This window comes from Nicotiana tabacum, chromosome 24 (assembly GCF_000715075.1).
Source record: "Nicotiana tabacum cultivar K326 chromosome 24, ASM71507v2, whole genome shotgun sequence".
Lineage (NCBI taxonomy): Eukaryota > Viridiplantae > Streptophyta > Magnoliopsida > Solanales > Solanaceae > Nicotiana > Nicotiana tabacum.
In genome coordinates this window covers 103410721-103482809 of record NC_134103.1, presented here as the reverse complement: position 1 = coordinate 103482809, position 72089 = coordinate 103410721, and the positions used below count along the sequence as shown (strand labels likewise).

General features: G+C 34.4%; 3 protein-coding genes and 1 pseudogene across 8 annotated transcripts; 3 read left to right on the top strand and 1 right to left on the bottom strand.

The window, feature by feature from the left end:
- Positions 1–20705: 20705 nt before the first annotated feature.
- Positions 20706–24337, bottom strand: LOC107802579 (tubulin beta-1 chain). Of its 2 annotated transcripts, XM_016626109.2 has the most exons (4): positions 24187–24337; positions 22978–23376; positions 22613–22882; positions 20706–21622 (listed from the first exon to the last, which is right to left on the bottom strand). In XM_016626109.2, the coding sequence occupies exons 2-4, from the start codon at positions 23369–23371 to the stop codon at positions 20943–20945; spliced, it is 1344 nt and encodes a 447-aa protein (XP_016481595.1). In that variant the 5' UTR covers positions 23372–23376; positions 24187–24337; the 3' UTR covers positions 20706–20942.
- Positions 24338–33046: 8709 nt separating this feature from the next.
- Positions 33047–35997, top strand: LOC107802578 (G2/mitotic-specific cyclin S13-7-like). Its single transcript, XM_016626108.2, has 8 exons — positions 33047–33204; positions 33918–34120; positions 34232–34468; positions 34556–34681; positions 34784–35032; positions 35122–35280; positions 35377–35555; positions 35643–35997. Exons 1-8 carry the CDS (start codon positions 33168–33170, stop codon positions 35791–35793), a joined length of 1341 nt encoding a protein of 446 aa, XP_016481594.1. The 5' UTR covers positions 33047–33167; the 3' UTR covers positions 35794–35997.
- Positions 35998–40114: 4117 nt separating this feature from the next.
- On the top strand, positions 40115–42479 carry LOC107802580 (transcription factor MYBC1-like; annotated as a pseudogene).
- A 2774-nt stretch (positions 42480–45253) lies between these two features.
- On the top strand, positions 45254–54011 carry LOC107764705 (bifunctional protein FolD 2-like). 5 transcript variants are annotated; one of them, XM_075247872.1, is made up of 7 exons: positions 45254–45392; positions 48259–48292; positions 51469–51623; positions 51860–52043; positions 52831–52988; positions 53141–53353; positions 53566–54011. In XM_075247872.1, the coding sequence occupies exons 3-7, from the start codon at positions 51510–51512 to the stop codon at positions 53794–53796; spliced, it is 900 nt and encodes a 299-aa protein (XP_075103973.1). In that variant the 5' UTR covers positions 45254–45392; positions 48259–48292; positions 51469–51509; the 3' UTR covers positions 53797–54011. The 5 variants fall into 5 exon arrangements, with proteins under 5 accessions (XP_075103973.1, XP_075103975.1, XP_075103974.1 ...); XM_075247874.1 differs by having other exon boundaries at positions 51466–51623; XM_075247873.1 differs by having other exon boundaries at positions 45359–45499.
- The last annotated feature ends 18078 nt before the right edge of the window (positions 54012–72089 follow it).

Below are 72089 nucleotides of genomic sequence, written 5' to 3'. Positions count from 1 at the left end.
AATTTGAGGTCAATCGGACTTGATTCGATAGGTTTCGGCATCGAATGTACAAGTTGGAAATTTCATAATAGACTAAAGTTTCAAGTGAGTTCGCATAAGATCTAACTTCAAATGAGCATAACTCTCATGATACGAAGTGTTATATGGTGTATTACCTATCAAATGAAAGATCTTTAAGTCTTGTTTCTAACTATTTAAACCGTTTGTCATTTGGATATTCCTACAAGATGTTATGACCAAATTACCAAAGGCTGGAAAAATACGATTCTGCAACCAATTCTGCGATCGCAGAATAGTTATGCGATCGCAAAACTGCTTCTGCGACCGCAAACTGGTCACAGAATGGACCAGAACAGCCCAGTTCTGGGCACCGATTTTTGCAACCATTTTGCGGCCTGCATACCCATTCTGCGGTCCATTATGCGACCGCAGACCTGCTTTCGGAGGGTTAATTTTTCTATTTTCATAACCCGATCCCATTTTAATAAATAGCCTTTGGGGCTTATTTTGGGGTATTTTTCTGGGGATTTTAGAGAGAAGTAAGAGAATTTTAGATAGAGAAGGAGGGAACCTAACATTCTAATCATCCAATCTTCAAGAATCAAGGAAGCTAATCACAAGATCTTTATCTAAGAGGTAAGATTCAATCCCTAGTCTTCAAATTTCGAGTTTGGGGTAAAAGATTGGTGATTAGGAGTATGATTCTTGGGTATAAGAGTATTATGTATATATACTTGTACCAATAAGATTTTTGGGAAGATTGTTGAGAACAAATAAGTAAAGATTGGGTTGTGGAATGAAGGAAATCTTGTAGAAGAACCTTGTAACTAAATCTGCACACCTAGTGTTTGATAAAATGCTCAAATGAGCTGAAACCATGAAAATCTTCCTAATTATGGTTCACTTTTGTTATGTTTCTAAATGAATTGATATTTCTAGGATTTTCGGAACCTCGTAGTAATGTAAGGAAGGCTCAAGAAAGATTGGGGCCGTCCGGAGGTCAATTCACGTGAGAAAGCTATTTTGGAATATCGGCCTAAGTTCAAAAAGGTAAGTATCTTGCCTAACCTTGAGTGGGGGAATTACCCCTTAGGCATCGAGTCTTATGTACCATTTGTGAAATGTGTAAAGCTGTGTACACGAGGTGACGAGTACGTACTCGGGCTTATATGTGCAAAATTTATTGAGTTAAAGTCTTGGGCATATTGTATAGTGAATTGAATAATTGTTGGCATTTATTTAATCATCTATTTGCCATGCCTCAAATCACATTTATTGAATTTGTTTTTATATGACAATTTGATATAATTATTACTTGTATATTTATGTGAATTCTGTGAGTTTGATGGTTTGATATTTCTTGGAATTTAATTTCATTATGGATTTTCCCTATGCAAATAATTAATTAAGCAAGCTTAAGAAGAAGTGTTAATATAATTATCAAAATTTGGATTAATGAAGGTGTTGCCCTATGCTGATTATTTTCTATCTCTGTTGATTGTTTTGAGGTTTCATATACATTGTGTGGAGCCTTGGGCTATTTGTTGTGAAATTAATTGATTTTGTTATATCCTTGGAATTGGTTGTGGCCATTGGACAAATTGTGATATGAATTAATTTTGTTACGTTATCGTAATAATATTCCGTATAAATTATTGTGTTAATTGAGTTATTATTTTAAGGATATAAGGGTGGCATTTCACTGTTGATATTATGTGGGCATAAGGGAAGCGTTTCACTGTTATTATGTGTGTTGGAATATTGTCTGGGCGGAGCGATAAGGGTGGTTATATGAGAGATAAGGGTGGTTATATGAGCGATAAGGGTGGCTATTGATATTATCAGGGCGGAGGGATAAGGGAGGCTATTATAGGAGTGATAAAGGTGGCTATTGTCAGGGATGATATATGATGATGTGGAGTTATTGTGTTGGTAATTTTCATGTGATGTTGGGGTATTCCTTGTGTTTATTTTTATACCTTGTGCAATTTGTCTTGTTGTTGATAAATTGATAACAATCTGATTTATGTTGAAATTGGGAGCCTGTGGCTATCCGCCTGAAATGAAATGTGGGTACGAGGTGCCCGGAATAAAATAAAATGATGATATTGGCACGTGAATTGTCCGTACAGTTGTGATATAAAATGTAGGCACGAGGTGCTGATCACGCCCAACTATGCCTTATAAAAAGGACTAAGTGGTCGTTGCAAATATATTCCGCCTAATAAGTCCGGAGTCGAATCCCACAAGGAATTAACCTATCAAATACAGCTACTAGACTCGCACAAATTCACACAATCAATCTTCAGAAAGATTTAAGTAACATATTGGTTTTTACTAACTAAATATTACATAATTAAAATGTAATAATTAACAAGTAACTACGAACGGGTTGTCAACAAGAATTGGAATGATCTAAGGTTATGATTTCCCCTATTGTCGGAATCTTTTCCGCTAAGTTTTCTACAAATTTGCCTAAGTCTTCTCTACTGATCATGAGCACTCTAACTGTCGTAACTCTCTCCTGAGTAATTACCACAATTACTAGACATATTCTCCCGAATTACGCTAGCTAGCATTAAGCACAGCTCACTCAGATCGCACCAAGGTTTCGTTATCCCTAAACCCACCTTTAAACCTCCGTATTGATCCCTCATATACGTTTAGGAGTGATGTTTTTCAACAACTACCTAAATATTCACTCTCTCCCAAGTAATACATACTAAATAGGCATAGCTAATTGAAGGCCCTTCAATCAACCACAAGAATAATATAGTTGAACAAATAGAGAAAATACTACGGCAAATCTATATTAACATAACAAGAAAATCATCCTTCAATAGGTTCCATCAAAACCCTAGATTAGGAATTTAGCTACTCATACTCATAATAACAATATCCCAAATATTTTGCATAATTAAAATAGAGAGTAAAGATGAAAAGATGTAAAAATGATGATTCTAACTCCAAGGAGTGATTCCACAAGCTCTTCTTGCCTCTAGCTGCCAAAAAACGTCCTTCCAAGTGGTGTTTTAGGTCTATTTATATGTGTAGAAGAAATCCTAAACGTGTGGGCCGAGTCCTAGTCAAACCCGAAATGAATTAAGTCTTCAAAACTTGGATTGGACCTGGCCTCAGGCCTGGCATCGCCAGCCTAACGCCTGGAATTTGGCTGGCCTCGCCAGGCTAAAGCCTGGTTCAGCCTGGCCTTAGGCTGGCCTCACCAGGCTAAAGCCTGGTCCAGCCTGGCCTTTGGCTGGCCTCGCCAGGTCTCTCCTTTTCACTGTTTTCGAGCACACCTTCGATGTTTAAGTATCCGTTTTGCTCTACTTTTATCTCCAATTCACCTACACATAAAATAGACTCCATTATGCGCAAATAAAGTGTAATTAATTATTAAAGCATGTAAAATGCAAGGCACATAATGTACGAAACTATGGAATTATAGCCACACATCAATACCCCACACTTAAACATTGCTCGTCCTCGAGCAATCAAACTACACTTATAGATACGACCTTTTAAAGCAATTCTCCTAACTCATTATACCAAGAATTTTTAAAACAGTTTAATCACACAAGTGTGACATCTTCGCCTCAAATACCATGCCTTATTCACAAATACCATGCCTTATTCACAATTCACTTACTTACTCTGACATGGATATCGACAACCTTACCTTTCCTTTATGAGTCATGTGCCCTCACCCAATCAAAGAGCTTAGTTCCACACACAATGAAATTTTAAGAACATAGGAACTTAAGATAGACAAAATTCACTCGCTCTCAGAAATAACATTCATATGCTACAAATGATGCACCATAGGCTTCCCCGTAGTGTAATACTCTACGAATCGAGTTCATTCAGTCTAAGATCAAGTAGGACTTTCATTGGTTGTAATGTAGGCTGTGGGTCGGGTGTGATACATTTGGATATGAGTGACTACACCTCCCTTAGCACTTTAATACATATACTTTAACACACATCCCATACTTGTGCCAAACCAAACATTCCACCTTCACTTCAATTTATATTATCCCATATTTCTTTAAGCATAATTACATTAAGAGTCGCCACTTTTCAACGAATATTCTCTTCTTTTTCTTCTTCTTTTTTTCTCTTTTTCGATTCAAGCAGCTCTTACTTTTTCAAAACAGTTCACCCTTCTCCTTATTTCATTGGTTCCACTCAAAAACCAAACCAATCACCCCACACTTTAACTTTTACAAAGTTCATAACAATTCAAGTGCTCATTCGAGCTGAAAAGGTTCAAATAGACGGTTAATTCAAACAATTGGGTAAGGCTTGTAATGTAGTGGTTGCCAAAGAAACAGGATAAAAGGATCAAAGGGGTTAACTATGTTACATAACTTTTAGGTGGGTAAACTATATATATCTGTCTTAACAAAGAAATGCCTATATCACTTCTCAGACTGAACAAGACTACTATTTCGCTTTGCACACACACAGGGTAAGTTCTAGACATCAAATGCAATGCACAGAATACAAACAAAACTCACACATGCATGGCACATAACTAACTCAGGATTGGTTTCATCGCGACACTCCAGTCAAAGCAGCTAAGCAAAATTAGGAATCTACGATTTAAGGTACTTATGCGAGAGTCAAAAACCGAGCCTAAGCGTCACAACCTTAGTACTAACTATTCTCAAGGCATAACAAAGCTAAGAGATATTTCTACAATTAAACGCATAGCTTCGTGGTTCCTACTCCTAAAAATTAAAACTAACTACGCCTGGTTCAACTAAAAGCCCCTGGAAAAGAACCGCGGCCCAAAGAAAAACCAAGGGGGAATTACTACACTACCTGCACACAACAAAAAAAATCTTTTTGGTATTTTCTTTTGACTTACTTCCCTCAAGAAAACCGTTTGGGAGATCCATCGTCGGGATGAGTCCAACTCAATTTAAAGATTTTTTTTTTAAAACAATTACTAAACTACTAAAAACACATACTAACACAATTAACATTAAATAACTAAATAACTAAAATTAACCATGTACAAGTCCCCACCCCATATTTAGATCATGCAATGTCCTCAGTGCATGCACAAAATGAAAAACACGAAAAATGAGTAGGGTGTGAAGAAACTCCCTGATCAAGCAACCTCTTCATCCTCTGAAGCTCTCCACTCCTCATCATGTTTGTCCTCCGCATCATCATCATCTCCCTCACCATCTGACTGCTCTGGCTCAGCTTCAGACTGCTCCAGTGTGTTGATATCCTCATCATTGGGTAGTTTGTATCCATCTCCTAACCCAACCGGCTTCTAGGCATGAGCATTGAGCGGGTACCGGTGCTCCAATTCAGTCCTCTCCTCAGATGTGGCCTGTCGACCTCCTATCCTTAGCTACAAATCCATCATCCCATAGAGATGGGCCATAAAACTATCATCTCGAGTGTTGTGCTCGGTACTTGTCATCGATGTCATGGCAGTCTCTTCTTTCAGTCAGAGGCTAGTGATGTCCGTTTGTCGTAGGTCTAATCAATGGTGTGGTCAAACTCTGGCTCCTCCTCAACCTCCTCGTGTCTTAAGTACTGAGTTAGAAAATTAGCAAATGGCATTCGATCGATCTTTTTACTCGTTCTGACTACAGATATCTAGTAGGGGAAAAGATGACCCACATTTACCCTTTGACCCGTCATGAGGAAGTAGAGTACACAGGTCCTCTCACGGCTAATGAGTGTGTCATTATTGCACGGTAGGAGTCGTGCATTTATCAGTTTAAGCCACACTTGAGCCTCTGCCCTCATCTTCTTTTTGGGAAACCTCTTGTGCCGATTAGTTATCTTATCCCGGACCCGTGCTGCCGTAGAATCGGCACCACAAAGCATGTGTCTCAACTCTCTGTATGTAGGACGGCGAATGAAGTGGTCTAATGGCTCCACAGGAACATCCGGAGCACCTAAAAAGTTACATATGTCCGTGGGTGAGAAATCTATCAATCGTCCACGAATCGGCACCAGCTGTTCAGTACTCTGCGGATCAAACCCTGCATAAAATTCTCGGACTAAGTTGAGATTAATGTTCCCTGTGTTCTTGAATACATAGCTCAACCCCATATCCTGAATGCCCCTCCAAATTGCCTGATACTTTGCTTTCAAGCTGTGTTCATTGATAGCTGCTTCCGGGTGTACATGTTTAGGCCTACAACGCATGTACCAATCCTTAGTGTGTGGTGGTATGTTGTTGATGCCAAACTCTCTTTGGCCTTGTGGTTGTTGATGCATAGCTGCCACAGCTTGTACTCCACTTAGATTGGAGGTAGCTCCCCCCTCCCCCCTTTTATCTTCTTTGGGGGAGGTGTTGAGGTCACTTTTACTTTAACCGGCGCAGTGGAAGTAGCCTTGGCTTTTCCGGTGTCTTTTCTGGGAGGCATCGTTATTCCTACACAAATAAGCAGTAGTCAGATAAAACTGCATTATACATTACACACATAATTTTTTCCGACTTCCCGAGGTTACTCAGACTCCACCTCGTCTTTCCTTGATATTAGAATCAAAGAACAATACATGGGCTACCCGCGAGCCACCCCACTTAAGATTTTAGCGTGGTGTATGACTTCATAACACTAGTCTATTAATCCCGGAGACTCGGGCTCCAATGGGGATAGGGAATGCCATTGAGGAATTATATCAAACACTTAACGTGCATTAGTGCCATGGTATTTCTTATGGACATGAGGGATTGCCTCATCCTCCCAAATCAGCTTGGGGGTTCTGTACTACCACACATTTTCATAATCCCAGTACTATTCCTATGGGGTTTCATGGGGTTGGGCCACACAAATTCAATACCACAATGAAGAACAACCACCAATTTTTGTGTGTAATATTATACATGTACCTCTGTCGAAATTGCAAAGGGAAGAAGTGAAATCATACCTTTGAAGCTTTTGAGTGGAAGAAGCTGCCTGAGAATTTCTGATTAGTGTGAAAGAATAGCAATACTAAACTTGACTTCAATGGGGATGGGGGATACTACTATGGCAATGTGTTGTTGAGTGTTTGTGGGTGAGGGCAATTCATACAGTGTATTTGGTTGAGAGAAACATTGATGAGAAGATGTGTGTGTTTGTGAATTTCTTTTCTAAAGCTTGATATGTTTTTGGTTTAAGTGAGGTTAGGGTTGTGTGTATTGTGTTCAGTGTTTAAGGGGTGTAAGGATAGGAGGTTCGACTAAAATAACGTGAGCTGGGCCGAAATAACTTACCTGGCGTTGCCTGGCCCAGTACCTGGCATTAGCCAGGCGTCGCCAGCCTAAAGCCAAGCAGACCCTAGCGTCGCTAGCCTAAGGCCAGGTAGACCCTGGCGTTAGCCAGGCATCGCCAGCCCCAGCGCCTGTTGTCCGTCAGGTGATGCTGAAACCCTGTTCGACTTGCCCAACTCTCCTGCAAACTTGTTAGTACCTAAAAACAAAACCAAAACAAGGAAAAATTCTAACTACACTAAAAATCAACTACGAATTGGGTTGCCTCCCAACGAGCGCCTGATTTAACGTCGTGGCATGACGCAGATAATTGCACTTAAGGCTCGCTTAACCTTGGTGGCTCGAGCAAATGAGTCACCAACACCACCTTAACATCTTCCATGCCCAAATAATGTTTTAACCTGTGCCCATTGACTCTAAACGTGCGAGAGTCATTTGATGCATCAATCTCTATGGCTCTGGTGGGGTGAATCTCCACCACACTAAATGGTCCCGACCATCGTGACTTTAACTTACCCGGGAATAACCTCAACCTCGAGTTGTATAGCAATACCTTATCTCCGGGTTTAAAACTCCGCTCAAGAATATTTTTATCATGCATTATTTTCATTCTCTCCTTGTATAATCTTGTGCTCTCAAAAGCGTGGTAACGAAATTCATCAAGCTCGTGCAGCTCTATGACTCTGCTTGTGCCCGCAGCTTCTATATCAAGATTCAATTGTCGCAGTGCCCATAAAGCTCTATGCTCCAACTCCACTGGTAGGTGACATGCCTTCCCAAATACCAATTTATATGGCGTCATACAAATCGGAGTTTTGAAAGCTGTACGATAGGCCCAGAGTGCATCATCTAACTTTCTTGCCCAATCCGTTCTTGAAGCATTCACAGTCTTTGTCAAAATACTCTTTATCTCTCTGTTCGACACTTCTACTTGCCCACTCATTTGAGGATGATATGGGGTGGCAACTTTGTGACGTACACCATACTTTTCTAACAGCTTTGCGAAGGCTCGATTACAGAAGTGAGTGCCTCCGTTATTGATTATCGCCCTTGGAGTGCCAAATCGGGTGAATATATTTTTTCTCAAAAAGCCAATTATTCCCTTAGCATCATTTTTCGGAAGCACTGCAGCCTCTACCCATTTCGACATGTAGTCCACTGCTACGAGTATGTATTTGTTGCTATATGAGCTGACGAAAGGCCCCATGAAATCGATTTCCCACACGTCAAACACTTCTACCTTTTGAATTAGGTTCATAGGCATCTTATGTAGACGGGAAATATTCCCAGTTCGTTGGCATTCATCACAACCTTTCACCCGTAAGTGTGCATCCTTGAACATTATCGGCCAGTAGAAGCTTGATTCCAGCACTTTCGCGGCGGTCCTTACTTCTCCGAAGTGGCCACCATATGGTGATGCATGACAAGCCTACAAAACAGAAGATTGATCTATCTCGGGGATGCATCTCCGGATCATGTTATCAACACAAATTCTGAACATGTAAGGCTCATCCCAATAATACATGTGACAGTCACGAAAGAACTTTTTCTTTTGAACAGAGGAAAGATCATAGGGGATAATACCGCTTGCCAGGTAGTTTGCAATGTCTGCATACCATGGCGCTTCCTCCAATATCACTGCTAGCAATTGTTCATCTGGGAATATCTCAGTTATATCTTCTACCTCGACTTTCTTTTCAGCTCCCTCCAACCTTGAAAGGTGGTCTGCCACTTGGTTCTCTGCCCATTTTCTATCGCGGATCTCCAAATCAAATTCTTGTAGCAAAAGAACCCAACGGATCAAGCGTGGCTTTGACTCCTTCTTTGCTATCAGGTACCTAAGTGCTGCATGGTCAGTATAAACAATCACTTTTGAACCAATCAAATAAGACCTGAATTTGTCGAATGCAAACACCACAGCCAACATCTCTTTCTCAGTCACGGTATAATTGAGTTATGCACCGCTCAACGTTCTGCTTGCATAGTAAATTAGGTGCACCAGTTTGTCCTTTCGCTGCCCCATGACTGCTCCTATAGCATAGTCACTTGCATCACACATGAGCTCAAATGGTTGCTCCCAGTTGGGTGCAACAATGATTGGTGCAGTCACCAGTCTCCTTTTCAGCTCCTCAAAGGCTAACCTTCAGTCATCAGAAAACACAAAAGAATGATCCTTTTCAAGGAGTTTACATAAGGGTTAGCAATTTTTGAGAAATCCTTTATAAATCGCCTGTAAAACCCGGCGTGCCAAACGAAACTTCTTACTGCCTTAACTGAAGTGGGCGGTGTCAACTTCTCAATCACCTCAACCTTAGCATGGTCAACTTCAATACCCTTACTGGACACTCAATGCCCCAACACTATACCTTCTTGTACCATAAAATGGCATTTCTCCCAGTTCAACACTAAATTTGTCTCCATACACCTTTTTAACACTCTTCTTAAATTGTGCAGACAGTCTTCAAATGAATCCCCTACCACAGAGAAATCATCCATAAATACTTCCATAATATCTTCAACCATGTCGGTAAAAATGGCTAACATACACCTCTGAAAGGTGGCTGGTGCATTGCATAGGCCAAACGGCATTCTCCGAAAGGCAAAGATGCCATACAGGCAAGTGAATGATGTCTTATCTCTATCCTCAGGGGCTATGGAAATCTGATTGTACCCCGAATACCCATCCAAAAAATAGAAGTGAGACTTCCATGCCAGTCTATCCAACATTTGGTCAATGAATAGTAAAGGAAAATGGTCTTTCCAGGTGGCTGTGTTCAGTTTTCTATAATCAATACAAATTCGCCAACCCGTAACTGTACGAGTTGAGATCAACTCATTATTCTTATTGGGCACTACAGTCATTCCACCATTCTTTGGCACACACTGAACTGGGCTAACCCAATTACTGTCAGAGATTGGGAAGATGATTCTTGCATCTAACCACTTGATCACTTCTTTCTTCACCACTTCTTTCATGTTGGGGTTCAGCCTTCTTTGATGTTCTCTGGAATGTTTGTGCCCATCTTCCAATAGAATCTTATGCATACAAAATGTCGGGCTGATCCCCTTAATATCTGCAATGGTCTAGCTAATTGCAGTCTTGCATTCCATTAACACCTGCAAAAGTTGTTCTTCTTGCACATCTAACAAATTGGATGAGATAATAACAGGTAAAGTGGATTTAGGTCCCAAGAAAGCGTACCTGAGGTGAAAAGGTAACGGTTTTAGTTCCAACTATGGTGGCTCTTCAATTGACGGCTTAGCTGGAGGTATTTTTCTTTCTTTCAAGTGTAAGGGCTCGAATTCGAACTCTCTTTTCCAGTACCCTCGCCCTTCAAGGGCCAAAACCCACTTTGTCAAGTTTTCACCATTCATTTCTTCTAAGTTCATAAGACATGTTGCTAGAGGACTTTTGCATTCAGAGTCTTATCTTCCTCCTCCAAGATCACATCCACAGCTTCTATCAGAGAGCAGTTAGCAAACTCACTAGGTCGCCGCATAGATTTTTGCACATTAAACTTTATCTCTTCATCATTCAATCTCATCTTTAGCTCTCCAGTTTCACAATCAATTAGGGCTCTCCCAGTGGAAAAGAATGGCCTTCCCAAAATTATGGGAATCTCCTCGTCAACCCGGCAGTCTAAAATGACAAAATCTGCTGGGAAAACAAACCTCCCCACCTGTACTAATACATATCATCAATGATACCAGAGGGCCTCTTCACTATTCGATCGGCCAGCTGTAACAACATCGACGTGGGTCTAGCTCTTCCAATGCCTAACCTTTTGTAGATAGTCAAGGGCATCAAGTTTATGCTTGCCCCCAAATCACAAAGTGCCTTAGCAAATGCATAGTTGCCTATTGTGCATGGGATTGTGAAACTCCCTGGATCAGATAACTTCTCAGCTATGGGTCTTGCCACAACAGCACTACATTTCTGAGTCAGTGTAACCGAGGCCAAGTCTTGAAAGTCAAACTTACGATACATCAAGTCTTCATCATTTTTGCATAACCAGGCATTTCCTTTAAGGCATCAATCAATGGAATGTTTACCTGAATTTGCTTCAACATCTCCAAGAATTTCTTATATTGCTCATCCTTTTGATATTTGGCCAATCTTTGGGGGAAGGGTGTTGGAGGCCGCTTCTTTAATGTGCTTTGATTTTGAAGCTCCTCTGGCACTGTTTCTACTGCTTTCTCTTGCTCTGACTCAGTTTTCTTCGCGACTTCTATTTCCTTACTTGTTTCGGCTGGCGCATGTTGTACCATCACCTCTGTTAACCCTGTTGAGTCATCTATCTCGATGGGTACAGGCACAAGTGTTTCAGTAGGCCGGCTTTCGCCAGCCATCTCTTGCTCCAGATCTAGGTCTCTACCATTTCGTAGACTCACTGCCATAAGCTGTTTTGGGCCCTATTCTTTTGGATTGACTTGTGTGTCAGCAGGTAACGCCCCTTGGGGACGATTGTTTAGGGCCACAGAAATCTGTCCTAATTGAATCTCAATACCCTTTATTGCTGATTCATGCGAGTCTACCCTCTGTTGCATTTTTCCCGTTGACCCAATCAATTGTTGCAGCATTCCCTCAAGTTTAGTAAACCCATCCTCTAGTCTCATAATCTGTTGTTGTTGAGGTTGTTGATAAGTCAGCTGCTGATTTTGCTGGATGTAGCCTTGTTGCCTTTGGTAAGGCGCAACTTGACCCATTGGTCGCATAGCTCCAGCATTGTTATTGTTATTGTACTGTTGTTGAGCTGGTCTATATTGTTGATTATGTTGACCCCAATTCAAACCACCTTGCCTCTGTCCCCCATAGTTGGCTACATAATTTATATCTTCATGATATTGCTGGTTGTCACCTTCCGCACTCCACGAGCAAACATATGGTTGGTTAATGCATGGTGTACATAAGCCCCCATTAGTTGTGTCAACTATGTGAACCTGCTGCTTCTGGCTTGATTCATCAATCTTTTTGGTGAGGATACTCATTTGTGTCATTAGGGTGGCCACATTCTCAGCTATGGAGTTGTTTGGATCCAACGCCACTGAGTGAACTGCCGGAGTGATCGTGGAAGCTCTAGTCATCCATCCTAAGTTTTGTGCCATCTTATCAAGTAGGATCTTGCATTCTGGGAATGTTTTACTCAGAAATTCTCCACCCGCTGAAGCATCAACATTGGCCTTTAAGCTGTCAGCCAATCCCATGTAGAATCTCTGCCCCAACATCTGATCTGGGATACCATGATGTGGATGCTTAACCAATATGCCATTGAATCTCTCCCATGTTTCTTGTAGTGATTCTGTTTGTCTCTGCCTGTAGCTCAATATATCATCAATCTGTTGGGCAGTTTTATTTGGTGGGTAGAATTTGTTCAAAAATTGTTTGACTAATTCCTCCCAAGTAGTGATGGAATTTATGGGGAGCGAATTAAGCCAAGTCTGAGCTTCTCCTGTCAGCGAGAATGGGAACAACAAAAGCTTTATTGCGTCCGGTGTTACGTTGTGTTGCCTTTGCGTTAAACATATTGACATGAAATTCTTCAGGTGCTGCTGAGGATCTTCAATATGTGACCCAGAGAACAGTCCCTTGTTCTGCAACAAATGTAGCATGTTATTTGTGATTTGGAATGATTCTGCTTGTATCTGAGGGACTGCAATTGCGGTTGCCAGATTGTCGGCGGTGGGTTGTGCCCAATCATATAATGTTGTTTCTGGTACAAGAAGCACCACACCCCGAATGTTTGGTTCATTCTCATTGTTTCTGTTGTTTATTGGATTTTCTATTCCGTCAGCCATGTTTGGTTCGATTTGTTCTCTCGAGTTTCGTTGTTGTTTGCTTCTCTTGTTTGCTCGATTTAGTGCCTTGAAAACTTTCTCAGGATCTGATATCGCTTCAAGCAATTCACCAGTTCTTGAGGAATTCCTAGGCATGCACCTGTAACACCCAAGACTACAAACGTTAAAATTTCAATGTATTTGGTTTAGAATGGGAAAAATTGACAACACTAAAAATTCTAGTACTTCTTTTAGCTGTAATTAATAACGTTAAATCTCCGGCAACGGCGCCAAAATTTGATCACGCCCAACTATGCCTTATAAAAAGGACTAAGTGGTCGTTGCAAATATATTCCGCCTAATAAGTCCGGAGTCGAATCCCACAAGGAATTAACCTATCAAATACAGCTACTAGACTCGCACAAATTCACACAATTAATCTTCAGAAAGATTTAAGTAACAGATTGGTTTTTACTAACTAAATATTACGTAATTAAAATGTAATAATTAACAACTAACTACGAACGGGTTGTAAACAAGAATTGGAATGATCTAAGGTTATGATTTCCCCTATTGTCAGAATCTTTTTTGCTACATTTTCTACAAATTTGCCTAAGTCTTCTCTACCGATCATGAGCACTCTAACTGTCGTAACTCTCTCTCGAGTAATTATCACAATTACTAGACATATTCTCCCGAATTATGCTAGCTAGCATTAAGCACAACTCACTCAAATCGCACCAAGGTTTCGTTATCCCTAAACCCACCTTTAAACCTCTGTATTGATCCCTCATATACGTTTAGGAGTGATGTTATTCAACAACTACCTAAATATGCACTCTCTCCCGAGTAATACATACTAAATAGGCACAGCTAATTGAAGGCCCTCCAATCAACCACAAGAATAATATAGTTGAACAAATAGAGAAAATACTACGGCAAATCTATATTAACATAACAAAAAAATCATCCTTCAATAGGTTCCATCAAAACCCTAGATTAGGAATTTAGCTACTCATACTCATAATAATAATATCCCAAATATTTTGCATAATTAAAATAGAGAGTAAAGATGAAAAGATGTAAAAACGATGATTCTAACTCTAATGAGTGATTCCACAAGCTCTTCTTGCCTCTAGCTGCCAAAAAACGTCATTCCAAGTGGTGTTTTAGGTCTATTTATATGTGTATAAGAAACCCTAAACGTGTGGGCCGAGTCCTAGTCAAATCCGGAATGAATTAAGTCTTCAAAACTCAGATTGGACCTGGCCTCAGGCCTGGCGTCGCCAGCCTAACGCCTGGAATTTGGCTGGCCTCACCAAGTCTCTCCATTTCACTGTTCTCGAGCACACCTTCGACGTTTAAGTATCTGTTTTGCTCTACTTTCATCTCCAATTCACCTACACATAAAATAGACTCCATTATGCGCAAATAAAGTGTAATTTATCATTAAAGCATATAAAATACAAGGCACATAATGTACGAAACTATGGAATTATAGCCACACATCAGGTGTCGTGGTTAAATGATGATGATATTGGCACGTGAGTTGTCCGTGCGGTTGTGATAAAGAAATTGGCACGAGGTGCCATGGAAATATAAAATTGGGCTCAAACCCGTACTTTATGATTTTGAAATGAGGTGTCACATGGTGACTTTTATTCGAAAGATACTTATTTAAAGGAATTATAGTCGAAAAAGATTTATTTGAAAGAATTATATTTGAAAGATATTTATTTGAAGGGAGTATATTCAAAATATATTTATTGAAAAGTATTATATCCTGAAAAGTATTATTTGAGAAGCATATAGGCGAAAGATTTATATTTGAAGGACTTGATTTAATTGGGTATACTTGTATTTATCATTTGTTGAGCAATATTAATGATTGATTTGTGTTTCCCTTATTGTTATTTATTTCCTATTATTTTGTATACTATAGTGCACAGGTTATTAGACTAGTGAGTGTCTTGATTGTACCTCGTCTCTACTCCACTGAAGTTAGTCTTGATACTTACTAGGTACCAACTGTGGTGTACTCATACTACACTTCTACACATTTTTATGCAGGGCCAGGTATTGGAGCTGTCGGACTCGGACAGAGTTAAAGTGAGATCGCAAGGATTCAAGGTAGAGCTGATTGGTCGTCACAGTTCCTTGGAGTCTTTCCATTTTATTGTACTGTTAATTATTATTCAAACAGTATTGAGTATTCGATCCTTGAGATCATTTCATGTATTCAGTTAGAGTTCGAGACTCAGTATTACCAGTCTTGGGAGGTTGTATTAAATTATATATTTTTTTAAAAAATGGCTTGAAATGTAATTATACTTGGCTTACCTAGTCTTAGAGACTAAGTGTCATCATGACGCATGTGGTGGGATTTTGGATCGTGACAACCCAATCCAAACAAATAATGATTTTTGAAAACCCAAATTCGAATTCAAAGCTTTTTAATGGTTGTCAATGATGGAATTGCTGCTCTCTTACTGGAATTAGGGCTGATTTTCGAAAGTGTTTTCTTCTTCATTGAAAGTTAAGCAAGCAACAGACGTTAATGGAGGTGTGTGGTAGAGTATTTATAGCTTGAATCTATAAAAATGGAGAGAGATTTTTGAAGAAGAGTGAAAAAATATAGATTGATTTTTGAAGAAGAGTAGAAATAGGCGTTAATTGAGGGATACTGAAGTTTTGTGGAGAGAGAAACATAGGTGACTGCAAGATACGTGGGGGGGAGGTTGTGGAGAGAGAAACGTCGGGGAGTGGAAGAAACATTAGAGTGATTTTAGGATACTAATTATTATCATTAAATGCCTAAAAATATACATAATTGGTAATTGGGTATATAATATGTAATTATATTAAAACTTGAGTAGGGAGGGTAATAAAGATTGAAATAGCGTATAGGAATATAAAAATTCCATTCATTTATAACCATTCGGGATAAACTTTTAACACCCGGTAGTCCAAAATTACAATATACATTTTATAGCCCAAAAGTAATTCTAGTGGCTAGCTCAAAAGTACTTAACTAAGAGGCTCAGATCTACAAAGACATGTCACTGAAAAGGGAGAAGGCGACCACGCCATGGCTGCAAAATCACCGATTGCCTGCAAAGTAAAAACCTTGGAATCACCAGCCGTCCGGTGATTTGCCAGGCCAAGATACGGGTCGGATAGTCTCTATGCCCGATCCAGTTAGCCCAGAATCCGGATAAAATATCATCACTGCCTCAATTGTTATGTACCAAAAAAGAGGAACTAAAATCACAGAAACAGAGACAGAGAAAGAGAGATCTTGCTATTGTTATTGATTGATGTTGAAGAAATGACTGTATAGTACTATAGTAGTATGTATTTCCAGGAATTCAAGGGATGTTGATTTTATTTTAAAAGTGAAAAAGGAAAATCATTGGCTAAACAGAGAGGGGCAGCCACCCTTTGAATAAAAATCTCAAGCTCTTTGTTATTGCCTTATTTTTTTCTGTGATAACTTTCTTTGCTGGGTAAATCCTTTAATTTTCACCAAATAAATTTTCATATATATGTCATTAGTTGATTTTGATGGAAATCATAATTTCAGGCAAACCATTAGTATATATTTATATGGATATTTATGTATTTCTTTCGGTGAAAATAGATTCAAATATTGGTATATTACAAAATATATACTACAAAATAGACTGTCACTATACAAGAATTATACAAAATAGACTGTCACTATACAATTTATATACAATAAACAGTCACTATACAAAATATATACAAAAATAGACTGTCATTATACAAAAATATATACAAAATAGACTGTCACTATACAAAATATACTAAATAGACTATCGCTATACAATTTATATATAATAGACTGTCACTATACAAAATATATACTAAATAGACTGTCACTATACAAAATATATGCTAAATAGACTGTCATTATACCAAAAAATACAAAATAGACTGTCACTATACAAAATAGACTGTCATTATACAAAAAATATACAAAATAGACTATCTCTATACAAAATATATACAAAATAGACATTTCGGCTATTAGATGTAATATGTTTGGGTCGGAGGGCCATTTTGTGTCAATAGGTAAAAACATGAACTATTAAAATTTTGAAGGACTATAGAGGGTAGTTTTCCCGTTCATCATCAGATTGATCTAAAATCAGCCCAATGGATGCACATTCCCTTTGAGTTAAGCCTAAACAATTTCACTTTTAGACTTCTAACCTCTCTTAAACTTCAAATTACACTGAAATAATACTCCACTCGTTTTGTTTCAAATCAGTGCTTTGCTTGTGTTTCAATAGGCTTGTAATCCTCTAAATTTTATTTTGATCTTCCATTTGATTAATGTCTCGTGTCCCGTCCATCTTAAGACCCGGACAAATAAGAGGACTTATTTGGAACACTGTTTTAAAAGGTTTTTTTTGGACTCGCCCCGAGACGGACCACTATCAAAATGCCTTGAGGCTCATGTGTATGACTTAGTTCTGCGAGGCGCGCCCGACTGTGAGCCTTAAACACGGCTAACGCTTAACGCTCGGAACTCGCCCAACAGTTCCTATGCAAATCATGTGTTGAATTCATTAATTACCATTGTTGACTCTCAAAATTCTTTAACAAATGAAGGATTAAAATTCTTTTGATCTATAGGAATATGAAAATTGTGAATAACTCAAATAACGAACTATAATATTGCATATTTACTAAATGAGAATATCGTGAGAGTGAATATCATTTGAATATTTTTTCTAAAAATGGATAACCAAAATTTATATCTTTACTTGATAGATGTTCTATGTCTTAGTTCTATATCTCTCGACATTATCATACATAATTATTTTAATATTTAAAAATAATTTTATATTTACTCATAAAGGACTAACATTTTAAATTACAGTCTTGATAAAGTTTATTGAGTAATTACTTTTAAGGAGGTAAAAATATAATTTGATAATATTTTTTAAGAAATAATAATTTTAGTTGTTTGAAAGTTAAGACGTTGTAGTTAATTTATATTTCATTGTAACTTTAACAATATTGCATTATTATACATGTAAAACATGTTAGATATTTTATTTTATATGAGTTTCATTAATTCTTTTTAGTTTTTTTGAACTTTTAGTTTATCTTTTTTGTATTATAATGCTATATTATTAATTCTTAAATCTAAAAAATTAAAGATCCTTGGGCCTTATACCTCATGTCTCGAGGCTTTTGCCTCGCCCCGTATTAAGTAAAATGTCCCGTCTCACGCCTTCTCTTTTAAAACATTGATTTGGAAGAGAAGTAAATTACTATTCCCACTATTTCAATTTTGGTGAGTCTAATTGATGGGACCGTGAATATAGAGCAAGAAAGAAAAAAAGATAGACTTATGAAATTTAGTCTTAAACATACCTATATTTTTGTGGCTATAAGACTTTTTAAATTTGTGATTTTATAAAAGATTAAGGGTAAAATAATAGGTTTAATTTAAATTATTTTTAAATTTAAAAATAATTTTTTAATTTCAAAAAACTAAATAAAATAAAAGCATCACATAAACTAAAATGGAGAGAGTATAGATATATCATTAAAGGTGAAATAGACAATTGGGAATATGGATGAATCCTTGAATTGACAACACGTAACGACATCCACCCGAAACAATAAAAACCTTATGCCAAATCTATACAAACAATACAAGTCGTTGTTATGTACTTCCAATACTAGTAATAAATGTTTAATCCGTTTCAATATACGTGAACCTATTTGACTGAATATGCAATGTAAAAACAAAATAATTTTTTTTAAAACTTGTGGTCCAAATTATAATATTTGTGTGATTATAATTCTTTTGAAATGTGTGGTATTAAACAAGTCAGAGTATTTGTGTGGCTATAAAAACTTTTCATTAAAGATATAATTAGAATTTTAAGTTAAATTATTTTTTAAATTATTTCTAAATTTAGAATGAGATTGTTTTTTTTTAACGAACAAAATAAATAGGTCACATGAATTGAAATGGTGGGAGTAGAAATCTTAGATCATAAAACAAAACAAAAAAGAAATTTGATTTCACTCGAGAGTTCAGAGTTGAGACAGAAACTTCATCATACTCTTCGAATCATTAATGTTTTTTTTGCCGACAGACAATAGGCAGTTGGGCGCTACGTCTTTTTCTTTGTATTTTTGGTTTCTCACTCGGTATCCGGTATTTACATTGGGGCCCCGATTAAATCCGGATTCGTGCCGGGAAGTCTCACATTTGGGGTAAAGCGCTCCCTAACAAAGGCGACTCCATACCCAGGGGCTCGAACCCGAGACATCTGGTTAAGGATGAAGGAGTACTTACCACTCCACCACAACTCTTGTGGGTGCGCTATGTCTTTTTCCACCAATTGAGGAGATCATATCAATTATCAAAAAATGCAGTGATAACCAATATTGATGTGGAAAATTAATGACATGATTATTTATTATTATAATAATAATAATAATAATAGTAATAGTAGTGATTATAAGCAAATGGTTGATTCCACCATTTGATATGCTGGCTCGAATTAGTCAAAAAAAGGGGATAACTTGCAAAATCTTCTAAGAGGGTCTTAAACTATTTTCTTACCAAACTGGAGCAATTCATAGCATTCTAAAATCACCGGAATTACTTTTTGGTTCACTTAGAACTAAATAGAATCTTCCCACTCTGAAGGAATATTGTCCTAAGTCCTAACTCTTTGTCTCTCGCAGAATCTAACAAAAAATCAGGTGCACATTTTGTTTGATTATTCAAAAATGATAAAAAGCTAACAGAGTCATAGCGAGGTAGTGAAACAACTGAATTATGAAACTTAAATGCTTACTATTTTATAATAACTAAGTGGTCAGGTGTCTGAACCAAAAGCATGATTGACAAAGAGAAGAAATATAGCTGAGCATGTTTACAATTACTAACTTCAAAACCATGCTACTTTGAGATAACTAAATAAAATACCTAAACTAGAGTGCCTTCACCTCACCAACCTACACCTCCGCAAAACAAATATTTATAACAATGATGTCCGGACTGCTAACTTCGATGCTAACACAAAACAAATAATTTGAATGTGAGGAGACAAAATGGTTGGGTTCCACAAGTTTTGCTATGACTATGACAACCAATGTGCAAAAAGGTGGGAACAGCACAATATGGCTCTACATGAAACATAACAATAGCAATGACAATGACAAACAACTTGAACAAAGTAAGGTAGGAACAGCATAATATGGCTCTACATGAGACGTATATATATAGCTGACTGCACATGGAATGTTATCGTCAAGCACATGTTGAAGCTCGCAATGCAGTTAATAAGCACCAAAACCATGAGACGAATATATATATAGCTGACTGCACATGGAATGTTATCGTCAAGCACATGTTGAAGCACGCAATGCAGTTAATAAGCACCAAAACCGTGTTAGCACTTCACCTGGCAAGGGGACAGAGAGCACCTGACCCTCAATAATGCAACTTATACCAATTATCAGTACTAAAATAATAAATAACATAAGCCACTTGGTTGACAAGCCAACCAAATAACGAAACAATCTTGACATTTTGAGAAATTCTAGATCGAAAACAAATATGAACGGGAAGATAGAAATAAACTAATCACAACAAGTATGGCTGAAAGGTACGAACCTTGTAATGGCATAATGGAGAATATTAACCACAAAAAGAAAAAGATAACAAATATTTAAGCAGAAACAGATAGCAGTATTACAACTTGAAACCCACGCTCCTCACTCTCCAGCATTCACTCCTGATAAACTACGTAAGCCCAAAACTAGCTGGACTTCACAGCAAAGTGTACGCAAAGATGCAACATACAAGAAAAAAACTGCTTATATATCTCTGGGCGATCAGAAACATATTACACCACATATAATAATCTGTCTTTCTTCAGTTGCCTTCATGATCGTACTCTTCCTCCTCCTCGTATTCACCTTCGTCATCAGCAGTGGCATCCTGATATTGCTGATACTCGGACACAAGGTCGTTCATGTTGCTTTCAGCTTCTGTGAACTCCATTTCGTCCATTCCTTCCCCTGTGTACCAATGCAAGAAAGCCTTTCTCCTGAACATAGCAGTAAACTGCTCGCTCACCCTCCTAAACATTTCCTGAATGGAAGTTGAGTTTCCAATGAAGGTGGATGCCATTGAGAGACCTCTGGGTGGGATGTCACAGACACTGGATTTTACATTGTTTGGAATCCATTCAACGAAGTAAGAAGAGTTCTTGTTCTGAACATTAATCATCTGCTCATCGACTTCCTTAGTGCTCATTTTACCCCTGAACATGGCTGAGGCAGTGAGGTAACGACCATGACGTGGATCAGCAGCACACATCATGTTCTTGGCATCCCACATTTGCTGAGTCAGCTCCGGGACTGTTAATGCACGGTATTGCTGTGAACCACGAGAAGTGAGAGGAGCAAACCCAACCATGAAGAAGTGTAAACGAGGGAAAGGGATCAGGTTAACAGCAAGCTTCCGAAGATCAGAGTTCAATTGACCCGGGAACCTAAGGCAGCAAGTAACCCCACTCATTGTAGCAGAAATCAAGTGGTTCAAATCTCCAACTGCAACATAATGTTAAGCACATTTAGCAAGTGTAAGACAAGATGAGCAAATACCAACAAAATCACTGAAAGGTTGGGAAAAAGTAAAAGAAACACGCGAACATCCAAATGCTAGAGCAGTTTAATTTTGATTGTATTCCACTATGACTTTATGTGTGATGGTTGAAGTAATAATAGGGACTAACTGATAGGGGAGCTAATTAATGCTCCATAACCATATTGACTACCATCCATAACTTTTTGTTAATCTTGGTCCGGGCCAGCTTGTGCAAACTATATTGACTACCATAACATTACAATAAATTGAAAACAAACAGCACAAGAACAGTTATGAGCCAGGAAAGGATCTAAACTACAACAGAAGATAAATCCCAATTCATATATTTATCAATTACCATAACCATGCAGCATAAATCAAGGCTAAAAATTTTGACTTAATGATGCACACACATGTTTGTTGGTGAAAATACATTTCATGTTTGTATCTGATTAGGCTTGTTCGTTACAGATCAAAAGTAACTGAAACAACAATATATAGACAATAGGAAAATGACCAAATCACCAGCTTACCTACCTTATTATAGAGGGTGATTGATGAATCAAATAGCAGGGACCATAACCCATAACAAATGATCTGTCCCCCACCCCAGGACCACGGGTCAAGGAAATCTAGGGTTCTTTGAAATTACAATAGTCTTCACTCAAATAAGTGTGTCCTACTACAACATGAATCATTGATTACTCGTAGAACCATTTAACACCAACTTCGGAATACCTAGAGATTAGCTAACGGTCCATCTAAAGAATACATTTAGTGAAGCCACTTGAAACCAGGTCTTGTCTTTGAAGGCCACATATTTCACCAGTTTAAGAAGGTTGAAAAAACCCATAAGCTAGAGAGTCAATCTATACATTGATAATGATTGAAAAAAGATAATCGGAGCACAGAGACAAAAAGTAAAGTTGTCAATTTGGAAAACATATACTCACAGCTGGGTGTGGTAAGCTTGAGAGTCCTGAAACAGATGTCATATAAAGCTTCATTGTCAAGCACCATACACTCATCAGCATTTTCAACAAGCTGATGCACTGAAAGGGTAGCGTTATATGGCTCAACCACCGTATCTGAAACCTTTGGTGATGGGAACACAGAGAATGTGAGCATCATGCGATCAGGGTATTCCTCCCTGATCTTTGAGATCAGCAAGGTGCCCATTCCAGAACCTGTTCCTCCACCAAGTGAGTGGCACACTTGGAATCCTGCAAAAAGGTAACCAGAATATTACCCAAATTAAGCTCGATTACATTGCATACTAAGGATCCTAAGAAAAACTACTCAAATCCATGATTGTTACCTTGAAGACAGTCACAATTCTCAGCCTCCTTCCTGACAACATCTAGAACAGAATCAATAAGCTCAGCACCCTCAGTGTAATGTCCCTTGGCCCAATTGTTTCCAGCACCAGATTGACCGAAAACAAAGTTATCAGGCCTAAAAATCTGGCCATAAGGACCAGTCCTCACACTGTCCATCGTGCCAGGCTCAAGATCCATGAGAACTGCACGTGGAACAAATCTCCCACATGACGCTTCATTGTAATACACATTAACACGTTCCAACTGCAGATCTGAGGTTCCAACATAGCGTCCAGTAGGATCAATTCCATGTTCATCACAGACAACTTCCCAGAACTTTGATCCGATCTGGTTTCCACATTGTCCACCTTGAATGTGCAGGATTTCTCTCATTTTTTCTGAAATTAACCAAGATGTTATAAGTTCACTTCCACACACATATCAAAATCCACTATACAAAGTATTAAAGTCATATTTTCACGAAATTTTAAAGAGAAGAAAGTTGATCACCACAACATTTACCTAATTTCACTAGATAATGCTTAGTATTTGAGTCGATTTGTGCATTTCAATAGCATTAATATCATTAACAACTGTTGATCCAAACTAACATTCTATCTATGCAAAGCATATTTTCCTTAGATCTCATTAAATCGACTAGTCATAGTAGATTATATATGCGAAACTACTGCAACTCTAATACATGCGAGGTAACAATAAATTCTCAGATCTATAAATCAGTAAAACATAGAAAGTTCATTCAATCTAAAATTTCAAGTACGAAATATTGACGAATCAAAATCAATGAAATGAACAAAACAACAGTAAATCTCTATCGATCTAGAAAATTTATCATATGCGGAAGATTTATACAAAGTGGAGAAGGAAAATGAGATAGAAAATCATTAATCACAGAAAAAATTATCAAAAATTATAAATGCAATTCAAAAATCAGTGATTAAACATAGAAAGTTCACTCGATCTATCAATTGAAGTACAACATATTGCATAAATAACTCAAAATAAATGAATGAACCAAAAAAAACAATAAAACCCTATCGATCTAAAAAAAGTCAAATGCGGATGATTTTTAAGAAGTAGACAAGCAAAATGAGACAAACAATCATTAATCACAGTAAGAATCATGAAAATTATACTAAATGCAATTCAAAAATCACAGATCTGCGATAAATAAACAGAAAATTTACCTTTAAAATCGGGAAGGCAACTGAAGAAATCTGAAAATTGATCGAGAGAGTAGTTGGAGAGTGAAGCGAGTGGGTGCGAAGAAGTGAAGCCTATGAAGAAGTTTATATTGAAGAGGGGGAAAAGATCAACGGCTGTAATCTTTTCCCTCCTATTACTTCTGGGCCCTTGATGAAGAAACAGACGGTTATGATGAGATCTAAAATGGTGAGATTTGATTTTAATGTAAACTATTAGTTGGAGATATTTTAGTGACGATTATGTCCTTTGTGAAATGACTTGAATGACCTCCCCAGCTGTCTAACAATCTTACCGAAGTCGGTGTCATGTCTTTTTTTTGTTTTTTTTGTTTTTGAAATCTTACCTTATAGGGATTAGGTGATAAATAGAAGTACCAATTACACATATTATCAATAAAATATATATTGTTTTAATATATATATATATATATATATATATATATATATATATATATATATATATATATATATATATATAATATACATAGAATACGATTAAAAAAAACTAAAATATATATTTGCCTTTTGATGCGTAAATGAAAAGTTCTAATAACAAAAAATTTAAGATGGTATATCAAATGAATATGTAATGCTTCATTAATTTTCAAAAACCCCATTAAATAGTAAAAATGCATGCATCCCTTTCATTACGGGGATTTAGGAGATCTACATATTTATCATATCAATAAAGCAATTTCGTCTTAGTTTCATAATATTCTACTTTAATTATTGTGAGTGATTTCAATTGAACCCATAAATTTCGACCCGAAATAAAATTTATGTGTAAAAGTTCATTAAAATTATAAAAGTAGTCGATATGAACCTATGACTTTAAAAATATAATGCGTTCAACGCTAAAACCTTAAGGGTTCGTTTGGTTGCCGGTTAGAGTTATGCAGGTATTAGTTATGCATGTATTAATTATGTATCTATTAGTTATGCAGGAATAAGTAATGCAGGGATTAGTTATGCATGTATTAGTTATGCAGGGATAAGTTATGCAAGGTTGAGTTATGTTGGGATTAGTTATGCGATAGTTATATAAGGATTAGTAATATAAATGTAATGTGAGTGTTATTTATTATTAGCTTACTTTATTTTATTAAAATTATTAGTATAGTTTAAATATATATTTTTAAAGGCAAAATACATAGGTAGCCACCTCACCTATACCCAAATCTCTGTTACACACTTTCTGAGAACGAATATCATATTACACACCCAATCTTTCAAAATTGTGTCTATTACACACTACTTTTTTCTTGACTAATTTTTCAGAATATGTGTAATGTTACGCATCAATAACATTGTGACGCGTGTTAATAATTTAAAAAAAATACTTAAATTTCTCTTGACTAGTTTCTATTTCCTCGGGTCTTTCTCTTTCACGAGAAAACTAGAGACACTACCATACTTCCATTCTTCTCTTTCTTTGAAGACCACTTTCTTCCTCATCTTTGTTCTTCTTTATCACTATTTCTCCTTGCTCTAAAAATTTATCACCATTTTTTTATTTTTTAAGTTTTGTTTGTTTTGTTTGCTATGGAAACACCATTTTTACCGATGGGTGTTGCCACTGTAATAGTGGCCGGAAAATGGAGGTCGCCATCGTTTGTATTTTTTAACCAAACAAGACTATATTTGAACGAAGAACTACCAATTTGCCGGAAAGATATGAGAGAGCTCTATCCAGCCGAAGAAGATTGACCTTGTCGGCCATGATCTAACAGTGAAAGCAACGACCTAGAGGTCTCTGCATTGCTTGAGGTCATCGCTGGCGTTACTAGTTATGGCCGAGATCTACTTAAAGGAGATAAAAGAAAGGGGGGGGGGGAAGAAGGCCGATGGGAGGTGTGGGGAGAGAAAAGGGAGTTGTGGTTGTCGCCGGATTCCCAGGATGACAAGGGCTCCAAATGGGGAAGAAGGGCCTGGACATTTTCTTTTCTTTTCTTTTAACTAATAAATTAAGAAAAATAAGGAGAAAAAAATAAGATTTAGACACGTGTGCTTATATAAGGATTTGGACTGATAATGTATAGGTTTCATGCGCTCAATTTTTTTTGTTAAACACACGCGTGCCATCTAGCACAAGTAGTGTGTACTAGACACAATTTTAAAAGGTTGCATGTGTAATATGATATTCGTTCTTAAAAAGTGTGTAACAAGGATTTGGGGTATATGTGAGATGGCTTCTTATGTATTTTGCCTATTTTTAAATAAAAAAATACAAGTTTGAATAAAGGGTATTTTTGTCATTTTATGTTTTAATACAAGTATTACTAATATATGTATAAGTTATTCCACTTTCTATCTTACATAAAGCGAAAAAGAAAAATATGAATCAAATATTATATTAGCAATGCTACATTTTATGTGGAAAAGAGGAAAAAATAATCAAATATTGTATAACTTATGCTAGCTTCTATGTGGAGATTATTTTTTCCCCTTTTTTTAACTAAACAATGAATAAAGTTATCCTAATTTAAATATGTGAATAATTCATCTCTAACCGGCTACCAAATGACTTTATTATCAGTTGTGTGAGGCACAAATTGAAATTTTTTGTATAGTTATGACTATGAAATCACTTTGTTTCTTTCACATGATAAGTTAAAAAAGAGAATTAGGAAAGTAATATATGGAGAGATGGATTCTGTAACTTGTTACATCTCTATTGGTCATATATTCACGAGCCAGTAATGAGTGAGGGGAACATGGGATTTAGGAAAGAGACAAATGAGTACAAGTACAACAAAGAGGTCACATGAAATTATGTTGCTGCCATGTGGTGTGCCTTGGTCCTTGTATCACTCACATTTGCTCATATCTTTTGGAGATGGTATATGTGAAGTATAATATAATATAATTATTCAATTTTTATATCAAATTAATAGTTTGCTATAATCATCAAATAAAATTGAAGTAGAAATAGAAAACTTTAAGCAACAATAAAATTGTATTCGTATAACTTATAGTTTACTAGTTTGAATCGTAAAAGTAACCATTAGTATTTGTATTTGGATAGGCTATTTACTTCACACTCTTCGGAGTGCTGCTCTTTTCCGTACCCTACATGAACATAAGATATTTTATACAACGTACTGTCCTTTTATATAAATACGTATCATATATTCATTTATTTAATATCTTCATGTTGCATTGTAGTTAACCTTGACTAGTTTAATTCTTCGTTATACAGGATTAATCTATTTCTTATTTGAATTAATCCTTGTTGCAGAAGTACTTGTCAAATGCTAATCATATTATAATTTTTCCCAAAATATCTTTAGAAGCCTTTCTTCTCCAAAGAGATACCATAAATTCTTGGCGAGAAGATTCATAAGTAGAACATTAAGATAAGCACTGCTTTTGTTGGTATATCACATCTTAGGACTTAGATCTTTGAATTTCATATGAAGCCAAAGTCAATGTCCGGAGGCTCTAGAGTGAAGATAGAATTTACGAAAAATCATTGAAAATAATCCCATTCTTGTGTGTAAAAATGGCCAAACTTCTAAAATTAATTTACTTTAAAAAGTATTTTTTTAAAATACTTTACAAAAAAAAAAAGTATTTTTGGTGAGAAACAATTTGTATTTAGCTTATTAATTTGAAAAACATGTTTGATCAGTAATTAGTGTTTGATCAAACTTTTAAAAAATACTTTTAAACGTATTTTTCTGAAAAGTGTTTTTGGCGAGAAGCTATTTTGAGGGTGTTTGGCTAAGCTTATAAGCTGGTCAAACTGGCTTATAAGTACTTTTTTGACTTATTTACCCGTTTGGTAAACACCAAAAGTGCTTATAATCTAAAATCAACCATAAGTCATAAGTTGGTCACCTCTAACTTATGGCTTTTCAGCTTATAAGTACTTTTAGTTTGACCAAGACTTTTACTATTTAATCCTTAATAATATTTTTTAATTTGCAAAACATTTTTTCCAAAATAAATTTTTTAACTTTCTCTTCATTTCCATATTCGTTGTTTGTCCTTTTCTTTACAAAGAAATTTTTTAATTTATAATCTTTTATAAAGTTTTTAAGGGTATTCTAGTCATTTTAATAAAAGAATAACTTATCAGCACTTTTCTACCAAACACATCAATTGTTTATTATCAGTTTCAGGCTTTCAACACGTTTATCCAAACACGTAAATACTTATTTAAAATATCAATTTCAGCACCTAAAAATGACTTTCAATGCTTCAAACTTATCAGCTATTTACAATCAGCTGATCCAAACAAGCTCTTTTTCTGCTTCTCAAAAACTGTTTCTGCTTCTATTCAAAAATATTTTTTTTACTTCTAAAAGCTTGGTCAAATACCTTTAACTTCAGAAAAAAACATATTTTGCCAAATAAAAAACTTGACCAAACATGCTATTAATATTTGTGTTTTTCTTAATAAGAAAAAGTATTTGTGAAGTTTTTTTCTTTGAAGGTGATCATTCGTCTTGAACCAGTATCTCTCTTAAGCTTAAAGCTTGCTTCCCACTCAATTGCACTTAAATAATAATTAAGTTGAATGATTGAGAATATTGCTTCACCTAATTAAAGTACAGATCTGGATGTCACAACTCACAACCACCAGTGGGAAGAAAAGTGAAATTGGAAGCAAGTTTGGGAAGTATTCAGTGACAGATTCAAACGAGCAGATGCTTAACCAATATTTTTCACAAGCGGCGTGGATATTGAAACGGTAAATATGTGAATAAATTATTTTAATAATATTATATTTTTAAAAATAATTCAAAACATATTAATAAAATATATAATGCAAATATATTACGACAACTCGGCTCAACGGATTTACACTTTTTGAAATATATTTATAATAACCTATTTGGGTTAACTTTTGTAGATGGAAGGCACAAAAAGCCGTACTACTTCACTGGTTTTTCCGGAAACAATATATATTAAACTACATGTCGAAATTGAGACTCGAACTCGCAGCCTGAGCTCGGGTTGTCGGCAAGCGTGATTTTGCATAAATATATTTTTTTTGCTTGTATTTATATATTTCGAAGGTTTGTATTTTTTCAATACAGCAGAATCATCTGAATCCATGCATCATGCACGGATACAAGATATAAACATTGAAATACATTGAATACAAACATTAAAATAGAACAAAATATAAACAGTGAATGTATTTAATTTTAAAATACAGTGAAATACAGTAAAATACAATGAATACAAATAGAAATACAATGAATACAACCAATGGAATATACTGAATACAACAGTAATAACATGTATTAGGAATAACTAAAATACTGTTAATATAAATACATTTAAATATACTGTATATAAAATAGCGAATACAGTAAATACAAACATTGAATCTAATGAATGCAACAGTTAAAAAAAATAAATTAAAACACACTAAATACAAAAGTTATATACAACTGAAAAATCATTCTAATTAATTGGTTTGATAATGAGGCATGTTAGAATTGATTTTGTTGAGTTATATTAGGAGTGTATCACGCTAATTGATATTATTTCTATTATTAGACAGCTGGACATACCTATTTGTAAGGTGATTGTCGTTACTATATTCATGACTACATGGCGCGAATACATGTGCGTACAGCTGGACAGCCCTTATTTTAGGCACTTTTTGTTGCTGTATTCATGAATATAGCAGCGCGAATACATGTGAATACATGCGCGTACAGCTGGACTGCCCTGATTTTAGGCGCTTTTTGCTGTTGTATTTATGAATATATGGCGCGAATATATGTGAATGCATGCACGTATATCTGGATTGTCCTGATTTTTCGGAATTTTTTGCTGAATACAACAACGCGAATACAACGAATACACTACCGTAACAACTTAATAATAGCTATAGGAAGTAATTATGTATATGGTAGCTATAGGACGTTAATAACCACTAAACAATAATGGTTTTTGAAAATTTCCCTCGCATAAAAAAGCCAACATTTTAGCATTTGACATATGTTAGCCTAAAGTTATTCTCTCTCTTCTAATGGTTCAACCACCATCCTAAAAATAAGCCATATCAAAATTATTTTCCTTAAAAATAGCAAAAAATATTTAAAATCCTCTCTCATCTCTCATAGATACCATCATCCTAGAAATTAGGTTTCATTTCCTTCAGTAGTATCCGAAAAAACTCTCAAATATTTTTTAATTATTTTTTTTAGTTTTTTTATCTGTATATCCAAATATATATAACATAATAATAATTATATTATTTGTATAACATAACAATAATGTGTATATCAAAAAGGTATATTAAAATTTTATTTTCCTTCTTTGTATAACACATTTCAAATTGAAAACTCAAGTTCAAGACGACTCCACATATATCCCTTGTTGTATTCCGTGTATATCTCTATGTACATAAGTGATATATAATGTATATCATGTGTATCTGTGTATATCCATGAAATACAATGTGATATACACGGGTGTCCTAAATAAATTATGTTGTATACACGATATACAAAGTGATATACACAGACGTCCTTAAAAATCTATGTATGATATACACTGATGTACACGATATACAATGTGATATAAACATGTCGCAGTTGGATTTTTAGGTCTGATTTTTTTACCTGAAACCAGTGTAAATCACTTCTAATCTTGCTCAAATTTTGTATATAGCCTCGTTTAGATATTTTCAACAAATTTCAATCACACTTAGGGTTGTTAAAAACCGAACCAAAACTGTTAACCAAACGGAACCGATGGCTTATTGGTATCGGATTATCGGGGTAATTGATGGTGAACGGATTGAGATTTTATAATTAACGTCTTAACAGTTTGGGAACGGATTACTCAGTTTTCTTATTGGATAAACTGTTAATCTGTTAAGAATTTATATATTTATACTTTACCCCTATGTATATAAAGTACTATTAAAACCTAAATGGCAAAATCCCTTCTAATTCTCAATAGAACTGTCGTTTGTCCATAGCTAATGGCATTGGTAGTCGTTTTTGGCTTCTAACGAGGAAAAGCTACCACAACTAATAGAGACAGTTTTGAACTATGCATTTGGCTGATTGGTATTGATTGTTCAAAAAAATTCTATTTGGTTTAGCCGATAAACCGCCCAATAATTGTCAATCGGATACCAATTCGCCCGTTGTCTTATTGGATGGCTAGCAGATTACTATATTTATAATCCGATAACCGATAAGCTGAACCGTTAAGCGTAATTATCCGCCCGATAAGCTGAACCGTTAAGCGTAATTATCCGCCCGATAAGCACCCTTAATCACACCCACTCGTTCAATCGAACCAAAAAAAGAAGAGAGAAGTAAAATAAAGTTGAAACATATTTTCTCTCTTAGATTTTGCTTCTGATTTTCTCTAATGGAAGATAAACCTAACATTTTTATCCCACTGATTTTTTGCATAATTTACAAGAATTTTTACTAAACTATGAGAGCGAAAGAGAAGAGATAGAAGAAGAAATATAATGAGAGAAAAGGAGAGGGAAAAGGAAAAAATACGTAGAGAAGTGAGCGGCGAAGAGGGGGGAAATCAGACGGTTTGGGGCCGATTGTTTGAGAGAGAATATATAAGAGAGTAATTTTTTTAGGATTTGGCTATATAATGTCATTTGTTTTGGGCTATTTTTGCCAAACCTAATATAAGGCTAAAAATTGTTAATTTTTGTAATGTGTTGTCACCTTGTGCCATTTCTTCATCCGAATTCCGATTGAATAAGAAGAACTGGGCTAGAAGCAAAAGAGGCTTCATTTCTCTTGACGGGCCAGTTCTTTTGGAATGGTTGCAAATTGCAAAAGCAAATTGCAATATTTTACGCTTTTGCAATTTGCAAGTAATAGTTGTCCTTCCGTTTTAACTTCGAAATCAAATAATGAAAAGTACAAACTCAAATATAAAGCTCTTCTATATTTAATGCAATTTTAGAAATTCAAATATTAAATAGTTCAATCTATTCAATGCAACTTTAGAAATTAAATATGAATTTCTTCTATCTTTCAAATGCAACTCTAAAAATTTCAATCTTAAGTAGTTCAATCTCTTTAATGCAACTTCGAATTTCGAATCTTAATTTCTAAAGCATAAAATTGTTTTTCAAATTTTAATAATCCAACGCACGATTCAATGCCCAAATCTACTCCAAATGAGCTCAAATTTAAAATATAACTTTTAAATCATAAAGAACAAACCTCAATCATCAAATTATTAAAACAACAACAAATTTAACAAGATTATGTTGCAACTAAGAAGAAGAATAAGAATAAAAGAATCCATTGTTAGTCTAACATAAAAGAAAATTCAATGACGAAGAGAATTTTATTGGAATTAGATGCACGGGCTTGAATCTTAACACTTTCACGTAACCATTGTCTAGCTGGGTTCATTACCATCAATATCTCCAACATACACTAGTCCTAAGAAATTAGCAATATACGAGTCAACTACTACCTTTTCCCCTCTCCCCTCCTCTGATGTAATAAAAAAAAATATAAAAGTTTACTGTTGGATCTTCTTTTTATGTAAAAAAAGTTTAGGAATTTTTTTTGGCATCCAAAGTGAATTTTTATTAAGGTAGTGTAAAAATCATTTCCTACAAGTACTTGAAATTTAGTGTACAATACACTGTCATAGACTTTCCAACTGTAGCAGTATTAATGACCTTATCGAGTAAAATTAATATACTCAGTACGAAATTCCTTAGTATAATAAACCTAACGGCTAGTTTTTGGTGGAATATAGGGAAACACAATTAACACCGTCAGATCTGCTCTCTCTCATCTAACGGCTACTATTTCAAAAAATAATAATAATACGACCGTTAGAACTGTAGCGCCGATTCTGCAGCTTCAAAAAGGGGTCTTCTTCATTGTACCAAAATCTATAGTTTCTCAGAGGCTTTTCAGAGAGAGGGTAAGGGGGAGAGAAGGGGAAGGAACCAAGATTTGGAAATTTCAACGAGAGATATTTTCTCTGTAATGGCTTCAAGAAACGTTCTTCAACAGCAGAATATAGGTTAGAATACTGGGTTCTTCTTTTTTCTTTCTTTACTCATCTTTTGTTAATTCCTTTTGGGGTTTCTTGTCAAATTTGATCAAAGATTATACTCACTTTCTTAAGGGTTTTTTACTACCGATCCTGAGTATTTTGTGCTTGTCTTTGTCTTTTTTGCCATTCACCTAAAGTAAAGTTGGACATTGAAAAAGATGGGTTGGTGTTTAGAGAGTGTTTGAACTAATTAAACTGTCTGCAGTCTACTTCACAGAATATCTCGATCTAATGTTTATCCACTTGAAGTAGATTGAATATAAGGATTGTAATAATGTGAATTTCGCATATAATTTATTTGAAGAATTCACCTTTCTCTTAATAGATATTAAATAAATGAATTAATTTTATAGATCTTTTGGCATATTAATCAGAGATATTACTGAAACTAAATTGGATTTTACCAGGTTTCACAAAACAATGTTTCTCTATACCCCTCTCTCCGGTGTATTATTTCTACATTTTGCAGGGTATTTGTGAAAAACCTGATTAAAAAAAAAGCACGGACCTATATATTGGGAGAAAGTCTTTAAAGCTTTGGTCATAGAAATGGTTCTTTCAACAATTTAACAGTTATCCTTTGCCACTTCTTTTAGTATTTGTGAAGCTAGTTAGTATCTATGACATAAAAACAACTCTTGCAATGTTAATACTAAATCCAAGATTTGTACATCGGTCAGGTGAGGCAGTACCCGGGGCACTAAAACAGAAGAATATGGCAGCAGCAGCACAAGGTAGAAACCGAAAGGCGCTTGGTGATATTGGGAATAATGTGGTAACTGTTCGTGGCGTCGAGGGAAAGCCACTTCCTCAACGCCCCATAACAAGGAGCTTTTGTGCACAATTGCTCGCTAATGCACAAGCAGCAGCTGAAAACCAAAAGGTTTAATTTATTATGACTTGAAAATCATATTTTCTCTTAGTATTTTCATCAAGTTTTATCAAACAGTTATACTAATAAAAAAGGGGTTGTTGATCTTTTATTCATTTGTAGAAATCTTTGGTGGTTAATGGGGATGCACCGATCGTTGCTAAAGGAGCTCTAGCGGTTAAAGCTGCAGCCAAAAAACCAGCTCATAAGAAAGTTGCTGTAAAACCAAAGCCTGATGTGATTGAAATTAGTCCTGGTACTGAAGAACAAGTGAAGGAAAATAAGCAAAAGAAGAAGGCTGGTGATGACTCTTCACTAAAGAAAGCAACTCTTACTTCAACTCTCACTGCTAGGAGCAAGGTGGGAATTTTTTGTTTAATTCTGGAACAATTATATTCGGTCATATTTCTCTATTTTGTTGTCTGATTTATCTTATGTTTTTCAAAGGCTGCTTGTGGACTGAGTCATAAACCAAAGGTCCAGATTGTGGACATTGATGCTGTTGATGTGAATAATGAGTTGGCTGTGGTGGAATATGTTGAGGATATTTACAATTTTTATAAGATAGCTGAGGTATATTGTTGTGTTCCTTATCCTTTTTAATTTGCATTTTGTTTCTTGTTCACAAATCTTGATTAAACTAAATATAGTTACTGTCTTTTTGTGTTACACTAGAATGAGAGCAGAATTCATGATTACATGGATTCACAGCTTGAGATAACTGAAAGAATGAGAGCTATTCTGATTGATTGGTTGATTGAAGTGCATCACAAATTTGAGCTTAGTCAAGAGACTCTTTACCTCACAATCAATATCGTCGATCGTTATCTCGCGGTCACAACTACATCAAGGAGGGAATTGCAGTTAGTAGGCATGAGTGCTATGCTCATTGCCTCTAAATATGAAGAAATCTGGGCTCCCGAGGTAACATTGTGTCAGTCACTTAAGTCTATGGTAAGTTACTTTTCCCAATTTCAAAGTTGCTAACAACCAAATACTTTATCTACTTTCAGGTGAATGACTTTGTGTGCATCTCAGATAAAGCTTACAGTCATGAGCAGGTGTTGGGAATGGAGAAAAGGATTCTTGGCCAATTGGAGTGGTACTTAACAGTTCCAACACCTTATGTGTTCCTCGTTCGCTTTATCAAAGCTGCTGTTTCTAATGCACAAGTGAGTTTGTCACTGTCTTGAATTCTTGCAATTGTCTGCTGTAAGACAGCATATATTTGTCTATGAAACTGACAGAAGAAATTCGATTTTATACAGATGGAAAACATGGTTTATTTCCTGGCTGAATTGGGGTTAATGAATTATGCAACAAATATCTACTGCCCATCGATGATTGCTGCCTCAGCAGTCTATGTTGCTCAACACACACTGAATTGCACTCCGTTTTGGAACGACACACTAAAATTGCATACTGGTTTCTCAGAGTCTCAGCTACTGTGAGTAACACAAAACTTAGCCATTTTCTTCTCTTGTTTGAATTATATTATACTTATATATATATTTGTACTTGTTTTGTAACACAGGGGTTGTGCAAAGTTGCTGGTAAGCTATCACATGGAAGCTCCAGAACACAAGCTGAAAGTGATTTACAAGAAGTATTCGAGACCTGAGAGAGGTGCTGTTGCACTGCAACCTCCAGCCAAATCCCTGTTGGCTGCTTCTTTATATGAATAATAAATAACCAAAAGGGGCTGGGGCTTAGTTCGAGTTCTTTATTTTGTTTTCATTTTTTTCTTGTTGTCACAATGCATTGAAATATTTAGTTAAAATCAACAACATTATTTCAAGAGTTGTTCACTTTCAGACTTTTTTTGGTGAACTGAATCCGGTAAAACAGGCAATGTGGTTCTAAAAGAATGAATAATAAACTTTGATCTCTATTTTGTTTTTTCGTCAAATTTGGCTGTAAAAGAGAATTCGTGACCTGTCTCAGAGAGTAATTTTTGGAAGCTAATAGACCAAAGATTGGACAACATTTTGATTCCAGTGTCTCACAACTGAGAAATTTAAAAGTAAAATCTGGTGGACGGCTTGACTCGTCCATGATTTTAATATATTTAGATTGAAAAAGCAAACAGATCATTATTGTTTTGGTAAATTGATGAATCTAGACAATACTATGTATTTCTTTTAAATATCCTACTAAAAACAGATCACAAATACGTTTTATAATAATATCTCAAGAGCTAATAAAATTATAGTAAAATTTAATTCTCGAGCGATTGACCAAAATTCGAGTTCCTTTTTGGATTTTCTTCTTGATCAAACAACAACAGCGAGAGGCGGGCGAGAGGCAGATACGTTATTCTTTTTTTGAAGTTACATCTACTATATTTATTAGTATAATTTTATATAAAAACGCGAATCCAGAATTTACCTTACGATTAAAAGTCAATTTCTAATCCTAATATCCCCTTCTTGCCCACGAGGTTGCCACCACTAACATCGAGCACCCAAAAACATTTCCCTATCTGTTAAAGAAAAGCACTATCCATCTCAATAATAATTAAAATGAATTAAAAAAATGCATTCTAACTCACAACTAAGTTTATTTGATTCCCACTCCAGCAACAAACTTGATGAAATAAGTATTGCCGGTAGATTGTAAGTATTCCGTAAAATTAAATACAGACACCAAAGTTATCAAAAAAATAATCATCTCCTCCATTGATAGAAAAAATATTAAAACTTTTCATAAGATTCAGATTAGAGGAAGACAACTCTCTCATAAGTCGATTCTTTTGGCCATCTTAGTGGAGGAATTGTAAACAACTTTAAACTACCAAGATTTTTTTTTCTTTTGTGATGCGAGTTTTTTTTTTAAAACAAAAAATTACTTTTGACATCCTTTTGTTTTGTTTGGTAATTCAAATAGGTGTGTTGAGGGTAAAACTTATTTTACAATAAAATATATCGACTTAAACGATTTAATAAAATAATAATATATTAATCATGATTAAATAAAATATTCAAATAATACATACATGTTATACATTTTTTTGTTGTTGCTAATAGACATGTTATACATTTGTTGATAGTGTAAACACTAAACACCCATTGCATTTTTTCTTTTTCCTGATTGCATTCTTAATGAGTATTAATAACAACAATTTTTTTTTCGAGGTAACTCTAAATTAACCCCATGGCAATAAGTCCTTCAAATACCATTAAAGGTCTTATTTAGTACAAGATGTATTTAATCTCTGAAATTAGTCAAGATTGTTACTGAATGTTGAATTTGTGATTATATTCATTTATTACTTGTATTCAATAGGCACGACGTATTATCACTGTAAATAACAAGTGCATCAACACTCAAGCCACATAATGCATATGTATATTGTTTCCCATTATACATTTTAATTGATTAATGTTGATCATCTTACGTTTTAGACATTGCAGGTTTAAATTTGAATGACAAAATATATTCTGTTTTAAAAGTGGGTCTAAGCACATAAAAGAAGTTTCTAGTTTATAAGAAAATACTGTTAAGAGAGTGACTTTTGTTTGGAAGAGGAGATAAAATTAAGATTCTAGAGCATATTAAATAATTCCTCTATTTTAATTTTTGTAAATTTGTTGCACCGGATGAAGTGTTGCCATTTTGAGTAAATTTGATGAGTGATCATTCAACTTTATGTTCATTACGCAAAAGTCACTTTTCTTCTTTCTGTTACGTAAAAAATATTCAACTTTGTGTTCATTACTCAAAAGTCACTTTTCTTTCTTTTGTTACACAAAAATTATTTTACTTTGTTCTATTTATCACAAAAGTCACCTTAGCCAGATTTTATAATACTTTATCCTTGACATTATATATCCTCTCATTTATGTAATACCTTCTATATTATATATTATATAATATATTTTTACCTAGGTATTTTATTTAAAAATACTTTAAATTATTTTATTTATTATTTTTATAATATATCCATACATCTAATTTTTTATGGCACTCAATTTGTTTAATCATATTCAAACATGAATATATTTTAAATATAAAAATGATAAAAAAATATTTATTTTTTAATATTTATTTAAAATAATAGAAACAGATTTGTTTAACAAATCATAGTTCTTTTATAGTCAATAGAAATTTGTAAAGAAGTTTCAAAGATATTTGTCTTTAATATTAATTTTTTTAAAGCTTTATCTGTTAATATTATTTATTTAAAAATATTAATCTAATGTGTCATTTTGCTAAATGTGAGTATTTATTTTATTAAATTAATGGGCATAGCTTGGCTGATAAATCAATAATTTTTGATTTTTTAATTTTTATTAAATATATTTCATTAAGCATGATTAAGACGTGGACTTGAGATTTGTTCACGGTAGTGTTACTGACAAATTTAATAATGCTACTCATATATCTTGAAAATTAATATTAAGAAAAAAATTAAATTTACGAATATATTATAAAATAATAAATAAAATAATATTAAGTTATTTTAATAAGAAAAATCTGTGGGTAAAAATATATTATATAACATATAAGAAGGTATTAAATAAATGATAGGATTAATAATAGACTTTTCAGGTTAAAGGTTTGTAAAATATGATCAAAGTGATTATTATGATAACTAGAACATAGTGAAATGATTTTTGTATAACAAAAAAAAGAAAAGTGACTTTTGGGTAATAAATATAAAGTTAAAAAAGCTTTTATATAATAATAAAAAAAATATTTTTGAGTAATGAACACAAAGTTAATGATTTACCGAAATTTACTTATTCTTTTTTGATAGGATAACTTTTTGCCGATGCGCGTATCATTTTTGCTCCATAAGAAAGTACAGAAAAAGCAATCTTTTTTGTAGAAATAGTATTTCTTTTTTATTTTCTGTTATTTAACAATCATTTTTCTCTTGCCAAAACAAGGAATCTATGAGACCTTGATTTTAGGAATTAGGAAAGCACCATTAACTAGTCACCTGATTGATCGGTACGGTCCACTTATAGTGGGTCGTGATTTACACGCGCTATGGATTTTGTGGGGTTAGGTCTAATAGCCCGTTTGGCCGAAATGCAAAAATAAACTTATTTTCAGAAGTATTTTTTTTCAAAAATACTTTGGTGCTAAAAATACTTTTGAGCAGCAATTAGTGATTGGACAAGCTTTAAAAAAATAATTCTAAGTATATTTTTCTCAAAAATATTTTTCAAAAAAATACTTTTGGAGAAAAGTCATTTTTTTCTGGTTCTCCAAAACTGCTTCTACTTGGCCAAACAACTTAATTTTAGAAAAAAATATTTTTGACCAAAAAAAATTACTTTTGCCTTAAAAGAAGCTTGACCAAACAGGCTATAAGTCTAGCGAAAGATGCCAATGTATTTATCCCACAGACATAAATCAACGTTTATAATTACTCATAGTTATTAATGAGTATTTTAATTTAATTTATGATTCTTAAAGTCAAATTACATAATATAAACATTAAGTAGGAATAAATACTTCTTCCTTTGCTTATAAATTTTAGTGACAAGTTGCTTATTAAAATAATTGAGGTACAACCAAGATATACCAAAAAGAGTAGTATATAATAGAGATGTGATAATTTCCCAAAAGAAAAAGAAAGTAGAAATAAAGTCTTATTTACCATTAAAGGCTGTGGTAGAGTGTTAAACATACCTCAATCCTTAATTAAATGTTTCAAAATCAAGTCTTAAAAATGGAGTTAACTTTAATAGGGAATTTTTTACTTCTAAAATGAAATTTTACTTCGCGAATCTGAATTAACAGGGCTCTTAGCAAGCAACCATAACATAAATACCTTTTAAAAAAATAAAAATATTCTTTTTAGGGGAATGGAGTGGTGGAAATTTTGTAAGAGTTTCATCAATACTAGTTGTAGTAAACTATAAATTTTGGTTTTAAGCACAAAGATCCTCAAATTCCCAAATAATAAAATCACATACTACCCATACCTCCCCACACCCCCCCTTCTCTCCACCCCTACCCCTTGCAAACACATCCAAAATCACATCATTATTGCAAATTTACAAAGCTAAACTCATTTGTCTCCTCTGTTAAAGCAGACCTCATTGGTCTTCCTCCTCCTCTTCCATCAACACCCAAATATCAAAGCTTTACTGTAAGGGGTGAGGACAGCAAAAAAAAGACAAAATTCCATCTCAGAAAAAATCTAATCTTTCTAGTCTTTGCTCTCTCTATCACAACCCCAATTTCTCAAATACACTCCCCTTTTCCCCCCCCCCCCCCTTTCTTCTACCTTAGTCTTCAGTTCATTTGTTAGAATTAGTCTATCTATCTGAATTTCCAAGAAGTAGAGATCATTGACCCCAGAAAAAGTTTCAACCCCATCTCAGAAAAATCTAATCTTTTCAAGTTTTATACTGTATATCACAATTCCACTCTCTAAGAAAATTCCTTTTCCTGGTCCTACCTTGTTTTTCAAGTTCATTTATCAATTAAGTCCTTCAATCTGTATTTCAAAAAAGGAGAGCAAAACTCTGATTTTTTTCAACTTTTATACTGTCTATCACAAACCCCATATGTTAAAAAGACTCATTTTTTCAGTTCAATTGTCATTGGTCCATAATCTTGTAATTTAGAATATTCTTGAAGGTTTAGTGAAATGAGAGAAGAAGATTCTAATTGGTTTGCTAAATGGGAAGAAGAACTTCCTTCTCCTGAGGAGCTGATGCCTTTATCCCAAACCCTAATCACTTCTGATTTAGCCTTAGCTTTTGATATTCAAAACCCCAATAGTCCACTTCCCAAAACCTACCACCAACAACACCAGCAGAGTACTCCACCAGTAGGAGTTCATACACCTTCATCTCACCCTAACTCATCAGCCGAGTTTGACTCGGCCGAGTTGGGTGGCACTGCAGGTTCAGGGGGTGTTGATGAACCTGCCCGCACCTTAAAAAGGCCTAGGCTTGTGTGGACCCCACAACTCCACAAGAGGTTTGTGGATGCAGTTGCTCATTTGGGGATCAAGAATGCTGTCCCCAAGACTATAATGCAGTTGATGAGTGTAGATGGCTTAACTCGTGAAAATGTGGCTAGTCATTTGCAAAAGTATAGGCTATATTTGAAACGTATGCAGAGACTTTCTAATGGTAGCAGTGGCAATGGAAATGGCAGTATACCGGGTTTATCCGGGGGAGGGATGGTGGATACAGTAACAGATCGACTGTTTGCTAGTTCACACGTTCCTCCACATTTTTTGCATCCAGGGAGGGGTAATTCGGACCAGTATATGCCGTTCGTGCCAGTGGCAGCAATGCACCATCATCATCAGATGGCTGCAGTTGTTGGACACCCTCCCCAACTTCAGCAGCAGTATAGGCATTTCGGGTCGCCACCAAACGGGCAGTTTGAGGTTCCATTCTTGTCGCGGCAGCAGGTTTAGAGAATGGGAACATCAGTGCATAGTAGTAGTCCTGTGGTGCCATCTTATGTTGAGGATTTGGAATCAGCTACAGCTGCTAATGGGAGAAAGATTCTTACTTTGTTTCCAACTGGGGATGAATAATATTCAGGGTAACTGTTGATTTGTCATTATGCAATTATCTTGTTAATTTGGCTTATGGATATATCTGGAGACTGTCTTTGGAATAATACTTAAGTCTTTGATTTAGAATCTTTTATTGGATAGGTGATGTTTCAGTTTTTAGTATCTCTATATAGGTGAATCCACTTTCCAGTCCATTACTGTCTTCAGGTCAAAGTCAGTTGTGTTTTTAATAATTAGGATTTGGTGCATAGTGTCAGTGCTGAAATTGTTCACTTAGACGAACTTCTACAGGTGTAATTATGTTGTGGTTAGCACTGTGTTTCTCTTGTCAGCCTCCATGTTGCTGTCTAATTTAACCCCCATCGGCTACTAGTGATGAATAATGAAGGAAATGTCAATTTGGGAGCATTAATGACATAATGGGCCTCAGAGTCAGTGGTAACAACATTCTCTAAGTATATTGATCAATGTGGTTTTCTGAAAAAAGTTGCTCTACTCCGTGGTTGCATAAGAAGCGCTAGACTTTCCTCAGCTCTGTATTTCTTATTGAGGTAAGTTGTTGTCTGTGAAGACATGATGGCAACAGTTGCATATAAAGCAAGATTGTTCGGATGAATATGAAAATATCAAATAGCTGTTGGTAACAGGCTAACAGCATTGGACAGCTTGATGCAGCTATCTTTGGCTATTTTCCCTAATCTTCTGATAAGAATTTATTTCTGATGTCTCCTGGTTTAGTGTCATGTAGAGGTGAGTCCTGCTTGTTGTAAATTGAGTGATCTCATTGCGGACTTAAACACTTTGTTGAAATCTCTCTGGACAGAATAATCATTCTGGTGCTAATGTTACTCCATTGTTTACTCCTTGCCGATACTTATTGCTTTTTCCTGTTAATGCTTGGCGGAACAGTATTTGCCACATAAAATAAGCGGATACATAGTATGTCTACTCCATTCCATATTGCTTCTATACCTAAGTATGAGAAAAAGCACGAGCTAAATCTCCACTTCAATATATGGAGCTGTTTATTTTGTAAGCGTTCTGAAACTTGTCACTTAAAATGCGATTGTGTGTAACTACTTAAGAGTACCTTCTGAGCTTATAAGTTGTTACAAGGTAGGTAGAAATTGTATCATATTTCTGCCACAAATTAAGGTTATAGGTAACAAAGTTTATGTACTAGAAGATCCTTTCTCAATCTTTTAAGATACTGAAGCTAGCATGAAAATGCTACTGGCAAGCAAATTGCAAATGGATAGCTAGATAGCCTTTTAACTTTCTGAAGCTATTTGCTCTTAGTTACTATTGTTTCTTAGTTTTCCATTCGGGGGGGGGGGGGGGGTTGGCCATGTATTATTCTGTTTGTTTGGATAGAATGCATATCCTGTTGCAGATGCCAAAAGGAATTGGGGCCACCTGTTTTTAGAACCTGTGTCTTCAATTCTCTGGCTTGTAGTGCATGGGCCTTGTGAACTCTTGTCTAAATTTATTGGTTTATTAAATGTTGGAAAAGTATAACGAGTTCCCGTAGAAGGCGAACCTATCAAGTTTAAATCTTGGATCCACCCGTCTATCTTCCATTTTGTTTGTAAACTTTTACAATGCTGCTTTAGACATGCCTGATCAATACTGATTGATCTTTAGGACGATGTCTGGAGTAATTCTTATCCTATGGAAATGGATTTCTGTCGATATATTTGTTGATATTGATTTTCAGTTATATAAATTTCGATTGGATTATGAAAGCTTATAGTAGCAACTAGCAAAATAGTAGGATCAATTACTTCTATTTCACATTTTAAAACTATTTTCTTGCTGGCCATGTGCTGCTGCTCTGGCTGTAGCTTATATAGTTTACTTTGGGATTAAGTGTTGGATTTTATTTATAAATAGTACTTTTGTTACCAAATCACTTTTGTAATACGTTAACCCCCCCCCCCCCCCCCAAATAAAGTCATTTCCAATAATTTTGCTTTTATGCTTCTGAACCTAAAATATACATTATCAAAACCTAAACTATATGCCAAAAAGTTGTGTCCAAGTAAAGAATTCAAACATAGCTGCACTAAGATTAAGTAAATCTCAATTAATACTAGAGATTATTAAACAAAATAAAAAGGAGAAAAGCTTAACCATCTTTTAATAATCAAATGATGCATTAATTGAAGATATGCCACCCCCACAAAAGAGGCAGGAGCTTAAATATTTGTTGCAATTTGCGATACATACAAATCTGATCCAGTAAGATCTGGTTTTCTACCCTCCGGGTTGCCCAGTTGGTTTGGAGGGCGGTTATTCGGTCATCCATCGTCATCCTGATGGATGACCTAGGATCGATTCCCCCCTCAATGGCTTGGATGACCTGGGATCGATTCCCCCCTCAATGTCTTCTGGGTTGAGCCTGTCTCACAGGGCTTGCATAGTGCGGTTTACATCCCCTGTGTACTTTGCAGGCTATTACATATGGGAGGTTTACCTTCACCCGAAAGGCAGAGGCTGTGACAAAAGTTGTAGCGGAGACTATGGCAGAGGTTGTAGCGGCTGTGAGTTTCCTCTCTTACCAAAAAAATCTGATTTTCTATAAGAAAACCAAACATCATGATTTATATGATTTCCAAATCAGCATTTGCATTATATTATATGACAGTTCATCCATTTATGCAATCTCTTTGGTTTATGGAATCATTTTAAAATTAAGAAAAATGAAGGAGCGGACATGAATCTAAAAGGATTTGTTTCCCTCATTGGTTTACAAATCCAGGAGACAGAAGGCAACTTGATAGATTTTGCATAATCCTGTGTAAGTTATATGAACAAAACTGATATACATTTTAAGTACCAAATACCAAAGCTGGATTTGGATTGTTCCTGTTGCATTATTGGATTCTCAATCAGAAACGGATTCACAATTTAAATTTAATGAAATTTGGCTTTTAAAATTTTTAGTCTTAAACTCGTTGTACTACTAAAATTATGGGTTCAATCCAATACTTATTGAGATTTAATAAAATTTTTATATATAAATTCATATTCTGTATCGAAAGTTACGCGTTCAGTTGAACTCGTAATCGAATGGCTACCTTCGTCCACAACCAATTCTGAATCTCTAATGTTTAATTTAACTAAGGGAAATGGCTTTTAGCCGAGGTTGGGTTTGACATGACGGAAGTTATTAATTTTTTATTTTACGAAAAGTCCTTTTTTGTACGGAAATTATTTTCATAAAAATTAGAAAAATAATTTTCTTCACTTATTGGCAGATTCTTTACACATTTATCTTTGAACATATTATTAATCTCGACTATTCAAAAGTTTCATTTAAATGCTCCCTAATTTACTAATATTATTAATATTTTTTATATGTATTTTTCACTCAAAAATATTTTCCAGGAATACACATTTTTCATGGAAAACGACTTTCACATACTAAGCACACAATAAATTAAATTTATACTTTATATTAATTACTAACTCATCAAAAGCAATTTAACTTAAAATACTTCGTAAATTATTAGGTTTCTTGGCAACAGTTGCGATCGATAAATTGAATTAAGTGAAAGAAATCAAACAAAACATATTCATATTTTTGATAATTCTCAAATTTTTATTTTTTTCACATTGGGTACCAAAAATATCTTTTATCCACTAGAAACAGTATTTTCACACTTCTACAGTTCTCACTTCGGTCCTCTTCGACTCACCTACCCCAGTTGTTAGCTCCATATTGTCTCTTCCTGCAAATGAAAGATTTCGGGCAATTTGATATTTGCAGTGCTCCTATATTAGGTAAAATTACTGTTGATTTGTGTTTTTCAGGGAAAGACTATTTACGTAATTTTGCACTCCACTGCTACCGCTTTATTTTGCTCTGCCCTACGTTTCGCTTTATTTCGGTGCGTTTTTTTTTCGATCTACTCCATTTTCTCAGCTACTTCGTCCACAGGTGTATTGAATTTGTTATGTCAGCTTATTTGGCAAATTTTTGGGTTCTTTGTTTGTTTGATTTCATTTTCCTTGTTGCCTGTGTATAGGGTTGCAAAAGATTTGACGAATATATAGTTCAATAAAAACTAACATATTTTACATGCTAAACTATAAGTTTTAACAGATTAGACCAATGTACTCTCTTCATCTTCTAAAGTTTATTTTGTTAAAGCTAAGTTGAAGTCAAGTGAGGCATAAAATTTGTACACATTTTAGTAGAATTTAACAGATAGCATTCAAGATTATTCATATTCTTTCTTCTTTAAGGTTCAGCTTTATTTGACTGCTCAATTTTGTCACTATAAATTAAAAGGCATAGTTGATCAATAAATCAAAAAGTAAATATGTTTTATTTTGAAAATAAAATTAAATACAAAATGTGTAAGTCTAAAATTAATCAAATTGAGACCTGATAAAGGGATACGCTATAGCATCACAGTAGATATATTGACCGTGTAAAAACATTTCGTATAGTTTAACTGGTTGTAGCATATTCATTTAGTTATTTTCAAAGTTATTTTGATGATAAGCTGAGTGAAAGATTAGTTATTTCTTGGCTATTAGTACTATTTATTATTTCAACTTGGGAACAACAAGTTGAAAGGAAGAACCTTTGGGACAAAAAAGATTTTATTATCCAAGTTTCATGGTATTTCTGTAACTTGAGCAATTCTCGCAGTACAATCTATCATAGCATATACTTCTATAACGTAGTAGATCTGTAGATCATGTAGGTGAACCACGATTATAGTGGTTTTGTTAACTGTTTAACTTCCTAAGAGTGAGACACCTTAGCAAATTAGGCTGGGCATTCTGTTTAGTATTCGAAGATTGATGAAGGCTGCGATCCATTAGTAAATTTGTCAATGATACCTTGGGACAAAATACAAATTACAGAGAGCGATAGAAAGTTTTAAGGAGATGTATGAACGACAAGTGGCATCAGCCATCAGGTAATATGGTGGTAGTAACTTACAACAACAAACAACAACAACCCAGTATAATTCTACTAGTGGAGTCTGGGGAGGGTAGTGTGTACGCAGACCTTACCCCTACCCTGGGGTAGAGAGGCTGTTTCCAAATGACCCTCGGCATTCTTCCCTCCAAGAACTCCCCACCTTGCTCTTGGGGTGACTCGAACTCACAACCTCTTGGTTGGAAGTGGAGGGTGCTTACCATCAGAGCAACCCACCTTGTCTTAGAAAAGGAAAAACTAAGTTGTGCTCTTTCTCTTTTTTTTTTGGCTTGTAGAAGTAACCTAGGAGATATCAAAAAGGAAGCTTTTGGATCGTAAAATTCATACTTCGTAGACTGCAAGATTATGTGTATGCACGAGCATGAAGTCGTCTAACATGATTTTCAGAGAAAATGAACCATCCGAATCCAATCAATGGGCTATGATGTCAATTGTCATGTCTAATATTCAATTGTTATTTCTATTGATGAGGACTTAATCTTTTACGTTTTTTTACTTAGAGCCACTTTCATCAACATTTAGTACTTAGTGTCTTATGTTGTTCAAAAATTGATACGTGTATATAATAATGCGAGAGTTTCTTTGTTGAAAGTTGACACATAAAATTCAAGGTTTCTATGTCTTTATCATCCTTTTTATCTTTTTCCCAAGCCATCTCACTTCAGATTACAAAATTTGTGCAGTGATTGAAAATGGATTGTGTAAGAATCTCTGTTTAAGGAGATCTCCTGAAATATCAAATTTTGCAATGATTGAAGTTAAAAATACGATTCTAACAGTGGTATCTCAGCTTGAGAAGTCTACAGAGTGTGTCTATATTCAACTCTGTCAAAGAAACCTGACTGTAGTAAAGTTTCTTCTCTATGATCACAGTGTGATGCCAGGTCATGTTAATTCTTACGTCAAGAACCAATTTTTAATTTAACTCCGCATATGTTTGAGTTATACAGCTGATCTCAAGCCCGGAAAAAGGAGCATTCGTTGTCTTCTCAATATTTTACTAATAATGAATTTGTTCTTCTCTGTTATAATAAACTTGTAATGCTAAATAATTTTTTATAGCTAGCTAGATAGAGATAAAGAGATAGATAGATAGATAGATAGATAGAGGGAGGGAGGGAGATGTTCTGCCTATTGGATCTCCTTAAAGTCGGATACCTTGTAATTGTGGATAATAAAGTCGAAGCTCTGGATGGACTATGTTTGGAGATAAAGTCCTGATAAATTTGTTGAGTTGTCTTTTTATGTGATTGTCTGTCTTCTTGCACTCTTTGTTATCATATTCAGCTTTGAGAAAAAAAGAGAAGTTGTACAGTTGTTAGTAAGTGTTTTGATTTTATTATTTTTGTACTGTGATAAATCTTTTAGCTACTAACTTTTTGGAGTATAAGTTGGTATCAAGAATTATGAAAACCTTTTTGTTCTTGATTAGAAGTGAGACCGTTATTCCTGATTTGTCAAACTATCAACATCTGTGTTACTTGGTGGAGCTGGAGTTGCAACCTGTTTTCAAGAAAGTTTACCTTTCAAGCTGCATGTTAATGAATATATTTTTATGATTTGTAAAAATATCATATCTGTGTTACTTGATAAACCAGGAGTTGCAAATTTATTTTCGAGAGAGTTTACCTTTCAAGCTGCTCATTAATGAATACCATGGTTACATGTATAATTCATTCTTACAAAATGCAGGTCCTTGCAGAAAAACCAATATCTGAAGCTAAAGGTGAATCTGCATCTTCTCTTCTTGATTCGTGTAAATGTTATTGTTGTTGTTCATCAAATTTCAAAGTAACCGATTTAAACTGTTGAAGATTGTCTTCCCATTAAATCTACTATGTAGATGTTGTACACTATATTGGTGGTCTACCCCTGCAAAATGGTCTTGGCTACTGAAATTGTGTTGCTAAAACTGCTAAACCCTGCATTTCTTCTATCTCAATTTATTTTATTTTTCTAAAAGATCAAGGGTCTACAAGTTCTGAATGCTAACATCTTTTCTGTTTCTATGTGAACCTATATAAAGATCTCCAAGTTTGCCCTGCAAATGCAGGATGCTTTGTCTTGGTAGCATTGATCCTCTCTTTTCTCTTAGCTTCTCAGCAGCTCAGATACTATACCAAACCAGCAGTGGGTAATCACTCTATGTAGACATGGAGAATTAAAATACGCGCACTATGAGTTTTGAACATGTTTAAACTGACTGCTTATAGCGATTGTATAAAGTAGTGCTCCTTCCATTCTTCAAACTTAAAGCTGATGGAAAGCGTCCTCATGAATAACTTCAACTTCCCATGAGATAGAAAGTTTCTAAATTAGTAACTTCAAATTCCCATGAGATTTAAACAAATTGGTTTTCTGTCTTCTCCAGATTCATTTATCTTGTGTTTTTTTTTGTTCATCGCATTAAAGTGCTTTTTTCTATAAAGATCATCTCGACTTTAACTTCCGGTGATTAATTTCGTTTCAATAATTATTAGTTTCTTTTATTTGGGGTTAAATTTGGGCACCATGTAGAAATGGGAGGAAGCAGTGATATTTAATTTTTGGCACCATGTAGAAATGGGAGGAAGCAGTGATATTTAATTTTTGGCACCATGTAGAAATGGAAGGAAGCAGTGATATCTAAGAGAATACTCTTACCTGGAAATAGTTATCTTTATGATTATCTTAGGGTACTCTCTAAGTTGGTTTACTTTAAATTGTTTTTCTTTCTGGTTGTGTTATTTTGCAAATCAAGCTATTTACCAGAGCTGCAATTTGATGAAATTTTATTAGGACTATTATGAGGGAGTAACTGTTGGCCCTTTTTGGGACTTCTTCAATGATAAATTTATTGGGGTTGTCACAAATATACTTTTACTTGATTATAAAGAATATATGTATCAAAGTAATACACTTAATCATCCATTTCATGGAATGTTTTTTCACTACAGTTGTTCTTGCACTTCAATTGTGTTAAAAGCATTCTTAAGCTGTACTTCAACTTTTCATACTGGTTAACTCTGTCTACAAAGGTTTCCTACCAGTCCATGTTGTTCTACTGCATAAGCTGTTTATATGAGGTGCCTATTGATCTCGCTTTATCTAGACAATTCCAGTCATCCTCCCTACCCAACTTCTTTGATGGATTTCATGAATCTGCAAAGCAAAAGCTAAAAGTGATGAGAAGGAAAAGGCTCTGGTTTTTGCTCAATTTAGAAACAGAAAGAGAGAGGAAAGAAAATTTATTACTTTTTTTTGTTCGAATTGATACCTACAGTTTGTGTTTCTGTCATTGTTGTTGTCTGTTTGGTCTCACTTTATACATTAATATCTGCTTTATACGAGCATAACAGAAATATGTGCCATACACATTTTCACAATATTATTTGTCCAAAGTGTTGGGCCCGGGCTTGCACGGGCCAATCCCATCTAGTTTATCTAAAAGGGTGCAAATTTTCCAATTTTTCTTACAAATCTGACGACCCAATTTCTCTGCTACAATTTCAAGATTTTGTTTGCTGTAAGTATCAAATCTTTTACTGTTTCTTTGGTGGTTAAAGATCTCAAAATTTCCCCCCTATTTTTGTTAGATTAAATTGCATAGACGCCCCAAATCTGATTAAGTGACTGTTAATGGAGGAGTGAGTATCCTAATTGACTCTATTGTTGCTAACCAATTGAACTATTCCACTCTGTTGAGGTATATGTATTAAATGGTTTTGTGGAATTGACAATCTGCTACTGAATTAAATTGTATGTACTGAGATTTAGGATGAAATTGCATATGCTGTGCTGATTATTTGCTGCTGCCTGAAGGAAAACTGGATTTTTATTCGAAATTAAGTGGGTTTGATTGACTCTTATTTCTTGAATTATATGTTTGTTTGCGCAGCATTAAATAATGCGATTATAACAGTAGTTATTTACAAGTGTTGGAATGAAAAGAGAAGGAGAGCAACATAATGGATATAGAGGATCTAGTTAGTTGAGGCATAGTTGATGATTTACCGGTTGGAGGTGCTAAACTTAAGCATGTATATCCTTGAAAGCTGGCTAAACAATTGAGAAAAGCTTTGAGATATTTCCAGCTATCGATGCTAGAGGACGTCACTGTGAATTGGGGTTATCTCCAATTAGTTTATATGAAAAATTCAAATAGGGAGGCTACAAAAGTTTTTTCCTCCCAATTGAGGACCTTTAAGTTTACTTTAAAAACCTCGTTGGCTTTTGTAGCAGAACCAACTACCAGCATTGTTATCTGAACACTTTACTACTTGACTTGAGTTTTCTAATTCAACCTACAGTTATAGAGCACTGTGGTGCAAGGTTTTGCTTTTCTTAAAATTGTGCCTGTCATATTAAGTTGTGCTTATCTGCACCTTGCATCTCTACGAAGTACCGCTTTACTGAGGTAATGAAAGTTTCAATGTTAAATTTGCCTGAACAAGATTATATTCATGTCCAAATCAAAACCGAACCTAATCATCTTTAATTAGGCTTCAAAATTGAAAAAAGGCCTGTTATTCAATCATTAAGTTTGCAAACAAACACTCAATCAAATCTATTAGTTTTTCCACTCCTTCGTAAGCACAATCTCTAAATGATTTTTTCTTCCTAATGGCCTATGGGAAAAGTAGTGCACTTGTTCCTCTCGAGTAGGGAAAGAATGTACTCATCAGTTCACAAATACACTTTAGTCCGACATATATTCGCCTTGTGAAAGCCACACTCTTGTTAGGCACCCGCTAATCACAATACACTTTAAAATATCACTATAGCTGAACTAAATCGATAGCTGCTTAATATGTTTTGGATTGGTACTGAGTTATGTAGTAGAATGTTGACTTTGAATATGCCTACTCTTACCCTAGTCCAACCTTTTGGTTTAACTTATCTTTTCTTGTATGAAACCAGCAGTCCTGAAATTATAGGGAAGTTATCTCTCGGTTGAAGAAACAATGACATCGCCATCAGATCACAAGGCTACCATCATTGATGGTAAAGCAATTGCTCAAACTATTCGTTCTGAGATTGCTTCTGAAGTCCGACTCCTTTCAGAAAAGTATGGCAAGGTTAGTTCCCTGACATGTGTATCTGCATGCTTAAGCGAATGCATGTATGGAAATTTTCCTATTAATCAGGTAATTACATCGTGGATATTATGAAGATAATTCAGAGTATGTGCATTCTTTAATGTGTATATGATGTATTTGAATTTTGAAGCTGGTGCAGCAATGTCCTTAATCAGAAATTGTATTTTTCATGGGTCATGCGGAATTCAAGTATCCAAGTTTTTTGTTATTTTCAGGTCCCTGGCTTGGCAGTAGTCATTGTAGGAAATAGGAAGGATTCTCAAAGTTATGTGAATATGAAGAGAAAATCTTGTGCTGAACTTGGCATTCAATCTTTTGACATAGATCTCCCAGAGGACGTAGCTGAAGATGAATTGATTAGCAAGGTCCACGAGCTGAATGCTAATCGTGATGTACATGGTTAGTCATTGGCGATAATAGGAAGTTATTTTTCTTGCCTCTTGCTGCTTTGCATTGTTATACTTCTGTTGTTTGGGTGAGGAAGTTTAGCCTTGTTTGTCTGTACTTGGTTTGGGCATACTGCAGATGTTATTTTCTCATCATGCTCCTACTTTATTTTTGTACAACCGGGTTATTTTTAGCCAACATTGTCCATACCTGTGTAGTTATTCAAAAAGAGAACTTTAAGGTCCTAGCTATTGCAGGCTCAATACAAAATATTTGATATAAAATTGCTCTGTCGGACAAACTCAATGGTGTTAATTGTTGGCAACATAGTGGCATCTACAGTAACCAGCCATTCTACATGCAACCTGTGTATTGCTTTATGTCGTTGGTACTGCATAATTCAGTTAGTATAATTAAGTCTATTTGAAACTGAAAATCCTCGGATTAGAGCACCTATCTAATATCTCATTCCTACAGTTTGGTCAAAGCTTCAACTTCCATCTTTAAAAAAGTTTTAACTTCAACTTGGTCAAAGCTTTATTTACACCACCTCTTTCCATGACTTTTAAAATTTGGTTTTACCTTGCTGGTGGAGTTTTTGCAAGTTTTGCCTGACTGCTTCTTAGATTTCTTCTCTTTTCTTTCACTTTTTCCTCGAGTAAGCATTTCTAATTTTCTAGTTCTGGTTTATTAGTAATGTTGTGCAAGTATATTGTTGAGAAGAAAATGTGTTGGTTAGAATATCAAATGACGCATAACAAAGACAAGTGTAGTTAAGGCACTCTGTGCATTGCGACAGGTATATTGGTACAGCTTCCGTTACCAAAACATGTTAATGAAGAGAGAGTTCTAGGTGAAATCAGTCTAGAAAAGGATGTAGATGGCTTTCATCCTCTGAATATTGGCAAGCTTGCAATGAAAGGCAGACAACCCTTGTTCCTCCCTTGCACGCCCAAGGTAGTGAAGTGATACACTTCATTGATTCTGAGAACAACTAATACTTCTGTTATTGAATAACAAAACATCCAGATCTCTAATTCTCCTGCCTTAATTAAGAATTTATGTTCAAATCTTTACTATCTAGCTTCTAAAAGCACTCCTATCAACAGGGATGCATTGAGCTTTTACATCGAAGTGGGATTAGCATAAAGGGGAAGAATGCAGTTGTGGTTGGTCGAAGTAACATTGTTGGATTACCAGTGTCTCCGCTGCTTCTGAAGGAAGATGCTACTGTTACTATAGTGCACTCACGCACCAAGGAACCAGAAAAAATCGTTCGTGAAGCAGACATTATTATTGCTGCCGCAGGACAGGCTATGATGGTAACAAGGAGCATTCATTTCTCCTTTCTTACCCTCCTTTTTGTACTCATTTTGCTTCTATTAATTAATTTTTTGTTTACTATACCCTTGCAATAGAGCTTTCTTGATGAAATATAACCCTGCTAATGGCAGTAAGAAAACCATTCCGCAAGTGCTAATTTTTAGTTCATAGATGACTGGCCTCTGAACCAAGTTGCTGTCTTATTTTTCAGATCAAAGGCAGCTGGATCAAACCTGGCGCTGCAGTAATTGACGTAGGGACAAATGCTGTAGATGATCCTACTAGGAAATCAGGTTATAGGCTTGTTGGAGACGTCGATTTTCAGGAAGCATGTAAGGTAGCTGGATGGATAACTCCAGTTCCGGGGGGTGTTGGACCAATGACTGTTGCAATGCTTCTCAAGAATACCTTAGATGGAGCTAAACGAGTTATCGAGAAGTAAACACTTTCTTTAGCTCTTTACACCTACAATAAGATGTCAAGGCTGCTAAGCTGCTGATCTTTTCCTAAATTTAAAGAAAACCATACATTTAGAGGTATCGCTTTCAATTGAGAAATAGCAATGAGACTGTTCCTGTGATGTGGAATTCATGTTGGGAAGGTTATTTGGCGTCAAAGAGCTTCACGAAATCTAAAGTTTTCACTTGAACTGGTGAAGTTAAGACACTTTCTTGCTAGGCTAGCCTAAGGTCTTAGCAGTTCTTTTTGCAATGTCACTTTGAAAATGCACTATACATCTAACAAAAAAGGATCATTCTTCTAGAAAAAATAGCCGCCGTAAAAATAATAGTCGAAAAAATGTATAAAATTTGTATATTTTTTGTATATATATACATTTTGTATGTTATATATAAAAATTATACAAGTTTTATACATTTTTTCGGCTACCAAATATAAATAATTTATGGCGCGGGCTATTACCAACTTCAAAACCAATATGTTTTTATAGTAATTCTTTTTTCTTTCGTTATTCTTACCCACAAACTTATCGAATAGGAACTCCTAATAATACAATTGTCCTCTGGAACAAAACAATCCTAATGGCAGATATTTAGTCTACTGCTATTTCTTTTCTCGATAAAGCTTCATCACCACTTGCTTAGCCTAATAAGGCATTGGTCAAATATATATATTGGGAATGTACTTTACGTTTCATTAGAGCCTATAAAGCTATTCTTGTTTTATTTTAGGATTTTGATCTCTCTCTCTATATATATTTATAAAATTTCCTTATTTATTAGTATTACATTTTAACTATTCGTAGGATGATTTTTTATTTTCCAATTATTGAAGAGAAACTTTGGAGCAATGGTAATTAATTTAGTCGTCGTGTGAACTATAGGTTAGGGGTTCGAGTTGTAGAATCAACCACTAATACTTATGTCAGGATAAACTACCTATATTACAATCCATTCAGTTGTAACCCTTTCCCGAATCCTACGTTAACGCTAGAATTTCGTTCATCGAGCTGCCCTTCTCCTATTTTTTCAATTATTAGGTTTGTATCATGTAATTCACAAGAAAATGGGAGCTAACATTGGGGATGTGGGGTACAATAATTGTCATTAGGTAGCTGAAGTGGTAAGAGAACCTTAACAATTACGTAAGGTGAACAGTTGAATAATGAACAAAAGACTATGTATACTACTTCCCTTTATAACCCAAAAAAGAAATAGAAGCGTAGAAAACCAACAAGAGTTTCCTCTGTTTAAAGATAAGGACTGTTTGAAGTATTGATATCGATATCGACATTCTCCGATAAATCTAGTCTATACTTTGCTACGGGAGTAAATTAACCACGTACATGCACAATATAATTAAAACAAAAAGAAACACTCTAATCAATGTATAGATTTAACTTTAATTTGTGGATTTACATACTTTCATTATTCACTAGAAACAAATCTATATATTTTCAAGAGGGAAAAAAATACATAATCTAACGACTGCAAGTAATAATCAGAAGTCATAATCATTTACAATAATTCAAGTCCGTTTGAGGTAGGCAGTAGATACGAAGCCAATAATTGTTGTTATTTTCTGCCAAACATGCTTCCCATTACTCCTTTCGTTTCAATTTAGACGAGTTAGTTTGACTCGACACGAAGTTTAAGAAAAAAGTAGAAGACTTTTGAAACTCATGGTCTAAAAAGATTAAGGGGTAAAAGTTTTGTGGGGCCATGACATTTGTGTGGTGATAAAAGCTTTTCATTAAGGGTAAAATGAAGAGTTTAAAGTTAAATTATTTCCAAATTTAGAAATGTACCATTTATTTTGGAACATACTAAAAAGAAAAGTACCTCGTCTAATTTGAAACGGAGAGAGTACTTTAATATGTCGATCATTACTGGTGAAATTTAGAAACCTGCTACTGTAATTATCAAAAAGTGACTGTAGTTGTATTTAATTTTCTTATCTTATATACTATCTCGTATCGAATTGCCAACAACATTCTTTTCTATATAATATAATTTCAAAAGGCTGAAACCTTTTTAGAACAAATACAGGAGTATGTTTTTCTTTTTATTAAAAACCACTTCCATATTGTAAACTATTCAACAAACTCCTCACAAGAACAAAATTTTGTCCCCAGCCAAAGATTAACGTAACAACCTATACTGCTAGATTAAGTATTTATCAACTAGTACTTAATTTAAGTTATAGAACGATCAATATATAGCTTATCGATTATTATTAAAATAAATAAAATAAAAATGAAATATCCGAGGGGGTATAAGCGTGTCTAGATCTTATAATGTATTTGGGGGGCACCCTTCTTCCTTTGCGTATATAAGAAGCATGCAGCTTTCTTTTTGACAATTCTTATTCTAAAAGTGTTTTACGTAAGTTAATTAGGTACTGTATATTGGGAAAATAAAAGAGAAAGAAAGAGACTTAACTTATGGATTGAAAGAAAGTGAAGATTTCTCTTGTTTTCAGCCAATTATTAATCCAAAGCCAAGTACACCTCATCTTTATGAGCTCATAATGTAAATTTTTTTAAAAAAAGTTGAAGAAAGCTACCTAAGGGCTAAGCAAGAAAAATCATCTTAATCTTGAATATGAATATGTCGAAGTCATGATCCTTTTATAGAATAAGATGGTGATCACAATAACACACCAAAAGAAGGAATACAACCTCTAGATAAAAAGAGGAGAAATACCACCTGATAAAAGAGAAAAGAAAAACGACCTGTAGATAAGAAAGCTCTATCATTTCTTTTGGTCCCAACTTTGAACTGCACAATTAATTTTAACCATGTAGTACACGGAAGTATCGGAACCTATTAGCCCGACTAATCTAGATTAATACCATGTGAGACTATTAAGGGGTAAATGCTCCTTACAAGAAATTCTCCATTCAAAGGCTCGAATCCGAAACCTCTTATTAAAAGCGGAGGGATCTCGTTCGTCCTGCTATATCCCTTGGCAGACGCGGAGCTAGAATTTTTATTTTTTTGAGTTCTGAATTTTGAAACGATGACTTCAAGTGTTAATGACTGAACTCTAAATTTAATATTTAATTTGTACATATTTAATAAATTTCTAAACATAAATATACTATTTGAAAAAAATATATTAAATTTAGCCGAACCCGTAGCTAGGCTTATGCCTTCCCTTGCCCCCTGGTGGTAACTGTGTGCTGCATATATTCATAACTCATTTGAATAGTCACAGAACAAGAATTGTACTATTCTCATCTTGCATGGTGCACGTACGTGTGAAGAAAAAGCTTTGCAATAATTCTGGTACTTCCGTGAGACAACTATTATTGTGATTTGACACTGTGAGCTTTGAATACCTTTTTTAATTGTTGTCAACTTTAAGCTATGCAATTTTTTCGCTCTTTAAAAATACTACTCATAATTTCCAACAAAAAAAAGAAAGTTGAGGTCTCTAGCTTGATGTCTGCATCATGCTGAAGAAAAAGAAGAAAAAAGAAATCGAGAAAGCTAGAATTATGAAAAGTTTATATGTCCATTTGAACAAAATAGATATGACACATGCTTCATATATAGAAGTGGCATATATATATCTGGAGGGGAGAAGGAAAATGAAATGAAAAAGATACCATTATTAGCTAAATTCATTTTTATCTGTATTTAAATTATATACGCAGATATAATGTAATATATAGCAGGTTGGTGTGTTTGGTTACCACCCCCCTTATAACAAATCAATGTGTCAATAGAAGTCATAATCATATATTATTGCTAGTATTTGTACGTTTCTAATCACATTTTCTTTCTATTAATAGTTCAATGAAATCGAAGTTATGGTATTCACTATTTATGGATGTAGGGAACCGACGAACTGAAATCCAACATACTATTATCAGTTAATGATTCGACAAAGAATTGAATTAATTGGTATGATTGCCTTTTGACTGAAAAATAAAGAAAGTATCTAAAGTACTAGCTACTTTGTTGAAAAGGAATTAAGCACTACCTAAGCATGAAACAAATTAATGCCACAACAATTTAAGTGTTACTACTTACCATTTGTTCTTAATTTTATTAATCTGAGCAATTGTCCGATTGAACTATTTAAACTAACACTCCAAATATAAGCATGAAAAAAGGAAGGACAAATCACTACTAAAAAAAACGGGAAAAACCGACCGATTCGTGGCGGTCGGTAATCGTAACGTCGGTAGAGCTAACCGACCGATTTTAGTCGGTATTTTTCGACCGATTTCGGTCGGTCAATTAAATTCAAAAAAAATAAATTACCGAAAATACCGACCGAAGTTGGTCGGTATTTTAATTATGTAATTAAAAAATACACCATCTAGAAATCAAACCGGGGTCTGTACTGTAGCAGGATACTATTCAACCACTAGACCATTGATGCATTTTGTTTTAAGACTGTCTTTTATTTTATTTATACTCTTTAATTATATTTTCGCACGAAAATAATCGACTGATGTCGGTCGGTTTTATTAAAAAATAAAATTATAGACCGAATTCGGTCGGCTTTTTAAAATATATTATTTTTTAATTTTTTTTTACGAAACCGACCAACTTTGATCGATTTTCTTTGGCGCAAAAATGCGAAAAACTATGTTGGTCGGTTTTTCATTTACAATAAATTAAAATTAATATTAATAAAACGACCGAAATCGGTCGGTTAATATAAATAAAGTATTGATTACCTCTTCATCAAGAGTGAGCTCGATATCGGTCGATTTTTGCGGAATTTCTAGTATTAATAGAAAATGAGTTCCACTTGAGCTTCATCTCAACTTTAACATTTGTTGAATTGATCCATTCGCCACAAAAGTTTGTCCAAACTAATCAATTAGATAAACACCACCTAAAAAAAGGTACAGAAAATGAAAGATGAACAGTTGTAAAGATAAACGAGAGAGACGGAAGAAGAAGAAGACATCTAGCTGTCACTATTTTGGTGCAACTCTCAAAAAGTATATTCACTCGACACTTTTCAAAATTAAAGATTCCTATGCTTTCGGCAGAACCCAATAATTTTAGTTTAAATCTTGTATTTGTCTTAAAAAATTTATTAAATATATGCAAAATATTTATTTAGAACACAATTACTTAAACAGACTACGATTCTGAACACCCTAAACATCAAATTTTGGCTTCGACTCTGCTCATGTAGGTAATAATTTCCCACATTCTGAGATTCCTATGGGCCTAGTTTTAATTAATTAACAAAAAAAAATTTAACTTTTTAAAAATTTCAAATATTGAAACTCTATATATGATCTTTTCCTTAATGTAATTAAAAACTCAATTAGACTCTCTTGGGCAATCAAAGAGTTCTCCTTGCATGATTAAGCATATAGTACAAACTCATTGGTTCAAAAGATCACATCATTATGCTTTTCCAAAAAAGAAAAGTTTAAAAAGTGAAGTGCATTAAGAATTCTTTTTTCGTAAATAGACGGTTATTTATGCTTACCAAAAATAAAATGAACAAAAAGTTTGTAAAGAAGATCCATCTATTGGTACGTTAACTTTGACCGGAAAAAAGTTGTTGAAGATTTTATTTTGAACCTTTCGGTACGTAAGGAAATAACAAGAAGAAAAGGAGAGCTCAAGGAACGGACACTAAGCATTTTCTTGTCGATTTATTATAATATACTATTATTCAGAATTTATGTTCAATAAATAGTGGAAGATAATAATCAATAAATGATAATGCAACTTTATTTGTGTAGATTTTTATATAGAATTTCGTCTTCTTACGACTTTATACGAACTTTTTCTTTTACTAGTTTTACGAACGTGCGTTACATGTTATAAATGACACGTAAATATTAAGATGGTTAACGTTTTTCGTTGGGCGATCGTGCTTTTATAAGTCTAACTTAACCAAAGCGAATAATAATAATAATAATAATAATAATAATAATAATAATAATAATAATAATAATAATAATAATAATAATAATAATAATAATTTCATAAAAATATTCAATCAGTTAATTATATAATATAACATTTCACGTTGGCATATTGTAGTGTATTTTCTGTGACATATTTCCTTACACAATATAATATATTTTGCACTCCAGGCAACCAAGATCATCCTTCACTCCATTGAGGCAATGAAAAAAAAAAGGGGAACACAATCCACTTTAATTTTATCAAAAAGTTTTCAACTTGATTGAATCACCTCCAAAAATATTTCTTTTTTCTATTGTACTTTAACATATATGGTTGTCTCAATTATTTGAAAATTTATGTCGAATTTAAAGTACGTCATATATAATTCAAGTAAAATTATTACTGTTTTATTACCGTATAATAAAGCAGTAAAAATTTAATCACATATATGCTCTAATAACATTTATAATCACCTACCTTTTGTTATTTTAGTATCGCGGTACTATGATAAATCAAGTCCATGATTAAAGATTTTAAGTATCATATACTCCTTGATTATTGAGCAAATTGCAAAGGATTTGGTTTTTGTGCATTTTCTCACTCAAAATGATCACCTGTCTCCTCAAATATAAAAACAATTATAGTCATAGCCATGCATAAAAAATAATGGCATGTAGTACCTATTAAGATAAAAAAAAATTAACATATAGTTTTTTCACAATTGTTTGAACATATGTAAGGTTAATAAAATACACGGTAATCATATGAATCACTATAAGCCATATCTTTTCCTATAGCAGTGCCGAGAAGATTTTTATCTATTCTTTGAATAATAGTTGGAAATAAATACCCAATAGCCACATGAATCAGTATCGCCATCTTTTTCCTCGAAGTATAATAATTTAGCAAATATTAGCCTATATTATTTCCTTAAAAAATTCTTTTCCCATACCTAGCATATCCGGTATAATAGAGTCATCACAAAGAGAACCATTAAATGTCACCTGCCAATTAAAATATTTTTAAAAAAATTAAAAGATAAAAGAATAATAGTAATTGTATATACCACGAAGCAAAATAATTGCACAAAGTTCACACCTTTTTACTTGAAAATATTATCAAAAGCTATGAAGAAGTATTTCTTTTAGGATAATTTTGAAATTTATTCTACATCGTTTGTGTCAAAATAATGTTAATTTTTTTTTAGATAAATCTTCACTATTTAAATATATAATATCGAGAATAATCAAGAATAACGTGAACATGAAGAATACATACATTTAAAAGAATTCTATTACTCTAATGCTCTAAAAATAACACATGTATCCCTCAACAAACCAATACCTTAAACAATATAAATATTTATTATTTAGAATAAGGTAAATATAAAAAAGATAGATAGTTTGAAACAAAAATAGCTTAAATTCATAAACACAATATTTTCAATACGGTTCACAAAATAAAATCAATACCTTATATTATGCAAACATCCTATTTGTCTAAAAAGTTCAAGTTGATTTTCATATTCTATATGAACATCTTATATTAATGTATTTTTGGTTCTAATGTGCTAATATGTTGTTTTAATATATATATATATATATATATATATATATATATATATATATATATATATATATATATATATTGTGAAAATTGTATTTAACCAATCTTCATCATACATAATACATTGGTAATAATATTCTGCAGTATTTTACTTTTTATTTGAATATGAATTGAGTTTAAATCTTGAATTTGGAGACAATGCATGGCACAAGATCATATAATTGTGAAAATAAACCAATCAAAGGAAAAAATTCGATTTATACGAGACTTGGACGAACTTGTTTAGAGAAACCTAATCTAACATGCATTGGTTTGCTTTGAGAAATTTGTAAAGGAATCAATTAATCACACTGAAATAAAAATAAATAAATTAAAGAGCACAATACCATCCATATTATCGGAACCACTTTATTATTAAGTAAAAGAAAAATATTCATATTAATCCCTTAAAATTAAATTTTATATTAAAAAAATTATCATTTAATTGTTTTCTTATTATTTAAAATTTTAAATTAACTTAATTTTGACTATTAAATTTTTCTTTATTTGATTATGTAGTTACTCCTAATATTTACCAATATTAAGTACATCACAAAAGATATCTTACTTAATTTATTTTTAATATTATACGAACTAATATCAATTAAGGCTTTAAATGGTAGTAGAAAGATTTCTCTTCGTTTAAATTGTTATAAATATTTGCAGAGCCTAGTACTAAGGTTTCCTTTTATATTAGTTTTGTGAATATTTAAGATTCCTAAATCAATTAAAATTTTTAATCCCTTCTCCATTTATAACTTAACATCCCCACATTTCGGAATTGTGGCACCGGAGGAAAAGGAGAGAAATTCAAAAATAGCCAGATTTATAAGTGGTCATTCAAAAATAGCCACAATTTCAAAAGTTATCGAAATTTAGCCACTTTTCATGTAAAGATAAATTTGAACGAAAACACTGTTCAAAATCCGGAAAATACTCCAGCATAATATACTGGAGTTCCAGTATAATTGCTCCAGTCTCCAGTATATTATACTGGAGCCAGCAAAGTATACCGGTCCAACATAATATGCTGGAAGTTCATACACAAATGCACCGAACTCCAGTTTATTATGTTGGACCGGTCTCTATTGCAGTAAAATAGTGGCTATTATTCAATGACTTGGCAAACGCCGACTATTTTTGAATGACCAGTCCGTGCTATTTTAACAAGGAAAAGTTAAGTAAATCGACTCCTTGAGTTGTTTAACTCTTAAGAGGAATCTGTTGCATTTACGTTTTTGTACATTTTATTAAAGAGATAATTTAATTTTAAAGGTTATTTTTGTCGACTAACCTTGTATTCGTACTTTTATAATAATATAGATAGATAAATAAATATAGATAAAGAAATCAAAAGCCTTACAGTTTATTTATTGAGTTTGTTTTATAAAAAAATTAATTATTGAGTTTAACTAACAGTTTCTTGAAAAAGGGAGAGAATTATTGGGCTCTTTCTGAGTGAAGAATGATTGGTTTAAAGTTGCAATTAAAGAGTGTTTTATATGGATTTTATTAGTCTTATTGATTCATGTGACTTTGTACCCCATCAATAATTTAGATTAAACATCTATAAACCGCATTTTTTAATGATGATTTTCCTACTTTATTGACCAAGGAAACAGGGCAAAAAGAAATGGAAACTTGCAATTGTGTACTGCTCCACAAAGTTAGGTTAGAAATACACCAACAACAACAAACACGTGTCTTTTCACAAGTGAGGTCCAGGAAAGATAGCGTGTACGCAGACTTTATCCCTACCTATAAAAGGCAGGGAGACAAAGTTAGGTTAGAAATAATAGTCTAATTATACATACAATTTATTGAAGTAGTAGTAGGAGGTACGTAGAGTATGTTTGATAGAACAAGCGCAACGGAAGCAAACATACAAACTAGGCATCTGATCACGTCCAACTATGCCTTATAAAAAGGACTAAGCGGTCGTTGCAAATATAATCTGGTTTACAAGTCCGGAGTCGAATCCCACAGAGAACTAAGGCTTAGCTACAGTTGTTCAATATCGCTAAGAAACACAAGTCCAAACAATTTTCTAATTATAAAGATTATAATATTTATTTTTATCTAATCACTAACAAATACTAGAAAGCAGTAAAACTATCAATTAACAAGGATACCGATTGGAGACAAGATTAAGGAGGTCTAGAGTTATTATTTTCCCAATTGTCAGAATCCTTCCCGCTATGCCTTCTATAATTTCGCCTAAGTTTTCTCTACCGATCATGAGCGCTTTGAGTGTCGTAACTCTCTCCCGAGTAATTATCATAATTTACTAGACATATTCTCCCGAATTACGCTAGCTGGTATTAAGTACGGCTCAATCGGATCGCACCAAGGTTTCGTTATCCCTAATCCCATTTTTAAACCCTTCGTATTGATCCCTCATATACGTTAGGAGTGATGTTGTTCAATAACTACCTAAATATACACTCTCTCCTGAATAATACACACTAAATAGGCACAGTCGATTGAGAGCTCTTCAACCAACCACAATATAAACGTAGTTGAACAAATAGAGAAATCCAACGACTCAATTATATAAAACCATAACAAGAATTTATCCTACAAAAGGTTCTATCAGAACTCTAGATAACAAATTAGCTATTCATAATAGTATACAAAACTACAATACTAGAATTCATAACCAATAATGGAAATAGGAAGAAGGAAGTGAAAAATTCGTAGAAGAATTCCCCGCCTTGCTCCTAGTGTGTTCTTTCTCCTTAGGTCGAATCCCAGGTCTCATATCGGTTTAATCCCCTAAAAGTGGTATTTTTAGGTCTATTTATATGTGTAGGAAAAGACCTAAACGTGTATGCAAAGTCATAGTCAAACCAGAAGACGAAATAAGTCTTCAAAGCTCGAAATGTGCACACCGAGACCTGGTCTCGCGAGGCATAACGCTTGGTGGACCTCGCCTAAGGCCTGGTGTCGCCAAGTATACAACCTGCTTGAGCTCGCCTCTGCCTCGCCTCGCCAGCTCCTACACGAGCTAAAGGCCTGGCGTCGCCAGGTATAAAGCATATTATAGGCGTGGCTTCGCCAGCTTTCTCCTTTTCACTGTTCTCGAGTATGTTTTCAATGTTTAATTATCCCTGTTGCTCTACTTTCATCTCCAATTCACATACACATAAAATAGACTACAGTACGCACACATAAAGTGTAATTTATCAATAAAGCAAATAAAATGTAAGGCAAATAATGTACGAAACTATGGAATTATAGCTACACATCAATACCCCACACTTAAACGTTGCTCGTCCTCGAGTCAACCAACACTTTACACTATCTTTGAGCACTTAACATATTTAACACTTTTGAAGCACACTTACACCAATTACTATGGTTGATAGCAATAATTAAACTTTAGCATATGAAATCTCATACACTTCCCTTTTCTTATGCCATACTTCAAAACATTCACAACAACTACAACATGCTCGTACAAATCCTAGCCTCAAAAAACGACTCAAAAGTCACAATGCACTCATGGCTTGAATACCCAACATCCTAGAGAAGTCTAATAATGTTATCTATCCCTCAGAAATTATGTGCTCTCACAATAAGAACAAAAGAGTAAGTTGAATCCACATACTTAAATCAAATGCACACACTTAAATTAAATACTCAAATATACTTTAAGGACTCATATATATATCAAAGAAAATCTCTCACTCTCACAACAGAAGTCACATGCATGCAATTGGCACCATAGGCTTGCCCTTAATGTAAATCTCTACTAATGTAGGCTTACTCGATCTAAAATCAATTAGGACTTTTTCAAGATTGTAATGTGGGCTAAGGGATGGGTAGGATATATTTAGGAATAGTGGTTCACCCTCCTAAGCACTTTAACATATCACATAATAACTTTAAGCGCAAATTTCTCAATCCACTTCAATTTCACAAACAAAATCATCCCTAACAACATTCCCTCTTTCTTCAGGCACTACTTTAATTCATACCCATTATCAAGAACAAGATATCAATTTATTCATCTAATTTTTTTTCTTTTTTTTTTTGAAATTTTCACTAGTAGTGTATTCTTTTACCAAACAAGTGCACCTTTCTTCTTTTCATTGGTTCCATTCAAAAATCACCCCACTTAATCCTTACTTCTTCTAGCGCTCATTTCACAATTAAAGTACTTTAAGAGGTAAAATGATCAAAACAATGTCAATTAAGAACAAAAATTGTATAGGCTTGTAATGTGGGTGCCAAATAAAAGTTTATAGGTTCAAAAGGGTTAACTAGGGATAACTTTTATTTATGGTAAACAATAAGCTCAACAAGATCAAAGAAAGCCTAAAATCATTTGTCAAATCGAGCATCACCTAAAGTTTCTCTTCGACTCACATACCGGGCAAGTTCTAGACTCAATCACAAAAATATGGACTACACAATTTCTCACCACACATGGCACATAACTCACTAAGCACGGTTCCATTCCGATTCTCAAATAGTTGCAAGTATTCACGGAGCCATAAAATATTAAGCATTAAGCACAAAGTGAACATAAGTCAAGAAAATGAGACGTAGGCGTCACAAAACATGCTATCCAAATAACCAAGGCATAATAAGCAATTTTAGCTCATAGGGAAGATACTACACATGCCAAAGCCTAAATATACTACTATCAAACAAGTCAAGGGCGCCTAGGAATCTCATCTTTCTTTCTCTATTTATTTTCTAAATTCTAATCTACTCTAATAAAAAAAAACTACTACCCGGTTCAAACTACATCCCATGGAAAAGAACCGAGGCACAAAGAAAAACCACGGGGGATTATTACTACCTAAAGAAAACTAAAAGACATATTTTTGGATTTTTGTTTAGACTTTAATCCCTCAAGAAAATTGTCTAGGATATCCATCGTCGGGAAAAGTCCACTCTTTTTTTTCATTTCTCTAAAAAAAACATTATCTAATTAAACTAACACAACTAAAATAACGTAGAAAGTCACCCAGACAATCTCCTCACCCCACAATTAAAATTGTGCATTGTCTCCAATGCACACCATATTAATAAGAGGTTAAAAGAAACTCCCTAGTAGGCCAAAGGCCAAAGCACTAGCAGCTCGTGGGGTACTCAGACTTCTCCCAGGCTTGGTCCTTCGTGCGGGTACCTCACACTTAGTTCCAACTAGGGATGGCTAGTGGGCCGGTTAGGACCGGGACCGCAAGTCCACATGGGCGGTGGGCCTAAACGGTCCGAACCGAATAGGACCGGGACCGTGGGGTGGTGGGCCAGGTAGTGGGCCGGTCTCATAGGGGAGTCCCGCGAGACCGGGACCGTTTAGGACCGGGACTGGCTCAGAAGTGGGCCGCTTCAAGCGGTTCTAAACGGTCCTAAATGGGCCCAATGGATAATTTTTAATTTTTTTGACCGTTTGACCATTTAAAAACTAGCCATTTGGTCTGCCAAAATAGCCGTTGGCTATTTGCAAAATAGCCATTTAACCCCCCAAATTTTATTTTAACCCCAAACTTTTTATAATTACACTTTTTCCCTATTTTCAACTATAAATACCCCCTCATTCTTTTATTTTTCTCACAAAATCATCAATCTCTCTCAATCTCTCTCTAATATTCTTCTATAATTGCTTACTTAATTGTTACAATTTGTGCAAAATTGTGAAGTTGGTGAATTGAAGTCTTCAAGTCTTCAACGATAATTATTTTTCAACAAGTTGTTCGTCAATTCGGTAAACTCGTTCCAACTCTTAAGTTTTAATATTATAGTTTTGTTTGTTTTATTTACTTTGCTTGATTAGTTAAGATGGCTTATTCCCTTAAAAAATATTTAGTAAAAATAAGGAAAAATCCAAGAGTGGTGAATCTAGTGGCCAATCTGTTCCTCCTCCACTTCCCCCGGCTCCCCGGCCGAAACCTGTTACCCGTCCTACACCTGCTATTCTTGATAGCGATAATAGTTTATTACAATTTACCGAGAGTCAATTTTGCCATAATATTGCACCCGGTGAACAATTAAACTATGAATATATGAATGCTCTTTATGGTAATCCAACTATTGATGAAAATGATGATGAAGAAATAGATTTTGATGAAACGCAACCGGATGACGATACACCCACTAGTCCTGCTCCTGAAGTTAACCCAACTAATAATAATCCAAATGATCCCCCGTCTGACCCTCCTGTTACTGTCCCTACTTTTTCTAGACAACCTTCTAAACGGGTAGAAACATCTCTTGTTTGGCTATTTTTTACTCAACTAAGAGAAAAAAATAGGGCTAAGTATAAAACTTGTGGCAAAGAGTTAGTTTTTAAATATGTTGGAAGTCGGGGGGGGGGGGGGGCGGGGGGACGGGGAGTTTAACTAGACACATATTGCTACACCCTCAAGATAAAGCTAGATATTTTCGTATGAAAGCTTTGGCCGAGGGAACAAGTGCACCTAGTATGGCTGACCTTAGTACCGGGTCAAATCAATTTCAATCGGGAATTAACACTGTTACCGGTGGTATTTTATATTATGATCCAAAAAAAGATCGGGAAGAATTGGCAAAAATGGTTACTGTTATGTGCTTACCCTATAGCTTTCCTTCTAACCCTCACTTTGTGCATTATATTAGAAAAGTTTATAATCCTACTTATAAAGGTTTTCCTCGCACAACCGTAAAGAGTGATATTTATAAATATAAACATGAATATGAACAATATTTGCGCTATTTATTTACTCATATAAATTATCGTATTGCTATTAAAACTGATATTGGTAAAAGTGGTAATGACTGTGATTACCTTACTGTTACAAGTCATTAGATTGATGAGGATTGGATAATGCAAAAGCGCATTATTGCTTATAGAATAATTAATTCACGTCACACAGGGCAGTTTATTTCTAGAACGATTACGGATATTTGTAGATATTTTTGCATTAGTGATAAAATAATATCAGTTTCAATGGATAATGCTACTAGTAACACAAATGCTGTAGCCTTGCTTACCACTACACTAAGTCCTGCATTTAGTAATATTTTTCATGTTAGATGTATTTGTCATATTTACCATTTAATTGTGGGTGATGTTATGCGAATTTTAAATGTTGAAATTGAAAAGGTTAAAATGGCTCTTAATTGGCTTTTTTATTCAAACCGTAGAAGTAGACTTAGAGAATATTTTAAAAGATGCGGTGAATTTGGCCTAAGAGAAAGAAAGGTTCCAAAACCTAGTCCAACTAGATGGAATTACATGTATGAAAGTTTAGTTGTTGCATATGAATATAGAAACCCCATAAACTCAACGTTTAATACTCATGTAAGTGATGATGATGAGCAACTTACAAATGCAGATTGGGCTAATGTTAAAATACTTGTAGATTTTTTAGAAAAATTTTATATTGCTACAAATGAATTTTCTAGGCAATATTATCCTACTATTTCTAACTGTTTAGTTTATATTGCAGAACTTGCAAATTTGTTTGATCATTTTTTAGAGGGTGGGAAAATTTATCAACTTGCTATTGATTTCATGAGAAAAAAATTTTAAATTTTTTTTCCCTATTCCCCCTATTTATGGTGTTGCTGCATTGTTAAATCCTACTATGAAATTAGGATGTCCTCAATTTTGGTATGAAACTGTTTATAATGGTTTAACACTTGAAGATGAGGAGTTGTCTACACTTGCGGACGCAATAGCCTCAATTAAAATAAATGTTCAAACTATTTATAATACTTATCAAGTTACATTAGATCATGCTAGACCAAATGTTCCAACTCCTTCTTCTTCTAGTTCTCAATCATCTAAAAGAACTGCGGAAGTAAGAGCACTTAGTGCTTGGGCAGGGTTCAGGGGTTCTCAAGGTTCTAATACTAGTAATTTTTCACAACTAAATGAGATTGAAGTTTATTTGTCACAGGGAATTGAGGAAGTGAATCCCGACGGCTCCTTTAATATTTTGGAATGGTGGAAGGACAAAGAAAAATACTTTCCGATTCTTTCAAGGATGGCCCGAGACATTTTAACTATTCAAGCTTCAACAGTGGCATCAGGGAGCGCTTTCAGTCAAGCAAGACTTCAACTCGGTGATTATAGAGTATTTATGAGGGAGAGCTTGGAAAAATCAGTACTTTTTAGAGATTGGATCCGTTCGGAAAGAAGAAATTTTGGACTTGCTGAATCACAATCAGAGGTAGATGAAGCTTATGAAGAAATGCTAGCTGAACTTGCAGAGGATGATGCTTCGCTGGAAGCGGTGATGACCAATCTTCATTTTCGCCACCACCAACGGAAATTCCTCCGGACCTTGAATGATTTATGAAATTTGTAAGAGATACCATGTAAATTAATATGTAACTTGTATTTTGGCACATCTTGATTAGTTTCTTTTTCTTCTCAATGGTGGTATTAGCACCTTGTTGTGCTCATTCCATAGGGTGGAGGAAGACTAAGAAATATATTGCCATAATTTTTTAATGCTATAATAAAAATATAACGCATTGCTTTGAATATCTCTTTACAATATTTTTGTCTTTTTATATACCTTAAGCTATACATATAGTATAATATAGTATATACTATACTCTCTCTCTCTCTCTCTCTCTCTCTCTCTCTCTCTCTATATATATATATATATATATATATATATATATATATATATATATATATATATATATATATATATATAATATAGTATATAAGCCATATTCGATAGTATACATCTTACGATATACTATATATACATCTTAATATAATAAGATGTATATTTAGTATATATATATATATGATGTATATTTAGTATACATATATACCTTAAGCTATACATATAGTATAATATAGTATATAAGCCATATTCGATAGTATACATCTTACGATATACTATATATACATCTTAATATAGTAAGATGTATATATAGTATATATATATATATATATATATATATATATATATATATATATAAAGATATATATATATATATATCTTAAGATGTATATATAGTATATAAATCGAATATTAATGTATAAATCTTAAGATGTATATATAGTAAATCGAATATAGCTTATATATCTTAAGATGTATATATAGTATAGTATAGTATAGTATATCTATTATAACGCATTGCTTTGAATATCTCTTTACAATATTTTTGTCTTTAAATTTGAATTAAAAAATTTAGGTGACAATTCTATAATATAATTTACTAGGAATTGCCTTAGATGTTTTTATTACCATTTTTTTCTCTAACTTGTATAAAAATAATTTAAAAAATAGAAAGTTTTCGTTGGGTCCACTTGGGCCCGCTTAGGACCGTTTGGGCCCGGGACCGACCCACTTAACACGGGACCGCTAGTTCGTGGTCCCGGTCCCGGACCGATTCCAACGAGAAGCCCGCGAAGCCCGGGACCGCTTAGGACCGGCCCGCCTAGGACCGGCCTACTTAGGACCGGACCACTTAGGACCGGGCCCGCGAATCCCACTTAGGACCGGACCCGGCCCACATGCCACCCCTAGTTCCAACCATCTGGTTTGCTGTTGCATCCTTCCAATAGCTTTGCTTTCCATGCTCCTAGAAAATCAAAAATCGACACTGCAAAAATAATACATTATAATAATAAAATAAAATAAAATAAAATAAAATAAACCAGTAAAGCTGGGTTGCCTCCCAACATGCGCTTGATTTAACGTCGCGGCACGACATGAACCGCTTTTTGCCTCCACCCCGAGCTTATGAATTGAACCCCAAGTTTTGCTTCAAGCTTATGATTATGCTCTTGGGGTGGTACAAATTCTTGCAAGCCAAAAATTAGATAAAGTCTTATGCACTCTTTGGCTCTCGGCCGAGGAGTGTTACCTTTCCTAGATCACCTTGAAAATTTCAAAATATAAGGATCATCTACCTCTTCCTTTGACTCCTGCATTGGCTCATACAGATCAGTTTCCATTTCACCATCTGAACATAATGTAGAGAAGTATTTGGAATAAGCTCAAACACGCTCAAATATGTAAACTTCAAGATTGTCAACCTCCTCAACACCAATCACACTAGAGTCAACTAAATTTGTATCTTCAACGTCCCTGGTTGACTCTAGCATTACTTCTTCAATATCGACATCCTCAAATTCTGCTTGGTTAGATTGTTGATGTTCTACTCTAACCTCCTCCATTAGAACCTCAATTTCGGTATCTACTTCATGCTCTTCTTGGCTACTATCCCCAACATTAGCTTGTTGAGTATTAAATGCTTCAACCAATTGACTCACTTGTGCCTCCAGGTTGTGAATAGTTTCCTCTTGCCTTTCTATCTGCAGCTGTCTTTTACTATTTTGTTCCACAAGGCAATTTAACATATCTTTGATCTCTTTCAGGTTATTATCCCTGGGTTCTTTATTCCTATTAAATTCACAAGAAAAAGAAGAACCACCAAAGTAAGGGGTTGGGGGAAGATAAGAAATATAAGCACAACCATGAAAGTGACCATCTTAACCACCACACATAAGATTGAGTTGGTGCACATAACTCGCTCTCGGAAATATTTTTATAATTTTACCATGGGTGGTTTCCTCCACAATATGCATAAGGAGAATTAAAAGTAGAATTACGAACATCAAAACTCTCATAATTCCAAGATGCCGTGTTCTCAAATCAACAAGTAAAACAAACAAAATTTTTTTTAAAAATCAAATACAAAAATAAAATAAAATAAAATAAAAGTTCAAACTTGAAACCTAGCAATATGTACACCTACAGCTACACCGTTAGTTTCCCGGCAATGATGCTAAAATTTGATCACGCCCAAC

What these genes read in the sequence shown, in the direction of transcription:
- LOC107802579 (XM_016626109.2), bottom strand. Translation starts at nt 23,371, where the DNA reads ATGAGAGAAATCCTGCACATTCAAGGTGGACAATGTGGAAACCAGATC. An exon ending in GAATTGTGACTGTCTTCAAG is followed by an intron (nt 22,883 to 22,977) that starts GTAACAATCATG and finishes ACCTTTTTGCAG; the next exon opens with GATTCCAAGTGTGCCACTCA. An exon ending in CAAGCTTACCACACCCAGCT is followed by an intron (nt 21,623 to 22,612) that starts GTGAGTATATGT and finishes ATTATGTTGCAG; the next exon opens with TTGGAGATTTGAACCACTTG.
- LOC107802578 (XM_016626108.2), top strand. Translation starts at nt 33,168, where the DNA reads ATGGCTTCAAGAAACGTTCTTCAACAGCAGAATATAG. An exon ending in CTCTCACTGCTAGGAGCAAG is followed by an intron (nt 34,469 to 34,555) that starts GTGGGAATTTTT and finishes TGTTTTTCAAAG; the next exon opens with GCTGCTTGTGGACTGAGTCA. An exon ending in AAGAAATCTGGGCTCCCGAG is followed by an intron (nt 35,033 to 35,121) that starts GTAACATTGTGT and finishes ATCTACTTTCAG; the next exon opens with GTGAATGACTTTGTGTGCAT.
- LOC107764705 (XM_075247872.1), top strand. Translation starts at nt 51,510, where the DNA reads ATGACATCGCCATCAGATCACAAGGCTACCATCATTGATGGTAAAGCA. An exon ending in TGCTAATCGTGATGTACATG is followed by an intron (nt 52,044 to 52,830) that starts GTTAGTCATTGG and finishes GCATTGCGACAG; the next exon opens with GTATATTGGTACAGCTTCCG. An exon ending in CCGCAGGACAGGCTATGATG is followed by an intron (nt 53,354 to 53,565) that starts GTAACAAGGAGC and finishes CTTATTTTTCAG; the next exon opens with ATCAAAGGCAGCTGGATCAA.